The sequence below is a fragment of the Gossypium arboreum genome, chromosome 13, assembly GCF_025698485.1.
Source record: "Gossypium arboreum isolate Shixiya-1 chromosome 13, ASM2569848v2, whole genome shotgun sequence".
Taxonomy (NCBI): Eukaryota; Viridiplantae; Streptophyta; class Magnoliopsida; order Malvales; family Malvaceae; genus Gossypium; species Gossypium arboreum.
In genome coordinates, this window is record NC_069082.1 from 128487835 (window position 1) to 128557861 (window position 70027).

Sequence of the window (70027 nt, forward strand, 5' to 3'; positions counted from 1 at the left end):
ATGATTGAATTTGAGACATTTAAATAGTTGAAAAACACAAGCTACCAATATATGAAAACAAGCAATTATCAAACTCTCTTGCTTTTGGAAGGCAATTTGAGTCCTGCTTTGGTTATACCATTTTATCATGCCAACCACCTTTTAGCTTTTCTTTTTTAATAATTTATTTATATTTTTTATATAATGCCTAAAATTACCTATAATTGCTCCTTAACTCATGAATAGGAGGACAATGCGCTCCAGCGCATTTGAACCCACGTCCTCTTATATTGACAACAATACCCATCCTAATTAAGCTAAAACTCGATCGATAACTTTCAACTTTTTTTTTTACTTTTACCCAACAATCTAATTAGATTTATTTATAAATTAAATCTGATTAGAACGGATTATAATTTTTATTAATCCATTTATAATTAAGATTTTATTTATTTAATACTTATATATTATTCAATTTATTTATTTATTATTATTTTATAATTTGAAAAAACTTAAATTTATAATACAAAATAAAATTAATGTAAATTAATGAAAATGCACAATCAATTAACAATAATGGCTAATATAATTAACTGTTTTTCTATAAAAATATAATTAAAATATTGCTATGTAAATAACATATATATAAAATTAGGTATTCATAATTTTATTATATATACTTATTCAAATCATTTTTTATTATCGAGATTATATTAATTAGCTTGTTTCGTTATTAAAATTATTAATTTAATTATTAAATAGCATTAAATCTTTAAATTTATTATTTTAAATTATGTTATATAAGATTGACGTATCATTTGATAGTTTTAGTAATGGAAGGATTTAATTGATATAGTCTCGACAATTTAATGATGTAATTGATAAAATTAAAAGGTATATAGAGATAAAAAAATTAAAGCACCTCTGTTATAATACTTACTATTACCGACCCGTAACCCGAATGGGTTTAAGTCGGATTCTACACGGTTTGCATGTTAAACTCGCATACTAAGTTTGCAGATCGAGCTTGCGTATTGAGTTCGCAGGAAGAGTGTTTTATACTCCCCTGCAAAGTTACATGTAAAGCCGTACATAAGACCATGCATATAAATACGTGTTAAATCTAAAATATAACACGTGTTAACATACATGAAATCTATTTTGGAATATCACACAATAAAGAGTAATGATGTTATATAAATATATGATTCTAAAGAGGAAACAACAAAACACTCAACAACCTCAAAATTCAATAATCATAACAATTAACTCTTGTGACAGTACTATTTATAAGATAAAAATATGGTAAAAACAGAAATTTAAAGGATAATAATATTTTTTTTAAAAACACAAAATATAAAAAAAAAAACAAAAACAAAAAAACATGCACTCAATCTCACCATATTTTTCCCCTCAAAATCCCATATTTAAAATTTTTATTTTACTATAATCACAAAGAAATTAATGCAATAAGTACTATGGCAGTAACCCCAAATAAACCAACATTGTTTCCCATAGTGAACCTCACAGCTTTAGAATTATCAGTAGAATCATCAGCAGGACTATCAGCCACATCATCATCTTTCTTCTTCTTCGATTTCGCCGGAGCAGGCGCTGGTGCCGGAGGTCTAGGATCGAATATCTGTAAAGGCTGAAGAACTCTATCTATTTGATAAACAGCAAGTTGACCGTCGGTATAAACTGTACCTGAAACACTAGTATTAGTCAACCCCGACGTAATGTTCACGGTGTCTCCAGTCGAGGTAACGTTGAGAGGGAACTTCCCGTCGCCGCTATCACCGGCTTGGGTTCTTAAAGGGTTACTAATGGTTTGAAACTGAGCTGAAGAGAGATAAGTTGGGATTATATGGAATTGGATTAACTCTACTTTTTGTTCGTCGGAAAGTGAGTTCAAGGTGCCAGATTTTAAGCTCGAAAAAGCACTGTCGGTCGGTGCGAAAATAGTGATCCCATTGTTGGTGTTGTTGAGTTGGCCGAGTAACTGGTTCGCGACTTGCGTGGCTTTCATTAACCGGATAAAAGTCGAGAATTGGCCGGCTTTTTCGAGGATTTTTGTGACGTTGGTTGGACCGGGTGGTGCCGGGGATGATGCCGGTGCTAGTACTGGTGCTGCCTTTGGAGCTACCACCGGAGCTGCTGCTGGAGCTTGGGCTAAGGTTAATAATGTTGAACAACAAGTATGGAGGAGAAAGAAAAGCATAAGGTGATCAAATTGCTTCATTATCATATATAATTATATATATCACTCTATATATTGAATATATGCCTTAAAAACACTATGTTTGGATGTGTTTATTTTATAGGAAGAGAAATGGGGGAAATTAGGGTTTTTATTATGGGAGATTGAGGGATCAAAATTAGGTAAAATGTTCAATTTTAGTTAGCTAATTTTATTTTTTTAATGGAAATATGATTTGATAACATTGTTTCAGCAAACTCTATTGCTTGGAAAAGCAGGAAAAACAACATAAATAGATTTTATTTTTTGGTTTCGAAAATGTTTCTATTAAAACGTGCCCAATAATTAATTATTCGTGTTCTGTAAGTTTATTAAAGAAGTAAGCGATAATCACAAATTTTAAATACATATATAAAATATGATGATATATAAAATTTGTGTATGAACATATCAGTTTTTATATAATATGAATGTGTCAAAATTTTTATATAAATATGATATATTAAATACAATTATGACCTAAAAAATACTATTAAATCGGAGAATTATTAGAATTATTAAAATAAAAAAGTGGTGAATGATTGCTTTAATTTTACTTTGTATTTGATATATTGGACAAAAAAATATACTTTTGATTGTTACTTTCTACCTTAAGAAAGGAAAAGAATGTTTCCACAGAAAAAATTGATGGAAAATGGCTGCTGGCTTGTATGTTAATGGGATATTCAATTGGCCCTCTCTTCTAATTTAAAGGGTAAAACTACGGGCTGACAAGGTCCGGTTCCTAAAATAGAATTTTTTATTTAAATACTTTAAAATTTTTAAAATTTTAAATTAATAAATATAAAATTATATTTTAATTTCTTAAAAATATAATAATTTAATTTAATCTTTTAAAATTTATAAAGATATAAACTATTCGTAAAAATTAGTAATTTAATTTGACCCTTTACAAAAAAGTTTGATTTCGCTCCACTTATATTAAACTTTAATGAAAATAATAATGAAGTTGAGATGTTTTTTTGTGATTTTTAAAATTAATTAATTTGCATATTAAATAAATATGTATGAACCTTAGTGTTTTTTTTAAATATTAATCTCATCATAATTTTTTATCATATATGCTATTTTTTATACAATGCTTAAAACTATCCATAGCCCTTCTCAGACCCTTAAATAGGGGGATAATACACTTTAGCGCACTTGAATCCACAACCTCTTGCATAGATAACAATATCGATGCCAATCAAGACAAGACTTAATTGACTGAACCTCAGGATTTTTAAGACCTCGTTTTTGTTATTAAGGTTAGGCTTTGTGGGTAAAACACTTATTTTTGTATTAATATGAAAATACTGTATGACATTTCATTAGATCCATACAAGGGCAGGTGGGCCGGCGATGGGCCTGATCTTCCTAAAATAGAAAATTCTCTTTTAGTCTATTTATAATTTATAAAATTTTAAATTAATAATGATAAAATTATGGGTTTTTTATTAAATTAGTATAAAAAAAATTAAAAAATTCCAAAATAAGACACCGAAAAAACTAATTACGGAAATGGTATAGTCAGGGTGGTCACGCCACTCTGACAGGCGGCACCATCTTGACATGACCATCAACAGTGCACAGCAACAGTAAAAAAAAAACACTGAAAACAAAAAAAAAGCTGAAAACGAAAAAAAAATAATAAAAAAGGGTCATGTGGGTGCCAGAGGCGGCACCAGTGTTGTCTCTGGCAGAGGCGGCACCAGTTGTGTGGGTCCCACAAGCGGCACCTAAGCACTATAAAATATATTTTAAAAAATAAGATACGAAAAAAATACGAAGAATGTGTCAAAATCAAGGTTATTTATTAAATTAATATAAAAAAAACATTTACATAATACATTTGAAATATTTTTTGCTAAAATAATATAAAAAATAAAATACTGAAAATAATATATTTTAAAATAATATCTGAATAAAGTGCTAAAATCAGGATTATTTATTGAAAAATATAAAAATACTTAAATAATACATTTGAAACATTATGTACTAAAATAATATGAAGAAATAAAATATGAAAATAATATATTTTAAAAAATAAGATCTGAAAAAAATCGAAGAATGTGTCAAAATCAGGTTATTTATTAAATTAATATAAAAACACTTACATAATACATTTGAAACATTTTTGCTAAAATAATATAAAGAAATAAAATACGAAAATAATATATTTTAAAAAATAAGATCTGAAAAAATACGAAGAAAGTGTCAAAATCAGGGTTATTTATTGAAAAATATAAATAATACTTAAATAATACATTTAAAACATTATGTACTAAAATAATATGAAGAAATAAAATACGAAAATAATATATTTTAAAAAATAAGATAAGAAAGAAATACGAAGAAAGTGTCAAAATCAAGGTTATTTATTAAATTAATATAAAAAAACACTTACATAATACATTTGAAATATTTTTTGCTAAAATAATATAAAAAAATAAAATACGAAAATAATATATTTTAAAAAATAATATACGAAAAAAATACGAATAAAGTGCTTGGGTGCCGCCTGTGGGACCGAAACAACTGGTGCCGCCTCTGCCAGAGGCAACACTGGTGCCGCCTCTGGCACCCACATGACCCTTTTTTATTATTTTTTTTCGTTTTCAGTTTTTTTTTTTTTCAGTGTTCTTTTTTTTTACTGTTGCTGTGTACTGTTGATGGTCATGTCAGGGTGGTGCCGCCTGTCAGAGTGGCGTGACCACCTTGACTATACCATTTTCGTAATTAATTTTTTCGGTGTCTTATTTTAGAATTTTTTAATTTTTTTATACTAATTTAGTAAAAAACCCTAAAATTATACTTTGACCCCTCAAATGATAAAAAATTTGATTTAATCTTTTAAAAACTATAAAGATATAGACAATTAAAATTATGAAATTATATTTTTATTATTGTAAAATATACAACTTAATTTCGCTTGATCAATTTTTTTTTTAACTTCGCCCTTGAAACAATATATAATAGAATACGATAAGGATGTTGTTAATAGGTTGAAGACAATTCAGAGGTTCACATAAGTATTTAAGGAGAACCCTTGTAAGTCATGTATTTCTCTTTTATTAATGTGTTTGTCATTTTTGTTAGGTTGGCTATACAACCTAATGTAACAGAGTGATTGGGCTCGTTAATGACGAATAAATACGGTCTTATCAAGATGGTTGATCTTGATGCGGCCGTGACCATAACGAGCTTTAGTGCTCGTGCCTATCTTTTGGCGATGAACTCAATTGAACCGAATATATGTGATAAAGATAATCAAACCCAAACATAAAACAAGCCATAATATAACTCAATAAACCTGCCCAACATTGGATTGGCCTCATTCAGCAATTGACCCAAGATAGGGAAATTCCAAACATACATTTTTTAAGCTTAGAAATAATAAGGTAAGAATCACATTAAAAAATACTTGAATGATAGTCAATTGAGTCATAACTCGATTGATATAAGTATTGTTGTCAATGCAAGATGATGGTGAGTTCGAGTGCGTTGAAGTGCATTATCTTCTTATTTATGTATTGAGGAGAGGCTACAGGTAATTCTAGATATAACATTATAAATTCATTATTATGCTTTACTATCAAAATTTGTAGCACACAAATAATTTAATTTTTATATGTATTTAAACAATAATTTTTATATTTTTATTGAACATAATTTGGTTCTCTACTTTTACAATGATATTAGGTAGTCAAAATAATTAACATATTTAGCTATTTTGGTTGAAATTTTAAATCTATTTTTTTTAAAATAATATTATTCAATCAAAAATTTATTTTGGTCTAATGAACATGAGAGTGTTAATAAAAAAACACATCAACCACAAGAGTTAAGTGAGATAATAAGAGTTTCTTCAACCTTAACTAGTTGTCAAGGGTTCTATCATTGCATTGGGTATGGAGTAATTTTAAATTTTTTGGTCAGTGTCTACCCTATTGATGGGCTTACAGAACGCTCTAGTGGATATCTTGGGAAATTAAAAAGAAAAATTCACATCAACTACTAAAAATATTAAGGGTCCTAATTATTTAGACTAACTGAAAACACGACTCTTTTTTTTAATCATTATAAGATAATGATAAATTTGTAATTTCGATCTCTCTGTTATGCTCACATTTGAGATTCAATCTTCATTAATTTGAAGTAATTTGATCATCTGATTTTATAATGACATTAGTTAGTTCAAATAATTAACATCCTTAGCTATAGCGATTAAAATGATTACATTAATTTCTCTCAAAAACATCTCGTAACACTATATATATTTCTACATGAAGTTGGAACAGGTATTTTTAAGAAAAATTAACTTCAATATTTTGACAAAAATAATTAAGATTATCAACTATTTCAACTGTAAATGAATCAAATTATATAAAATTAAACAACATATACTAAATTTTAAATTTAAACATAGCATAGAGATATAACCATAAGTTGATGTAAACAACCTATGCCTAATATAAATTCTATGTTTAATTTTTAAATTAAATTATAAAAAATATCATGAATATCAAAAATTATTTCTTATATGAAAATCTTTCAGCACTGATAATAAAATATTATTAATTCAAATATGATAAAAATATAAATATAGTACTAAAACAAAAGAAAAACTAAAACCATAGGATTGTTAAGAAGAAGAAAAAAAAAGAAGAAAACCTTAGCCACTCAATTTTCTGAAATTAAAATTTGACTTTGTTGATGGTGGATTAGCCTCTAAGCTAGTTACTAGTCACAGCATCTTTAATAATATTTTTTCTTCAAATTTTAGTTTTAGTCTACTTTATTTTTAAAAAATTTTGGTGGTTTTTAACCCGTATGTTGGCTTGGTAATTAGGATCTTTATCACCCTAGATATAGGAGCGAAGTCAGAATTTTTTTTTAAGGGGCTAAAATTAAATTGAAAATTTTAACAGTCTATATCTTTATGATTTTTAAAAGATTAAATTAAATTTTATCATTTTTAAGAGTGACCAAAGTGTAATTTAGCCTTTATTAATTGAAAAGTTTAAAATTTCTAAAGGGTCTAATTGTCAAATTTTCATTGTAAGGGGGACTAGATTCGCCTCTGCCCAAATGTAACTTGGGTTCAAATCACGCTAGTTGCATTACTGTTAGGATTTTTATTTTAATTCATTTTATTTTCTTCAAATTTTGTTCGTTATGTTTTCTTTGAATATTTATGTGTAATGGATGATGGTTTGTGGACTAACCAGTTAAATGTTTATGGGGTTGTGATTTATAGGGGTTTTGGAAAAATGGTGGATTGTTTTTTGAGTGCTCAAATTAGGGATTATTGTTGTTTGATCCTACTCTATATGAGCACATAATACAAATCTCTACTTTATTCAAATTATGTTTGGGTTATTTTCATATTTATTTATACTTAAATCTCTCGTTGTGTATACATGGGTCTTTTTAGAGTTATCCATTTTAAGAATTGCGCTAAAAGTAATCATGAGCCGAATTGAAGCTTGGAAATATTTTTTTCTTATCTAGATCCAATGTTGCCAGCCACGAGTGAAGTTAAAAAATTATGCTGGGGGCTGATTGAGTCTTAACTCGATTAGAATTGAAATTATTGTCAGTGCAGGAGGATGAGGATTTGAGTGTGTTGAAGCGCGTTATCCTTCTATTTAAGAGTTGGAGAGGAACTATGGATAGTTCTAGTTATTATATAAAACATAACAGATATGACAATATTAATGTTAAAAAAAATTATATTAGGGGACTAGAAATAAATTATAAATTTTGAGAGCCAAAATGTAGTTTTATTTTTATGTTATCACGTGTTTTTATAAAATCTTAACAGTAACAAGAAAATTTCTCTAGAAAATTATTAATATTGATTGAGCCTAAATTTAATTAATATTATTACAATTATACCAAGTAAAAAGACATAAATTTAAATACGATTAAACACGAATTAAGTGAAGCAAGCTGTTAGGCCATTGAGTAAGACGTTATGTTTATAAGCCTTTTGGAAATTTGCAACCCCCGAATACCTAAGTTTGGTTAAGTTTAGCAATTAGGGTTTAATTAAAAGGAAAGCACATTAATACCATGCAACATAAGCAATGGAGAAGAGATGGTTGAGGACACTTGTCTCTAGTGCCACCACCCTTAATTCAAATCCAAGCAAATTGTTTACTTTGACTATCCATCATGGTTCGCATCAGAACAAAATCGAGTATGTTTTATTTGTATGTTTGTTTTACAGTTTTTGTTCAGGGTTCGTAGCTGTTCTTCTTAACAATGTCATATTCAAGTTTTAAATTCGAGTCATCTTCTTAGGAGTGCAACGTATCTTACTATTACATCCAATTTCACTTGTTGGTCAATCATGTTAATTTTAACAGTACAAATAAATAAAATTATTAACATAAACGATTAATTCGCTCTTTAATTTAATGTACAATTACTAATTTATCCCTTTTTTAGAATAAAATAAAATATAATCATGCTCCTAACCTCTATAATACTTTTACCCAAATTGTATATTGAAAAAAAAATAATGTATAGATTTAATATTTATTCCTTTAAAAATAATATTATGAGAATTCTACCTTCGATTTTGAGATTAATATAATTAAATTTTAAATTTAATCAAATTTAATATAACTACCAAATAGCGGTAACATTTCAAACAAACAAAATTTAAAAAATTAGTTGGTGGTTACAATAAATTGGAATTTAATTTCGGCTTGACATTAATTCGAGCTTTCAAATTTGCAACTATCTTCAATATAACTACCAACATCTTCACCTCTCAGTTTTCAAAAATCTTTTACTATTCTCTTAGCTTTCACCGACAAAAAAAATGGCAGCGAAGCAAACGACGATCCTCGTTGCCGCCATCCTCGTAACTGCTTTTTACGGCGGCGCGGTGACATCGGCGCAGGCACCGGCAGCTGGTCCAGCGATGGCCATGTCGCCGTCCGCCATGGCACCGACGCCGGACTGTATGACGAACTTGTTCAACTTATCGGATTGTTTGACGTACGTGGAGGCTGGAAGCAACTTGACGAAGCCGGACAAGCCTTGCTGTCCGGAATTGGCTGGGCTAGTGGAAAGTAGCCCTCAATGCTTGTGTTATTTGCTGGATAAGAACGCGACGGCGAACTATGGGTTCAACATTGACATGGATAGAGCTCTTAAGCTTCCTGATGTTTGCCATGTTAAAACCCCTCCTGTTAGTCTTTGTTCAGGTAATTCTACGTTTCCCTCTTCTTTTTTTACTATCTTTCATGAATTTTTGATGGAGTATAACTGATCTTGTTGTTTGGATTGAGAATTGGCGGGTAAAAAATTGAATAATTTTGAGTAAGAAGACTTATAACAACCGAAAATTAAAACAGGAAAACTGATTGAATTGATTTATAGATTTTTTTAATTGTTTATTTAGTTATTGGATGATTGAATTGCTTGAACTAGAAGAGGTGCGTGGAATTTTTGAAACATTGAATATAACGAGGAGAATTAAATATTGAACTCAAATTTGTTATAATTGTTAGCGTTAATTGTAAGATATTTTCAAACTATACTTTCGATTTTAAATTTGGTTCGAAAGTTTAAAAATATTGTAATTAAATTTTAAATTTTTTAAAGAATATTCTTTATATTAAGATGGTCTTTTGTCGATTCAAATTTAATATGAATAACTTTAGATATTATGTTTTGAAAAACATAGATATTGACAACTTAAGAGGATTATATTTTATTTTAATACATTAAATCTAAACTATTATGCATTAAGCATACACATGTTTATAATTTAATTTACGTGATTTAAATATGCTCAACATTTTATCCAACCTAATATATAACTTTTAAATTGACCACTAGGTTAATAGAATGGCTTGATTGATATAATATTAAAACATTGAAAACTTAATTAAAACATCTTGAAGTTTTTGGACCAATTTAACATTTGGACCATAGTTTGAAAACATTTGTTAGAATTAACCCAACATTTTCAAAGATAATTACAATATGAATCATATTTGTTCTTTTTAATACATTGTCTAGAATTATCTATAGTCGTACCAAACTTATAAATAGAAGGATAATGTGTTTCAGCGCATTTGAACCTACGTCTTCCTGCATTGATAAAAATGTTCATTTCAATTGAGCTAAAATTCCATCGACGAGTAGAATTTTTTTTTTGGTAACACAAGTGATTTTATAGTATTTTTAAAAAATATATTTTTAGTGGTGAATATAGTAATATATAATCAAATTTAAAAATATACTTTGAAATGAAGTTTTGACTGGTGAATTTATTATTTCCAGTCTATTTTATATAGTCTATAATAGTATAAATAAAATATTTATAAATCATATAAATTTTGGTTAATAAATATATCCATGATATTTTTATTTTATTTTTTAATGTTAATTTTTTGGGGTGATATTTTTAATGTTAATTTTATACATTATATTTAAAGAATAGTTTGGGTTGGGGGATATGGTTGGGTTTCATTTAATATGTTTGATGAAGGCATTTAAGGTCTCTCGGTTAGCTCTCAACCAACTTTACCGCTCTGTCATTTTTCCAATAAATGAATCACGTGCACACTGCCTATTTCATTTAAATAAGATTTTATTACCAAAACATTAATGTTATTTTTTAAAAATCTTATAAATTGTTAATTTTACTAGAGAAATTATTTTATGTAATTTTCTCATCATATTATTCATGATTTTTAATTATTTAATTATATTTTAATAAAATTTTTATGTTATTAACACATAATTTTAGTAATTTTTTTATCTTGAACCATAAATTTTAAACCTCAAATTTCAAATTTTAAATCTTAAACCCTAAACTTTGAATTTCAAGTTATTTGAAATTCAAAGTTCGAGATCGAATCTATGGTTCAAAATTCAGGATTAAGGTTCAAAATTTTGGATTCTGAATAAAAAATTTATTATCACGTATTATATTTAGTGTAAATATTATTATCATTAAAATTTTAATTAATATTAACAATTTGTAGTCCAATTCTCGTCTCAAAATTTTAAAATAGAACTTAATCAAACTTTAAAACCAAGTTTTATTCATTAAATAAAACTTGAACTTTAAATTTAAAGTATTTAGTTGCACATGTATGCTTAAGGTGAACTACCAACATTTATTTCCATGAACTCATAAACAGCTATTGTCGGGGCTCCAATCGGAGTTCCAACTCAAAGCACTGAAGGATCTATGTCACCAGCATCCGAGCCAACAGGTTCCGTAGCATACGGACCGTCTCCATCCGCCATGGCACCAACACCGGACTGCATGACAAACTTGTTTAACTTGTCGGATTGTTTGCCGTACGTGACGGCCGGAAGCAACCAAACGAAGCCGGACAAACCTTGTTGCCCGGAGTTGGCCGGGCTCGTGGAAAGCAGCCCTCAGTGTTTATGTTTATTGTTTGATAAGAACGCGACCTCGAGTTATGGGGTCGACATTGACATGGATAGAGCTCTTAAGCTACCTAATGTTTGCCATGTTAAAACCCCTCCCGTTAGTCTCTGCTCCAGTAAGTATATTACTTTCTTTTAAGAATTTAATTAAGTCTTAAAAGTATCGATAAAATATCAATCGAGACATTTATTTAACTTAATCATTATCTCCAACATTAAATGTAAGTTAAATATATTGAAAATACGTAATCACAAAATTGATTTTTTATCTGGAATTGAATTCCTACAGCTATCTATGGTGCCGCTCCAGTTGGGGTTCCAACTTCAGGCACTGAAGTATCTTTATCACCAGGTACTTCGTTTTCTTTCTTTTAATTCTAACTTACTTTACAAATATTATTGTTTAAATAATCTTATTATCAACTATTTTAGTGCGTATTTCAAAAAAAAAGTTATACTTTTTCGTTGAAAGATGGTAAATCTTGAATTTCTACCGAAAGTTGGTGTGTATATATATGGAGTATAATTAGATATTGGCCAAAAAAAAAAAAAAACCTCCATAATTTGGTTTATGAATTTTTTTAAATTCCATTAAAACAATTATCATGGATAAATTTTCCATTGGGTCACTTAACTTTTAAGGCATTTTCCTTGTAATTTGGTCATTCAACTTTTAAGTCATTTTCATTTTAATCACTCAATTGTTAAATCTTTAACTGCGGTATTGTAGATGCCATATCATGTTTGCATATTCATTTTGGTCATCAAAAATATCTTTTGAAGTATTGATTAGGGTAAAAAACTCAAATTTAAAGTGAATAAGTGATAGACATTAAAATAATACACAAAAATTATCAAAAAAATCTTTTTAAGTATTGATTAGGGTAAATAAAAATATTTGCAATTAATTAAATTAATTAATTTTATCTTCTATTCCAAACAAAATTCATATTTTTTTATCATTTCTTTACCCAAATAAAGAGCAAGCAATTAATTTAATTAATTGCAAGTATTTTTCTCTTAACCTTTAGCATAGCATAGGAGACTTGAGATTATATAAAATATATATATATATAAGTTTTATAGACAAAGTTATTTGAGTTGATTTTGTTAAACATAAAATAAAATTTTAAAAATTTAACATGATATTAAATTAATTAATTTTAATGTTATAGTAACAAATTAGTTAACATGTTATAGTACCAAAATGAAAGTGCAAACATGATGTGACGTGTATAATTAAATACCGTTAGAGATTTAACACTTGAATGACTAAAATGAAAATATCCTAAAAGTGAGATGACTAATTTGAAAAGATTTCATACCCAAAATGAAATTACCATAAAAGTTGAGTAAATAACTGTGGTTTACCCTCTATATATAATATTGAGAGTTTGTGGAATTTTTAGACTCTACAATTTAGAAAATGGCATCTTTACCATGTAGTGAAAAAAAATATTAAATGAGACGTGGCTGTATTTGAACCCAGAGTTAAAAATTTCTAGTAGTAATTAATCGAATATTAACCCCAACTATAGGCAGGGGTGAATTTAAAGGAGGCAGGAAACTTACTTGACCATTTAAAAATCTGTTTAGTTCACTTTAAAATAATAAAATTATAAACTAATATATGATAAAATACTTTACCTCTCAAAATGAAAATTTTTTTTATAAACGATAAAAATATAAATTATTAAATGATGAAATAATATTTTTATCTCTCAAAAATTAATAATTAAATTTCCATTCCTAAAAGAATTTCTAAATTCACCCTTTGGGTTTAATTATTTAAAATTTTATTTATATTCCTTTTTGTCGAGGTTGACAATTTGAATATTCATCATTCATGTGATATTTACATATTTTATTATATTTTAAAATTTTTATAGTTATATAAACTTGATACATGAATAATTGGTATTTTTACTAAGAATTTCCCCTCATCGTGAAGGATTAGCTCCAAGCCCTTCAAATGGAAACAGCAGTGGTGCTTCAAACATGGCAATATTTGGTCTAGCTTCCTTCATTGCCTTGCCAATTGCCTTTCTTCCCATGCTTTTTGGGATTTAAAGCTCTTATTTTCCCATTATTAAAACTTATTTTCCTCCATTAATATTCATTTACTATATTTATATTTATATATGTTTTGCATTTTTTTTCTTTTTCTTTTTTTTTTAGTGAGGGGAGACAATGTCTAGATACACCAATAACTTGTAAGAGTTTATTATGAGATTTATTTCATTGAGATTCTATCATTGTTAATTTGAATTCTAGGGTTTGGCATTTGGCAATAACTTTGATTAATTTAAATGCTAAGTGATTAATTATTTTAATCCCAAGAAGCATTGCCAATGATTTTTTTTAATCACAAAATGGTTTTAATTTTAATGCAATTTCTTTTGTTGATTATTAAAATATATTAATAGCTTAAGAAGTTTGAAAAATAAATAAATATAAAAATAAGGGTTTGGTTATTTCCAGTGTAGGAAAGATTTTTACTTACTAAATTTAATTTTATATATGCCGATTGAGTCTTAATTCAATTGGTATGATAATTGTTATTAATATAGGAGGACGTGAGTTTTAGTATGTTGAATTGTATTATTTTAAATATTTCATTTCATCCTTTCCATAATTTCAAACTAATGCCATGCATGCAAATCCATGGTTTAATCTCAGTAACTTCAGTTCTTTTCGTCAAATACGAAATTTAATAACTTGAAAAAGACTAATTTATCAATTTTGGTAAACACAATAAAAACATTACAAAAATAATGTGTACATATGAAATATTTACAAAGCCAAAGACGTATCAATTTCAGTATGATCAACGTTAAGTTTAGGATCCAAAGCCATTTTTTCAAGTCGAAGAAGACTGCTGGTTGCTAAAATAGCTTTAGCATCAATATCACGCAACGATCTCTCATATAAACTCTTGGTCGCCATTGAAGCAGCTTCATACAGTTTTTTACTTTTATGTGCACCCAGTAAACAATGTCCTAATATCCTTAAACTTGGTTGTAATAATTCCCATGGCAATAGTATTGTCTTTTGTTTTGATGATGAAGATGAAGATGGTTTGTTTTGAATCCCTGTAGCCCAAATATCACAAAACTCACAAAACTCGAGCTTTGAACTCACTGGCATTTGAGATATTTTACTGTAATATAACTCTAAGGCTACACCGACGATTCTTGCTCTTCTTGATGATCTCATGGTGCCATGGGGTTCTAATGTTGGTGAGATGACAGCTAGGTTTAATTCAGTTGCTTGGCTTTTTGCTGATGATTTAGCTTCATGGTAAATACTGGGTTGGGTTAAATCAGGGACGTTGACGCTTATCGGTTGACCGTCGCGTGCGGTGGTTTCGTGGGCGTAAAGAGCTAATAAAATGGCTTCGAAACCGGCGAGGGATTTACGTAAAGCGATACGGGAGAGGTAAATGCCGGCTATTATGGGGACAAAACGGAGGACGACGAGCTTTAGTTCAGGGTCAGGGGAATGGAAAGTGTCGTAAAGCCAACGACAGAGGTTGTTGTCGCCGGAACCGGAGTCTGGGTCACGGAGGAGGGTGGAGATTTGGGAAGAAACGGTAGGGTCGTGAAGGAGGGAAGAGGAAGAAGAGACGGAGGAAGGGACGGTGGAGAGGATGGAAGAAAGGGCTTGGATACATGAATGAGCTTTGGAAGAGAATGATGATGCCGATGAGGATGAGGTGGCGGTGGCGGAAGGGGAGCCGGGGTTGGAGGATGACATTGGTGAATGAAGAATGAAGGGAAATAATTAAGCTTTTTAATGGAGTACACTTTTTTTCTTATATTTTTAAATGTTTTTTTTTAAATTTAGTTTAAAGTTTAAATTAGGGAGATAATTAAGGAGGAAAAATAGGATTACCTTTTACTAAGCTAAATAATATCCACTCTTCTCTTCTTCTTCTTCTTCATTTTTTTTCTAAATTTAGTTAAAAAATTAATGGAACTTTAAAATTAAATATCAAAATTAATTTTATTCTGATTATAAAAAAAGGTAAATGTCAGTTAATGTAATTAAATTATTAGTAAATTTACATTTTGATTATTTAATTTTGAAAATTTATACAACCGTCATTGAATAATTTAAAATTTTTCATTTAACTCATTAAGTTGTTAAAATTATTTTTGTATTCAATTAACAAATTTCCTTCTCTTTCTCTTTTGCAATTTAGAATTTTTATTTCATGAAATAATTTTGAAAGTCATAAATTTATGAATCAAAATTCAAACAACTGTCTTATTCAACGTTGGACATGGATAGCGTGATCAACTTAGATTTAAAATATATTCTTTTACTTGTCGATTAGTATTGATTCACCATATCAATTGTCGAATTATTGCTTGAAACTCATTAACTAAATTTTAAAAAATAAAACTTAACTGCCTGGTGGCTTATTTAAAAACTTTCTAATAACATAAATGAAAATTTTCAAATGGTTTTTTAAAACTTAAAAAAAAATTGGTAAACTTATTAATAATTTACGAGAAGCATGGAACATCGACCATGAGATAAAGGGCTAAAGATAAGCTTTAGTTTAAATTTTCAAGATGAAAATATTGAGAAAAGGGATAGACATCCCAATTTCGTTCAATTGAAAGTATGCAGCAAAAATGAAGATTCATGGCTTCTAATCAGAAGGATAATTATTGTAATTATTTGTTGATTTACTTAAATGATCAATTTAATTTAAAGGCCATACAAAAGGGGAAGGCATTATGCAGTAGAATTCACTGTTGTTGAATCTCCATTTCCAAAATGACAAAATTGTTAGCAATGGCACTTACCAGAGATTTACAAAAACTCACCCAAATCTACAAAATTCCATTCTCTCTCTCTCAGCTACATGATCGAATTCGAATTCATTTACAATTTGAACAATCAATCATCTTCCAATCATGTTCTTTGCCTGACTCTCCTGCCATTTGTATCGGTGCCGTCTGAGAGTTGTGCCCATACACTTCGTGATTTTCCGCCACTGCTATAATCTTCCTCGCAACCTGCGATGGTTTTGAGGAGCTCTGACTGAAGTAAAGGGCAGTTGTCTTTTAAGTATTCAAAGCCATCCGATCGCATGACAGCTGCTATAAGAACACATGTTAGAGACCGGGATCTGAAAGTACCATATGGCCCTTCAAGTTTCATAGTTTCGTTCTTGGTTTTAGAAATTTCTTGGAAAGACAGCTAAGTTCGTCAAATCAAGATCGAAGAACAATAAGCTTGCACATGAAAACTCCAGCCTCAGGACATGAACAAGCTCCCTATGATACCTACAACTCAATCCACAACTTTACTAAAGCATATGTTCTAACATGCCCTAACTGACCTATGAAGAAGACATAGCACTAAAATATCGAGAGTACATAGCCTGACATGTTCAGTTGCTCAACATGCAATATAAATCCACCTAATAACTTTTACTCAAAAGGTAATTTATATATATATATATAACAAAACTTCTAACTGGTTAGTTTGGTGCTCCGGATCCTTTAAATATATAATGTTTATCTATGGGTATAGTTGGGCTCATCTATTCATGTATAACAAATAGAGCAGCTGAGCTATGAATCATTTTCCACCAAACATGTATTAATGCCAGCTATAAAAGGGTAAAAGTACCATGGAGGCCATTGTACTAAGAGTTGAATTGCATTTTGCCCCCTCTACTAAAAAATAGACAAATTAGTGCTTATACATTAAATAAAAAAGCAAACTAATTCTTCTGCTGAAAATTTTATCCATTTCTTCTACTAAAAACTGGTCCTTGCACATCAAAATAAGGTAGGGGTGGCACACCACATATAATTGTCTAGTTAATTCTGTCAAACATGCTAGTTTATAAAAGTAGAAATAAATGTTTTTTTTTTATAGAAATGGTCAATTTGCTCTTTGATTTAATGTATAAAAATTAATTTACCCATTTTTTGAGGAAAAGAGGCAAAATACAATCTGACCCTTAGTACAAGGGCCTCCATAGTACTTTTACCGCTATAACAGTCAATTATAAGTCAAACTCTTAGAGCCAACAAGCCTTAATCATGACATGGATTTATTGTCGCAACAAGAGAGATGTTTTCTTCTAACATAATGTCCTGAAGTAGGATTTCATCTTGCAGAGAAATAACAAGATCAAACAAGTAGCGGTTCTATGTTTCAATAACTATTAGTTTTCACCACATTTTTTAAATCTAATTGATGATGATATAAGCAAAATGCATAAAGTTGAAGAAGGTTAACGGACCTGCAAGGTTTTCAGCAGCAAATCTGAGACAAACAGCTTTTAATTCCGTAGCATGATATTCATCAGCCAAAGCTAGAATTTTGGCAACAGAATTTACAGATATATTCTTGCAGAGACGAGATTCACACATTAATTTCAGTCTCTCTAGACAATACCTATCTGCTGCTGCTAACAATTTAGCTATTAGTGTTTCGGATACTGATGACAAGGAAGCAGAACTAGACTCAACACTCTCCGCATCTTCCGAAAGAGTGTCTCTGTAAATAAAGTGCAACAAGGCCTAATTGACACAGCAACAACAAAAAAAATGATAATGACTAAAATATACAATCGCAAGAACAAGAACCAGATTATGCCCTTAGAGGAATGCCAGAAAGAAAGATGTAAAAGGTTTCTCACCTTAAAAACCCTAGGTTCTAGATCGGTGATAACCATCTCTTTCTTTTGCTCGTCCACCCCATCAAAAATTTCAGATCGGAAAACAGGGGATCGAGCAGCCAATACCAACTTATGAGAACGAAACTTTTCTCCAGCCACGTCAAATGTAATATCTGAACCTTCCATATTTTCTAGCAGCATACCAAAATGAGCTCCTATATCAGACACTGGCACTTGAATTGAGTGTAGTCGGGAACAATCTATCGCCGACACAACAACTCCAACCGTACAATTTATTATCAAGCAGTCATCCTTGAGGTAATCTGATGTTTCAAGTAATGCTCGTCTGAAAAAGCGCTTGTATCCCCTAGATTAATGAAAACATGGGAGAAAGAACAATAATTTAAGTCCAGTAAATGAACATGGACAACAGGTAGACCATCCACGGATTCTGTTCAATCAGATAAAGTCTATAGAGTAGGCCTTATCAGATCGACAATATAATCAAATAAGTAAAGACTCGAAACCGCATACAACCAGATGAAAAAAAGTACATAAAAATAGCATTGGACAAAACACAAACTCTTCCACAGCAAAACACTTTATACCCGCCATGGAAATAGCATTGTCACCTTGCTTAGAAATTATGTTTCAAATTGAAACCGAAAGCTAATAAACAATAGATTTCGATCATAAGTTCTAGCCGAAACCTCATAAAGCACAATTTACCAAATCATACGTGCACATACAGAGTAGAACTTAAAAATGTTAATCCATATATAGTTCCCACTTCCAACATCAAAATTCTCCTACTTTGTCCAATGGCAAGGAATATCGCAAACATTTTTTCAAGAGTACGAAAACTGACCGCTGCATTGTTGTTTCCGCTACTTGTTCTTCTTTCACAAACTAAAATTAAAACTGTATCTGGTTTTTTATACAGAATAGTTCATTCATTTTCAATCAATTGAAATTAATCCAGTTTCTACGAATCGCTTTTCCGCAGAGCATGTATTCATTCGATTTGTAAACATTCGTTAAAGAAACTTAAAAGAGCAAAAAGATTAAAACCCTACCACATACTGCCGCGATATTTGAGGGTATAAGGTCCACTCTCAAGGGACCGATCGAAATGGCTATGAACCTTATGTTTGCCTTTGCCGCTCTGATCCATAAGCGTAAGCTCGAACAAGGCCCTAACATCGGTGCCTTCGCTAGCCAATGCAATGAAAACGGAGACGTAAGTGGAACTATCTTCGGGGTTTTTACCGTCGGGGTAAAAGTAAATAGCCCACCGGTAGCCACCTACAGTGAAATTATCGCTGACAATGTGCTTCCCAATGCCCATCCCTTTGGCTAAGCTGTAACCTTGGATCACGAAACGGTGGAAACCATTCACCGTCTCCGTCACCGACTGGGAGCTGGTCGGAGAAAGCAGTGGGCTATGCTCAACCTTCAGTGTCGCCGCCGTCACCGGCGATGTTGCTCCGTTCGTCATGGGTTTTGGATTTGATAGATTCGACGAATTGAGGAAGTATTTGCAGTAGAAGTTAAGAATTTTAGGTTTTTTGTTTTTATTTCTTGTATTTATAAAGAATTATATTTTTTAAAAGGTTAATTTCTATTTTATATTGTAATTATATAATTATATAATTTATAATTTTAAAAAATAAGAATAATAATTATATATAAATTTATCTAAATGCTCGATATTTTCATGTACTCTTCAAAATATGAATTATTCCAAATTTCACTTACAAATAAAGTTACGAAGTATGCAATATGTTAGTATGATCTAATATTGTTATTTTATGTTATATCGAGATTATGTTGTTTACTGAGAAAATCTTTTCTTTAAAAAACAGTATATGTTCGCTCATTCATATTTTAGTGATATGAATGTCTCGAATTAAAAAAATCGCGAATTATCTTTAGTGCTTGTATTTGACTCGATTTTCTCAAATAGTATTGTACTTGCCGATATAGTGTAAAAATATCTTTTGTATTTGCATAACTAGCATCTACCACGTAATATTTAAATTCATGATGCAAACAACCTATAACTTTAATTATAAAAACTTAATTTTAAAAATATTTATATTAAGTTATAATTTTTTTATAATATGTAAATTATATAAAATAATATATAGTTTATAATATATAATGTTTATAAAAAATTATAAAGGTTATAACAATTTTAATAACATCTCTTATAAATAATATAATTTTTATTATAAATTTAAAAAATTTGTTTTTACTAATAAGTTGCGATAAATAATTGTAATAAATAAATAAATTATTGTTTTTATAATATATAACATGGAATGTAAATAAGTTATGCCAATTTTTTTACAATGACTTTTATAAGTAAATATATTATAATATTGACATTTTTATAACACATTATTTTTATGATATACTTTTTCATTTTAACTTTAGAAATTTTTAAATTTTATAATATAATTTTAGAATTTTTTACTATAATCATTTAAAAGTGTTCATGTAATATAATTTTTATATCTTAAGCTTATATAAAAATAAATTTTAAAGTTAAATCATATATGAAAATTTGAAAAGTTATAAGTAATTGGATTTGAATATAATTTTATTAACGTAATTACTACCATAATGAAAATAAAAATAGAATTTGAAGAAATGAAATTCAAATATCTATGCATTCTTTTATATATCATTTGTTTCCTTTCGGCCAATTGGGTTGAGTGGAGTTAAGATGAAACATGAGCTTAACATTGAGCTAGAATCTTCAAGTCTATTCAAATAAGTATTTTTAAAATTGGATTGGTGGTTAAAACGGTCTGTCCACCAATTCGTCGGTTTGACGATCCAATTAGTTTGATTAGTTTAACTGTTTCGTCAAATTCAATTAAATAAATCATTCAAAAATATAAAAATTAAAAAAAATTGATTCAACCACTCAATTCAATCAGCCCACTAAATTATTAAAAAAATATAAAAATAAAAAAATATTAAAAAATTTGATTCAACCACTCAAATCAATTGGCCCACTTAATATCCGGATCAACCGGTTCAAATTAACACTACAATAAATTCCCAATCCAATTCAAAAAACGATGGTTAAAATTGATGGTACATTTCATCCGTTATCCATAATTTCCATTAAATACTGTTAATTTATATGCATGTGTTCAAGCCCTTGAGCCAGAAAAGCTTACAGTAACTCATGAACATATCTGGGGATTTGTTTAAAGTTTTGCTTTAGGGGCAAACTAATGAAATATTTTTATTTTGGTCCATTTTTTACTGGAAATGTTGATGGTACATTTCACCTGTTATCCATAATTTCCATTAAATACTGTTAATTTATATGCATGTGTTTTTTTATATTACACATAATTGTATTCATTTGTAACTTTTATACTATTAATATTTTAATAATCCCATGCCAAAACAGTAAATTAAAAAGAATTGCTCAACAATTGATATGAGAAATACATTAACAAAGACATCATTCTCATTACACACGTGATACATATAAATTATATTGAAAACAAAAATTACAAAATTTGATTGAGTTTAAATATATAAGAAAAGATTGATTTACATGTAAAATTATTTGAACAATCCAAAATCATATTTCATCTTTTGATCATCATAAATTATGCACATTGAATTTTGAATAAATTTAAGATGTGTAACTATTTATTTCATGTAACAATCCATATGATGTGGAATATTAGAATATTAACCTTACAAATATGTAATTTTACAATCAAGTGGGATAGATTGGAATCATAAAGAAGAAACATTCAATTCTCTTCCAAATTGTTCTAATTTAATTTTTAATGGCACCAAGAATAGAAATAAAAGCACCAAATGTATAATTATAGGGACAGTAATGAACAAAAAAATACAGGGCAAACAAGTAAGAAATAGTATGTAAACATGAAACCCACAATCAAAAACTAGTACAATAAAAACATTTATGTCCTACCAAGGAAATATAAATTTTAGCAAACTGATCTGCCCTGTTTTTTTTTTTTTTGGGTTTTCACCGGTTTTGGCTCGATTATGGTTAGAGAGAGAGGTTCTTACTTGGCCATCATGACCTTGACGAACTCATCGTAGTTGATCTGCCCATCACCATCAACATCAGCTTCACGGATCATCTCATCAACTTCCTCATCTGTAAGCTTTTCACCAAGATTTGTCATGACATGACGGAGCTCGGCAGCGGATATGAAACCATTCTGGTCCTTGTCGAACACCCTGAATGCTTCTTTAAGTTCCTCTTCTGAGTCAGTATCTTTCATCTTTCTTGCCATCAGGTTAAGGAATTCCGGGAAATCAATGGTCCCATTTCCATCGGCGTCAACTTCGTTAATCATATCTTGAAGTTCTGCCTCAGTTGGGTTCTGCCCAAGTGATCGCATCACGGTTCCCAGCTCCTTGGTAGTAATGCACCCTGCAGCAAGGATAAGAATAAATGCAACAAACGAATACTGTGATATTGGTAAACAACCAACACTACTAACTACATTTGGCCAGGACGGGATTAGTAGAAGGTCATATCCACATACCCATGTACACATATGAGTCAAAATATGAGCACCGGACATGGATACTTCAAGAAAAAACGAAAAATTTGAGCAACATAGCAGTAAGATTTCACGTTAAAAGATAATTCAGAAAGACTTAAACAGCCAAACAAGAAATGAAGAGGATGGTAAACCGGTTTTCTATGTGCCAAAGGAAAGCATCGATGAATTTAATCTAATTTATCAAATTACCAGAATCTAACCACTGATAAGTTTCACGGCATGAACATCCAAGTTCGATAAATCACAGATTAGATAATAAATACCATACAAGTAATTACACAAAAAAACTATACATGTTTTCCCATCATAGATGAATTCCATTTCCTTAACGTAGAGCGAGACATCATATTTCATCGATTAGGATAACATGTCACGAAAATAATCAATAGAATCATTCACAACATGTCTTGAATTTTCATGAGTATTAACCTATAGAATAATCCCGGATTCGGCTGTATTAAGCTTCAAGCACACTAAATAGAAACATAGAAGTTGATATTCAAAATGGAACAATGATCCAGTGGCTTTTACCATCAATATGCATGTCCATTAAAGTACTAAAAGAGATCATACATTTCAGTATATATTGATGATGCAAGTTCAATTAAAGGGAATCAAATCCAACAGTAATGAAAGCTTCGCTGAGAAGATTAAGATTTTACAGAAAGTATATGTCGAAAATCAAATAAAACGAGCAAATCGAAATCTCAAACATAAATGATAATCTAAACTGATTCATGTTTGCATCCAAAAAACGTCAAATAAATGAAATCAATGAGACGACCGCGAAAGGTTAACAATAATTGAAAATGAAAGAGAGCAAATAAAACTTAAAAGCAATATCAAATAAAGGAAACGAAATCACAAAACAAGAAGAACAGGCTCGTAAATTCATAATTAGGAAAGCTAGGTCCGTCACATCATTCGAATCGCAAACGAAAAGGACCGCATAATTAAACAACAAAAAAATTATGCATCCAAAAAAAAAGAAGCTTAGATCTATGAATCGGAGCTGAATCGAATGAAGAAATTCGATAAAAAAATGATTTAAAAAAAGGAAGAAAAAAACATGAAGAAGTTAAGCAAAAAAAATTAAATAAAGAGAAAGATATAGGACCATCGCCATCCTTGTCGAAGAGGCTAAAAGCCTCCTTGAACTCAGAGATCTGTTCGTCGGTAAGCTGATCGGCCATTTTCTTTTCTTTGTACTATTTTCTCGGAAAGATGATGGTATTTGGGGAGAGAGAAAAATCGAGGAGGAAAATGAAGACAACGTGCGAGGTGGGAAATGTGGAAAATATAGAAAGGAGGGGAAATGCAAGCCTTTATATAAAGGGCCCAAAATTAGGCCCAACACAAATTAAGGCATCAAATTGTCTCTCATCCGCTCGCATTTGCTCACTTTAGTTTTTGTAATACAACCACTTATTATAAATTAGATTATGTATAAATTATAGGGAAAATTTTGAATTTAGTCCTTTTACTTTAATCTAATTAATTTTAATTTTTCCACTTTTCGAATTTTGAAATTTTAGTCCTAGTTTAAATAGTAGTAATTATTTTCATTTGGTTGAATTTAATTACTAATCATTTACTATGTTTATAGTTGTTGATTTGGCCTATGTACTCTAATTGGTTCATTTAAAGTCCCTATACTTTTCAAATTTTGAAATTTTGAAATTTTGAACTTGACGCAAATGATAGTGTGTACATGAAAATATCAAAAGTTTGGTTATTTAAAATTCCTATACTTTTCAAATCTTCAGTTGATATTAATTTCGAATTCGATATCTGAATAACCCCAAGGAATATCATTGGTATGTACAATCAAATATCAATGGCTTGGTTCTTTAAAAATATCGTCAACCATTTATTTCTTATCTCGAATTTTATTTTTTATCGATATCAAGCGATTCACTTAAAAAACGATTCAATCTTTCTATCTAAGTCGATATACCAACCGAATTTTAATCTAATAAATACATGAACTGAAAAATACTTTCTAATGCGAAGTTAATGCCACATAGATTGTCACATTTTCTATTTTAACCATTTAATGACTCGATAATATTTTCATTAACTTTTAATTGTTTTGATAAAAGTTATCGTAAATTTTCTCTTGTTGTTACTTGAACTTTAAGTTGCTCTTTCGTAAAACATATAATATAAGATGATAAAATGGGGTTGAGCATGAAATTTTAAGGAATTGAAAATTGTTCCGATTAAGGTGTTTGGATGCTTTATTGAATAAAAGTTAAAAAATTACCGTTGCTTGAATTGAATTGAATGTTACATTTTATTTAATTTATAATTAATTTTAAAAATTTTTAAAAATAACTTAAAATATAAAAAACCCTTTTAAAAGGTAACCATATAAAAGTTATTAATTAATTTTATGTGCTTAAACAAATTTTTATAAATATTTATTAAAAAAACTATGAAACTTTACCAAATAATATATTTAAAAGATATAAAAAAAACATCTTTTAAATAAATAAATAATAACATAAAAAAAGAGAATCGAACCTGGTCCAAATCATGATGAGCCATTCAAAAAATTTAAAAACTGAGCCGATTTCATCCCTAAATAAAACAATGAATGATTAAAAAAATAAACAACAAAGTTAGATAATATGACAAGAGTCTCTCCTATCTTAACTTGTGGTCAAGGATTTGATTCTCGCATTGGATATGAAGCAAATTTAAAACTTGTGACCAACATTTATCCATTAATGAGCCTACGCAAAGGATTAGGAAATAGTTTTTTTAAAAGAGGTCAAACTATAATTTTATCATTATATTAACATATTATTTCATAATTTTTAAAGTGACTATAAAAAATTACCATATTAAAGGGTTAAAATGCAACTTAATCATTATATTAACTTAAGAGGAATTAAATAATAATAATACCATTCGAGGAGTCCAAAGTCCTTGTCTGCCATTTGGTGTTGTCCCTGATCAGATTTGGCTCAATTAGTGAGCTTTATTGAGCATTTTATTTTTAATGTATTTTAAATGTTTATATTATTACATCACATTATCATCTTTAATATATATTATTAATCTAAACTTAATTATTGAGTTGAGTTTGAGTTTAAGTACATATGAACTTAGTCGAGCTCAATTTTAAGCTTGAATATGAAAATTAATAAACGAGTTTAATCGAGCTCGAACTTAGAAATAAATGTTTGATCAAGCTCGACAAAGGCACACCATAATGGAAGCCAATGGGCCTTGGCCTCACAAAATTTTTGGAAATTTTAATTTTTACCTTGAAATTTATTGAAAATTTTAATTTGCCCTCTTAATTTTTTGAAATTTTCATTATTCCTTTTAAACCCCAAATTTCTAAAAAAAATCTTGTTAATCTCTTAATTTATTTTGAAAATTCTAGTTAAACCCTTTTAAAACTTAATTCCAAGATTTGCCAGTAGAGTTTGAGCCTAGTGTCAAGCTTGAGCTTGCCAGTATTCTAACTTGACTCGATTACACTATTGAATAGAAGTGGATAGCTTTAAAAAACTTAAGGGACATTTGGTTTACGAAATCTTATATTTTCGATGGTAATGTAAGATTCTGGAAATATGATTGCCGTAATTGGATTTGAAACATTCTTATGAGACGATGATCTCACATTGTCAAGTATTTAAAAAATTTTAAGGCATAATGTCAAATTTAGTCCTTAACATTTACATATTTTGTTAATTAATTTTTTAATAATAGTCGAATTTGACAATAAAACTTTCAGAAAAAAGGAGCTGAATCGTTTTTTTAATAAAAATTTTGACTATTAAAATTTTAAACACGACAACTCGTATGGCAATTCACATGTATTTTATGTTATTTTTATCTTGAATTTTTATATTTGATTTTTTTGAATATTGAAATTCTTTTATTTTTGAATAGTTTATAATTTTAAATAATTTGTTGATATAGCATATAAGACAAATAATACAATGTGAGCATAAAGTACAAATGGACTGCCACATGGGTTGCCACGTCTACATCATTAAAAAATTAATGTTTTAGTTACTATTTTCGTTTAAAAAAACGATTTAAATCTTTTAAATAGCTAATAGCTAAATTTAACCCAATAAACGAAAAATATCTAAATTGACAAAAATAGTAAAAATCAAGAACTAAAGTTGACATTATGCTTTTTTTTAAGCATAGATAAAAAATAACTTGAAACATTGCATGATAAATCACCTCCAAAATATGAAACTTAAAAGGAATCTTTGAAGATTTTTCAAGAGTTAAAAAAACATGTTTTTTTCATACAAAAATTATTAGATGGTTCAAGTTTTCTCAATCTTAAATTAAAGAGATAAGCAAAATCACATATTATTATTTTTTACATTTTTACTCTCAAAAGAGAATTTAAGTTTGAATATTGAAGACAATGTTGTTCAGATGAACAACCATGAAATTTGGATTTTTTTTTTCTTTTTTTGAAAGTTTCACTATTACAGGTACAGTACATTCACAAGTATATATATATATATATATATATATATATGTTTAGCTAACTACAATATAGAATCAAGCTAATACAAAATACAATGGACGAAAAATCCGTCACAATTATACATAACGAGACTCGAAGGTACTTATAGACTCGAAACTTTTGTCTTAATCAACAAATAAGATCTTATTGACTCGAACTTGGATACTCAGAGTGTACTTAGACTTTTGCCAACACTCTTGCCATTACTTTACGGGTAAATTACATCAAATGTCATTAAGTTATTAATAAATTTATATATTAATCACTCAATTTTAAAAAGTTACAAATTAATTATTAAACTATTTGAAAGTTTTCACGTTAGGTTGTTAAAATCATTGTTGTATGACTTTCTCTATTCACCTCGATTGCACCAATCGATAGCTCATTTTTCCCATTTTTTTACAATTCAACCCCCATGAAATAGCTTTATATGTCACATATTTACGAACCAAAATTCAAACAATTTTTTTTACGATATTCGGCACTAATTGTAAGATCAACTTGAATTTAAGACATGTCATTCTATTTGTCGACGAATACTGATCTAACGTAACGATAGTTGAATCGTCACTTGGAGCTCACTAGAAAAAATTAAAAAAAAACTTAATAGTATAGTGGCTTAAATAAATTTTGTTGAGTGATTCAGTGATGATTTTGTAATTTTTTAAATTAAATGACCAAAATGTAAACTTAATAATAGTTTAGTGACCTCAATAGAAGTTTATCCCTATTTTATTTACTTATTTCAATGTTAGTGAAGGCCTTGTTACATCCAAATATAGACCCCAACTTCCAAATCAAACATCCCCATTGAAAATTCTAATATTTTTCTTGGAAAATCTCTTGAATTTTTTCTCTTCCATTTGCCCCAATCTCGGAACTTCAAAAAACCCAAAAACCTCTGATAGAAAAACCCCAAAACTAAAAAAGGAAAATCTCACCGCAAGCCGTACTCCTTATTTGATTCTATCCCCTCAAAACCCTAAACAATTTCTTTTAGGATCTTGTCTTTTTTTTCACAGTTCCTTAATGTGTTGATCACTTATTCTGTTGTGTTTTTTGTTGGATCGAGTTTGGTCCCGCAATGTCGGATGATATGTTGTTACATTTCTCTTCTAATTCCTCAAACCAATCGGACAATTCTTTGCCTACAAAGATGGCTAAGCTTGAAGCTCGCTTAGTAGGCAAGGTTTCTTCAGCCACTGGTTCTCAGCAACCGCCGCAAACTCAACAACTACAGCAACAGCAACAGCCGGTTTGGGCTTCTCTATCGTCGGCTTCGAAATTCGTTTCTGCTGAGGACTTGTCGGAGGCTTCTAGTTCAAGTGATTCCGATGATGAGGTAAACAGCTCTTACATTTCTTTCAAATGTTGTTTGGTTTTGGGGCACATGTTCCAGCAGCACTTTATATTCTAGGCAGATGGAACGATTGCGATTTTGGGTGTTCTTATGTTTAATTGTTTATTTCTTTGGAAAGTAGTGGTTAGCTTGGCAGTGGCTCACTTTTGTGTCGAGATACAACACGGCTTGTTGAAATGATGGGTGTAAATGAATTGAAGTTTTATTTAGTTAAGGTGGATCATTGGAATTGATCGAATATTCGGTTTAATAACTTGTTTTTTTTTTCAGCATTTGAAGTTGTCACCAAGATTTTGAGTAAATTTTGTACCATTTCTATGTAAATTTGGATTACGTGAACCCCATTGTCCTGTCTTGGATTGTTTAGTTCATCGTTATCGTTTCAAGTATTGAGAACTGAATTAATGTCTGTTTATATAAATCTTATGATGCTAGAACGGAGGGGAGTTTTTAATACAAGCCAACACATCGAAGCGCCAGAAAATTCAAGGAGATGGTAACTTGCCAGTTTTTGAGCATGTTGAGGTAGGTTCATGATTCACGAGTTTATGTTGTTGGAGGTTCGGAAGCAATCTCTTTGCTTTTGAGCTATTCAACGTAATTTAATGGCATTTTTACTGAAGCAATTTGTTGGACAGCTTTGTGTAATTGTCTCTTTTTACTTCTCTTTTGCACTGTAACTTTTCCTTTTACGTTCTATAAATTTTTTTATCATGAAAAATCGGTTAGGCGGCTACTGAAGGGACGCAAAAGATTGTGGAGCCTATGGAGTCCAAGGCAAGTTCCGAAGGAAATAGGAGAAAACAAGGCCGTGGAAGGGGTCACTCTGTTTCAAGCAGAGGCCGTGGTTCTAGAGCTAACGATCAGACAAAACAAATGTCTAGTTCGACTGTAACACCTTCAAATGGTCAACTTGAGAACTCTTTCCACAAGGTGTGCCTTTACTTCCATTGAATGTTATGCTTTTTTATTCTGTTCCTGTTTATTGTTAAAGTTGCCAACACCAAAATTGCACATTATATTATTATCTAGCAACCTTTTAGTTTTTGGTTTGTTGGACTATTCATTTTAGTGCCATATGGGCCAAGATTGGGGCAGTTCAAGGTCAAAGTTTTAAAGTTTAAAAGGTAAAGGTGAAAACAGAAGGAAAATAAACTAATCTTGAAGACTTGGCTTGCATATTTTTCCTTCTGTTTCAGTGGTTAAACTTATTCTCTGGAGTTCTTTATATTACTCTATATGGTCTACACTGTTCTTGAGGAAAGAGAGATATGAGGGAAAATTAAAAAGTAAGGTCTATATTGATAAGAAATAATGCTTATAGTGTATATTTAAACCTGTGGGAATGTCCTTGTTTTCATTTTATTTTCCTTCTACACTAACTGGTTTATTGTGAAAGAAAATATAAGAAGAAATTTTCCTTTCTTAAATTGGATACAGACAAGAGGAATACTAGGAAAACAAGAGATTTATTTTTTTTCTCTTCCTTTATGGCATAGCAGACTAGTTGGTAAAACTAGATAACTATTATAAAAGATTAGTTATATAAGTCAAATCACACACACTTTAAGGCAGTTTGATATTTATATAACCTCTCAGGATAAGCCTAAAGAGCAGTTCCGGACTGATCAGCGCACTTCATTGGAGGTATGTATTTTCGTAAAGTATTTCTTCATTTTAACTATTTAGATAATTTCTTCAATTTTTAGGCAACAAGTTGGATTTTATTTATTTTAGTTCGGAAATGTGAAGGAAAAAGGACTATGATTTTCCTTTGCAACCAGTTTAAAATTTCTTTTCTAAAATATATATCCGGGTCATTTTCTTAGAGGTGCAGCTGATTTTTATGCTTCAGTTCTAATCCTTTTGGTTGGCAACCTAACTTAGGAAGAGGTAACATCTTTACGTGCAAAAGTTTCAGCCTTGGAGGAGGACCTACGGAAATGTCGTCAGGAAGCCTCTGACTATCAAAATCTTTGTCGGCAACTAGAGAAGGTTTTCAAGTGCCTCTGCTAATATGCATTGCAAACTGTCTTTATTTACTTACTACTTACCTTTTAGTGTTTATTGTGTTTTGGCAGGAATTGAAAGATATTAAAGATTATGACCAGCAAATGAAGCCAAAGGTGTTTGTTACACTTAATTGATGGATCTAGATATACTGAAAGTTCTAACCTTATTCAATCGCCATTGATATGAGCTTATATCACACCTCTAGTACATTTATAGTGCAGATCTTAGATAAACAAGATTTTTCTTCTGGTTTTTTCCCTCCTCAAAGAGGGGGAAGAAAGGATTATAATGCTTCAAGTAAGAAACATATAAAATTTCTATTCACGTCTTTAACTAAATCCAGGAAGGGATCCTCTTTTTTTTTTTAATTATAATTTTTATTCAAGCTCAGAGGCAACTACATTACAGTAATCCATTTTCAGATAAAATTAACATATTTTAGATGGGATGGTGACTGTCTATGGTTTTTACGTCGTTCTGTTATTAAAAGCAGCTAAATCTTGCATATGTAAACTAAAGTTATAGTGAACAGGCGTCCTTGACTAGAAGCCCTTTAATGCCTGGAATTTGTCTTTTTAGGCAATGTTACCAAACAAGGAAAAAACAACACTTACGCCAACATAATTTGACTCATTTCTGATGGAACTTACATGTTTATGCTATAATGGAATCTAAAGCACCCAGATTTTTGTTATTCGCTATGATGGAGGCTTGTTCTTTGCTTCAATCTGATATATAAAGTTGCTTATATTTCCATAAGCCACGTGTCTTCCGAGGAAGCCTGTTTTTGTAATATTCTTGTGGACCGTTAACTTTATGCACATAATTGAACTTCTAAAAATGTTGTTCGTTTCATGAGGCAGAATATAAAATGTTATAAATATGTCACCCATACCTAAACAGGAAAATGATAATGAAAAGTACTAGAAGGCAAGTATGTTTATTAACTCTGCTTGATAGCAATTTATGGTGTTAGTTTTAATTCTGGGCTTCTTATTGGATTGTTATTCAGAGAACAAAAATGATATCTGATCTGTTGATAGCTGTTTCGAAAGCTGAGAGACAAGAAGCTAGGATGAAAGTACGGCAGGATTCCTTGAGACTCGGAAATGTGGGAGTAATCAGGTATATCAAGATCAACGAGCTTCTGATATTTAGTTTATGTGGTTGAAACAGATTCTTCGTGCATGACATGTTGCTTAGTCTGAGAGAAAAAGCTAATAGAAGAAAATTATGTTAAATGCTGGAAAATTGCATATACCGAGAGCAAACAAATGATGACTGTATTAAGTGTGTACCTGTGTTTCAATAAAAGAATGTACGCTGCAACCTTCTGACCTAAAATGTGGTGTAATTAACAAAAAAACCAAAACGTTTTAGATAATGTGCTTGCTTTGTATCCTCCATGTTTGACGTAGTTCTTGGTGAGTGAGAAAAAGAAAATTCTTTAGAATGTTGTTATATTTGATTATATGATCAAAATAGCACCAAAAAGAAAAGAAAAGAAAAGAATAGAAAAGAAGATGATTATTTTAAGTAGTTTAAAATGTTCAATTTAAGAATGTATTGATATAGATGGACTCATAAAGCTGCTACATGTTTTTCTTGATACATTTCCTAAACTATCCATAAACCCCCAAACCTCAAAACTAATAAATTGGAGGGTGTTATTTGCGTAAGCGCACTACAACTCATGACCTTCAGGTTGCTGTAACAACAATGGTTGGCACTGAGCTAAGACTCAGCCAGCATAAAGCTGCTACATGTTATTTGAGAACATTATCACACAGTTTGTTATGATTGTTCCAACCTGTACTAAAATAATGCATTGCTAGTTTTCCTTGCAAAAATAATATAACTGTGTTGCACATCATAAATTGAAATAGGAAGTTATCATGTTGTCCACAATTCCTTGATATTAATAAAACGGGTGACTTTGATGTTAAACATAAGTTGGGGGTGGGTGGGGATTTTTTGGTGAAACATGCAAATGCAATATTTCTTTATAATTCTCTGTACAAGCTGCTTTTTTTACAAGCTACTTGGTTTAATGTTGTTCTTTCTGCATCATGTACATTATTCATGTTAATGTGGCATCACAGTTTTACAATTCATCATATCTCTTGATTAATGAATTTACCCCATATTCTTTTGCCTTCAGAGCTGGAACAGTCATATCTGAGACTTGGGAGGATGGTCAAGCACTGAAAGATCTAAATGCTCATCTTGTATGTTCTTCTTTCCACATTGTCTATGTAAACATAAAAGGAAAAGTTAGTTGATATAACAATTTAGGCTGGAGGATTCTCCCGTTTTTAGTGTACTCTCATGATTATTTTTAATTTTAATACATCTTCCTTCATTTTCTTTTTAGAGACAATTGTTGGAAGCTAAGGAGGCCGTTGAACGACAGAGGAAACAGTTGAAGAAGCGACAGTCTGGTAATGCTTAATTTCATGTTCAAAATGCTTACCAAATATGTATATTTAAGTAGAGTGCATATGAGATCAACAACAATTATGATACACAATAAAAGTATAATGAGCATTAGACTAGGAGAATTTTTGCCTTTTATGACACAAAGAGTAAGCCTTAAAGAGGCATAAACCTTTTGAGAGTCAATCTCTTAAAAGAAAGTTAATTTATCATTTATGCTGAATTCAAACATAAGTTAGAATCACAATTACACAAGTATCAATATAAAATAATCATAATTAGGTAGCACTTACCGAAACAAAGAAAAGCAAATTTGTTAATATCAGTTGGGATAACTATTTTACTAATATCTTAATGACTCAATCCCAAAGAAGTAAAATAAGATTTTGGTTAGTGATTATATGACCAAATGGTTGCCATGCTCTAGAGAACAATTTATTGCATGCTGCCAGCCTACAAGCTTCAATTTTGTAAAAGATATACTATTTTGAGTCAACTCATTAGAAAATCATGTGCTAACCAGGAATCTGGCTGTATATCTAACATTTATACTATTATGTGTTTTAGCCATTTTCTGCACAAGGTGCATGTTGAAAGGATTTTGACCACAATTTGACTAATTGAGCTGGCATTGGGGAGTCATGAGTGGTGACATTTACTTGAAGACTTTACTCATTGTATATGCCCCTAATTTTTCATATACTCGTGCACATACACTGTTGTAGATGAGCACACTCTTCAATAATGGAACATAAACAAATATTGTAGTGCACACACACATGCACAGCCAGCATGACTGAGACAGAAATTTATAAAGGAGTATACTTCTAAAGAACAACAATTTTATGTTTTGTTTGAAGACAAGGGTGATGCTAGTGATGCAGAATCTAGTACACAAGAAGAAGATATCCTAATCCAGGATGAGATATACAAGTCACGTCTAGCCTCTATAAAACGTGTAAGTTTATCTCTACAAGTGATTGCCTTATCTGATATTCTTAAAGAGCATAACTGTTATGTTGAGTTTTCCTTGCACATCCTTCATGATTGAGTTATGGTTTTTCTTTAGGAGGAGGAAAGTCTTCTCCGTGAAAGAGATCGCTATGAACTAGATAAGGGAAGGCTTATACGTGAAATGAAGCGCATTCGGGATGAGGATGGTTCTCGTTTTAACAATTTTCAAATACTGAATAATAGATATGCCCTTTTAAATCTTCTTGGCAAAGGAGGATTTAGTGAGGTTTATAAGGTCAGAACTCTGGCAAGCTTATATATTTGAAATGTTTTGCTTAGCATGTTTAAACTTGGCCTATTAGATACGTCAAAAGTCTGGAATTCCTTTGCCAAAATTGGCAATTGTGAAAATATATCTTTTTGCAGTGATTTGAAGTGAGAAATTTCCGGCAGGCTTATGACTTGGTAGAACATAGATACGTTGCATGTAAGCTTCATGGTCTGAATGCTCAGTGGAGTGAGGATAAGAAGCAAAGTTACATACGGCATGCAATTCGAGAGTACAACATTCACAAGACATTGGTGCACCATCACATTGTTCGGCTTTGGGACATTTTTGAGATTGACCAGAATACCTTCTGCACTGTCTTAGAGTACTGTAGCGGTAAGCTATCTGAACCACTTCATATGTCTGGGAGCCGTTTTTGATTTAGTTTCTTAGTAGAAAAAACCTGCAAATTCTCTGGATGATGGTTTGATAAATCTACCTTGCATGTTTAATTTCATTGTCTTTTGATTTCTTTCATTGCTTCCAGGCAAAGACCTCGATGCTGTTTTGAAAGCAACACCAGTATTGCCTGAGAAAGAAGCTAGGATAATCATAGTCCAAATATTCCAAGGCCTTGTATACTTGAACAAAAGAGCACAAAAGATTATTCATTATGATCTGAAGCCTGGCAATGTTCTCTTTGATGAGTTAGGTGTGGCAAAAGTGACTGATTTTGGTCTTAGCAAAATAGTAGAAGATGATGTTGGATCCCAGGGTATGGAACTTACATCCCAGGGAGCTGGAACATATTGGTAAGTAAACAGTTTGATGTCCTTCCTTGAAAAAATCTATCTTTGCTGCATTTTCTCCCCATTTTTGCTGCAATTTCCTCATATCTTATCCCAGTTATCTGCTAAGTTTAACATATTTAGAAATTGCATGTTGTTGAAGTTAATGCTGTAGAAATGACCTGAAGACATGAAACATTATCTGAAACAGGAGTGTCCGTGTTCTTGGGCACAATTTTTGTTAATATCCTTATGAGGATAAATTATCGGAAAGAAAATTCTCTGATTTGTTACATTGTGCTATATATTTTATGCTGAAAAATAGTGCATTCTACTATATGTCCTTCAAACGGGGTTTGGTTTATATCGGTGTTCAGTTGGTGTTAAAATAGGCTCTCTTTCCATATCAACGGACTCATTATTCTACTCTAATTATTGCATGTAGGCTTATTGAATTAGTAGGTGATTCTAATTTTCTATGTTTGTATATAACCTATTCTTTCTATTTCGTGCTTGGTTCTATAGTGTGTGGTTGTATCTCCTTTTGTTTTGTGATTTCAGGTACTTGCCCCCGGAATGCTTTGAGCTCAGTAGAACGCCTCTGATTTCATCGAAGGTTGGTGACAACATCCCCCATTTCTTCCTTCTCGCTCTTTTTTCCTTGCTAATTGAAATTGAGGCCGGATATGAAACTTGATTAACAGATGTTTGATTACCATGTGTCAGATCAGTTGATCCATTCACTGTTGTTGCAAATGGTTTGTTATTTGTCTTCAAATCTTCTTTTGATTGTGGTATTCCATTAAAAACAGGTGGATGTTTGGTCAGCTGGTGTTCTACTTTACCAAATGCTTTTTGGTAAACGCCCCTTTGGGCACGACCAAACGCAAGAACGAATATTGCGTGAGGACACAATTATCAAAGCTCGTAAAGTCGAATTCCCATCAAGGCCAACGGTCTCCAATGAGGCAAAGGTTTGTTCTATTTATCTTTGATAGTTTTTACTTCTTTTTCCTTGATGGATAAAACATTTGTATTACATTAGCATCAAAAGCCAGAGAGTTGTAAAATTATGGTCATTTCAGTACAACGGTTTGACTTTGACTCAATGTTTCGATTGTTTATTGTAGAGAATCTCTTTTTAAGAAAATACTTCCTCTAAGTGGTAATCCAATTTAGAGTTTATAGTTCAATGACATGAGACATGAACAATAAGGGTATTTGTTATTTTACTTCAGTAAAAAAAGAGGCTGTCGGGATAAGGGAAGGAATTGCAGGTGCCAGGATTTGAGCTCCGGACTTGCTAGATGCCTCTTCTCGTAGGATTACTATATAAATCAATTAAAGATAAATTATAGGTTCAAGGGCATTTGATATTTGCAATGATGTTTGAACTGGATTGGACTTGCCAGTTGTACTGGGAACTGGCTGGGAAATTAGTTCAGAGAAGGCCATTAGACCGGTTGACCAAAGAATCGGTATGGATTGGTTGAACTGGGTGGCTGAATCGAATTTTTTTTACAGACTGATTTGACTGGTGAACCAGTGACTTGGTTCAACCACTGATCTGGTTCCGAAAACTTTGGTTCTTTGTATCTGTACATATGCTGCAGAGTTTCTGGGTTTCAGTATTGTATTTTACCAGTTTGAGACTATCATGAAATGACGATATACCGTGTAATCTGATTTCCTGTATCCATGCAGGATTTGATACGTCGATGTCTAACGTATAATCAAGCAGAAAGGCCGGATGTTTTGACGATAGCACAGGATCCGTATCTGACATATTCGAAAAAGTAAGAAGAATGTACAAGATATAGAGAGAGAGCCAAAGGGTACTGAAAAATAGCAGGGTATGGTATTAAGAGAATTTGCTTCCAATTCTTTTGCAATAAACCACATGGAATTTTGTATAGTTTTGTGATTATATGTATAACCCTGCTTGTATTAACCTCAATATTTTAGTCCATCTTTTAAGTGTTTTTCCTTTAAAAAATAGTTTTTTGATCCATACTAGTCTTGAAACTTGACAATTTTTCTTTCCCAATTTGATCCCTTAGATTCTGTTAAGGTGTGTTGATGTGACACTATAAAATTGTGCTACATAATCACATCAAAATTTTAAAATTATATATAAATTTAAAAAAATTATTATTATTTTTTAAAATTTGGTAATGACATGATACAGTTTCAGAGTACCATGTCACCATACTTTAATTGAATCACAACTTGGCCAACTTGCTCTTGCCCCACATGAGGGGAGACGACTCGTGTTACCTCGGGATATGGTTGAGGGCATGTAAATCCTTAACCATGATTGAAAAGGGGACTTTCTCTATGCACCCCCTTCATTGGACTCTATCACCACTATTATTTAACCACAGTACATTGTGGCTCTTCGCTATACTTTAAGTGATGCGAACCGTCGATAATTATTGCTATCTCTGTCTTGTTTGATTTTAGCATCAACAAATTTTACTATATATATTTTTAAAGTTTCACTACAATAAATATAATACAATTAAGGATAAATTTCAAAATTATATATCAATTTTATTTTAATGTATAATGTTACACGTGAATTTTAATTTTATATAATTTTATATAGGAAAATTTGAATAATAATTTATATATTCACATTTTATGATCATAGACAAAATAATTTAAAATTTATGTGCTCCCATGCATGTCTGGTCTTCCATTGATTGGAACCATATTCTCAACGAAGATAATAACTCGGTTGTCATAATTAAAATAGATACCAAGACCTTCAAACTCTGACATTAGGATCAAACAACAATAGTTCCTTATTTGAGCTAGAAAAAAATAATTCACCTTTTTTCCAAAACACCATAGAATAATCAACTCCATAAATAGATTCAATATTAAAAACTTTACTCCATGTTTATTTCATTACCCAAAATTCAAAATTGCCTTTTTTATTCTGAAAATAACACTAGGCGATTTATAAAAGTCGAAAAAAATTCCATTTATGTATTGGTAGAAAGTCATTATGGTATGGAGCAGGGAGTACTGAAAACTTTTCATATGCCAAGTCGAATGAAAGAACATGCAAGTCACTAGCATCGAATAAAAGCACCCTTTTATGCAATCATTACAGATATAACTATACATAGGATCACCTTCAAAAGATATCAGAATCTCCTTCCAGGAATCTGTTTTAACAGAATACAAGTGAGCATGGTAGAGAATAACTTCTGTCCAGAAACTTTCAGCTTGGAACATCCTCAACACCTTGTAGTCATTCGTTTTAATAACTTTTTTATCAGACCGATAAACTTGTGGCTTGACCAATTTGTCTACCGATTCAATTTCTTTTTTTAAAAAAACCTTTGTTGGAAAGTCTTTTTTTTTTTGTTGGAAAATCTTCTATATAAGCAAGTGTCGAACATAATCTATTTAATGGAGAGACTTATATAAGTTATTGTATTGAGGGTTTAAGCAATTATTATGTTCATATAAGGAACTTTTCTTAAGAGTGCACTTTGATAGTAAAACCATTTATGTTGTGGTTTTATTTGCTGAGTTCAAATAGGTAAACTTAGTGGTGAGAGTATTAATCATGAAGGTTCAAAAGTGAGGAGAATTATAATGAGGTGTGTGATAGAAAAATTGACTTACGTAAACAATTCCTATGTGTTTGATTTGTTTACTATTCCCTGTTTGGTGTCAAAAAAGTACCCACTTCCCTTACACTCCTTTCTAGCACTTTGTGTAATTTGCTAGCAACAATTTAATAGTTTCAATTTGTATCAAAGCTAACAACTTCAAGTAAGTAGTGGAGATCCTAAATGTTGCTAGAATTAAGCTATGGAAAGTTCTTCTACATCTTGTCCCATATGCTGGAAGTTGAAAACCATGCTTACTGGAAAGCACAGATGAAGGCATACATAGAGTCTATTGATGAAAAGGCACGACGTGCTGTGTTGACTAGTTAACAGCCACCAAAGATGGATGTTGAAAATGGAAGAGTAGTTAAGCGAAAAGTCCAGTGGACCATTGAGGAAAAAATGCTAGCCAATGCTAACAACAAAGAAAAGTTATTTTTTGTGGAGTGAATCTATAGGAATTCAAGAGAATTGTCACATGAACTATGGCTAAGTGAGCATGACATATAGTGTAGATTGCTTATGACGGTACTAATTTGTCACAATTTGATATGATAAATCAAGTTCTTTTTTAATCAGTTGTTAAATTTCTCCTTAAATAAATAATTTGTACGTGTATTTGAAGTGTGTCTTATGACCAATTACACAAAATCTTACCTTTTGAGCTTTAATGATCAATTGTACCTTGTGCAGGAGGTGACTTAGGCAAAGATACAAAGGAACTTTTAGACTGCCATTGATGCCGCGACATCATATATTTGGAGTTGCGACATTGAAGCTGATCACCAACTTAGGAATTGAACTTCGAGCAACAACAACACTACAGGTGGACTGGTGACAAAGTCACAACACCAATGTCTACAAATTGCGACAGCATGTTGTTAAAGTCACAACATTGAAGACAGTCACTAAGGCTAAAAGATCTTAACCATTGTGGTGCCAAATCGTAACACCAGGAGCTGAAAAATAAAAAATAGTAAATAACATTAAGACTTATAACTTTTCAAGCTAATTTTTAGGATTCTTTGTACATAATTACTTGTGGTAAGCAAAATTTTAGGATCATGATTATTCTTATCATATGTTTTTAATTTTGTTCAATTTAATCCTTAAAATTTGTTCAATTCTATTAAATTGATTCACATAAATTTTAGATTTTCAATTTAGATATGTTACATTACTAAATCAAGCATATCAGTCTTATTATTTAATAAAAATAATTTTTTACAGATATTTAATAACAATATTTGATCAAGATATATATGGTTTATTGAATATATTTATTATTTATTTTCATTAATAAATATATTTTATAAAAAATTAACTTTTTATTATGACCGAATTATCCTTTTCTTAAATATTTAAAATATTTTTTTAATGAGAATTTTCTCATTCAAAAATAATTTATTCTAAATAAATATTTTACATTACCTTTAATTATGGTAATTAGAATCTCTTAATAAAAATGTGTACCCGTCTCAACTTCTCTTGGTAGTATTTCTATAAAACCCATTTGCATTTTTTGGGTACACAATGGGCAGTTGTTGGACTGATCCATTGGTTAAGGTATGTACTAGGACACTATCGAAAGCTGCCCGTAGCACAGGTATGCAAACTAATTACCCACCACGTATTGCGTGAGATTACCATTTCTGATATTCCCATTTTGTGGAGCTGGTGTTGAAAATTTCCCAAAATTCATCAGATAAATTTCAAATAAAATCAGTAACAATCATAAATAGAGAAGGAAAATGCAAAGTAGAAATGAAGTAGCAGATATGGTGTTAATGAAAATCCTTTCAAAACTTGAAAGTAAGTCTGTGATACGCTTCATGAACGTTTGTAAATGTTGGCGTTCTTCTCTTCCAACTCCTTATTTTTGGACTCAACATCAACACAATGGTCTCAAAAGCAACAAGCTCCGACTCCTCATCAAACGCTACCATCAAAGTGCCCATTCTAAAACCACTTATTTCTCTGAACTTTCAACTGAAAAGAGTGAAAAGTTTTGGGTGAAACGAAACGAAACATTCATATTCCCTACTTTGAGAATATTAAGGATCAATATTCTATTCATGGTCAATGTAATGGGCTGTTGTGTTTGCACAACCATGATGATATTGCCATTTGGAACCCATGAACAAGGGAAATTAAAATCCTTCCGCTACCCCCAATGCAACTCGATCCTGTTTATGATGTAAATCTTTTGAATATTGGGTTTGATTATAAAACGAATGACTACAAAGTGCTGAGGATGTTCCAAACTGAAAATTTCTCCACACAAGTTGTTGTCGACCATGCTCACTTGTATTTTCTTAAAACGGATTCCTGGAAGGAGATTCCGATGTCTTCTGGTTTTCCTACGTATAGTTATATCTATGATGACTGCATAAATGGGTGTTTTTATTGGATGCTAGTCGGAGATTTTGACTTGCATGTTCTTTAATTCGACTTGGCAGATGAAAGTTTTCAACACTCCTTGCTCCATACCATGATTGCTTTCTAATACATAAATGGAATTTTTTCGACATTTATGGATCACTTGGTTCTATTTTCAGAATAGATCGTAGAGCTAAATGCAATTTTGAATTTTGGGTAATGAAAGAATCATGGAGTAAAGTGTTAAATATTGAATCTATTTATGGAGTTGATTATCCCATGGGGTTTTGGAAAAATGGTGGATTGTTTTTTTCTGGCTCGAATAATGAACTATTGTTGTTTGATCCTAATGTTGGAGAGTTTGAAGGTCTTGGTATCTATTTTAATTTTAGCAACCGAGTTATTACCTTCGTTGAGAACATGGGTCCAATCAATGGAAGACCAGACATGCATGGGAGCACATAAATTTTAAATTTTTTGTGTCTCATTTCAACTTTGTCAATAAAATGTGAATAAAATGTCATGTGAAAATAAAATGTCTCATTGGCAGGTTCAAATCAAGGATGTGACAAGGACGATAAACATGGTGACAGATGTAATGTCTAAATGCGTTAGAGATCGTGTAATCGAGAGATCGTGTAATCGAGTTGCACGTATTCACTCAGGCACTTTCAGTAGTGCAAGATATTTTGTTACGAGATCAGCGTTAAGTAGTAATTTTGGTTTTGGTTGAGACTTTAAACTCAACTTCCATTTTTGTAACTAAAATAAATAAATTCATTTATGCCCATGAATGACTCTCCTTGTAAATAAATTTACTCAGGTGATAGAGATCTACAAAAACAAACCCTACTTGAAAATATAAATTAGTAGATATTAGCAAGTAGGGTTATATTCATAGAGATCGGTAATAACTTTATTTCTTGAATAAAATGAGTAAAATAAATATGCGAGGAAATTTTAGAAAATCAAAGCAAAGAAAATAATAATTAAAAGTTTGAGGAAATCAATGGGGAAAAAGTCTAGTCAAAAGAGAAAAAATTGGAACTTAATTATAACTTATTTAAGCTTTAATTATGTATGTCCAATTAGTTCTTCTGTTAGCTCATTCAAACAAAAAATGAATTATACGTGAAATCAAATGAACAAAAATGAATGGAAATGATAAAGTTAGAGAAATAGATTACATCCACAAATAAATACATTTTCTCACCGAGTATAGATATGACTTGTGAATTAAGGTTTTCAATTATTATTTAATTAATTATAATTAAATAATTGATGTTCGAAAATAAAATAAAATTAATTAGTTATTATGAATCCGTTAAATATGAAAATAAAATATATTTCCTTGTAGAATTTTTTACAGTAAAATTGTCATAACTTTAACGAAATAAAATTGGGTTGAAAAATTATTTAATTAAAATTTGATTTAATTAATTAATTATTATTTATTTATTTTAAGAAATAAAAATAAGTATTGGATTGATTTATAAAGTATTAGATCAAAAATACAACAAACCCATATAATTGGACCAAATACATGAGTGATAACACTGTTGGTCCATATTTTACCGGAAAAGATGCAACTCCGGAGGGGATTATACATATGTTTTGAAATCTTGGAAAGCGGATAGGTTTGCGAGTGATGATTGATGAGGTGGTAGTATGGAAGAGTAGAGGGTTGCTAGGATTGCATGACGAAGATGCCTTCTTGGAACGTTCATGGATTGGATACAAGGAATATACAGCCAATGGTGAGGAAGGAGGTATGTGAGAACAAATCACAAGTTCAGAACTATTGTTATTGCAAGAATCAATGACCGACGAGGTGACAGTCCTGAAAGATTAAACGCAGAATTTGAAGAAGTACAAGTCACAATGTTTAGAACGTAGTTGTTGATTGTCTGGCGGCGGGTAAAGTGGTTTAAGGATCAGCAAAACGAACTAGCTCACCAGCACATGCATGGTGTTGTTATCCATGGAACAACGAATGAACATTATAGCTAATGGTGACTTCATTTTGGTAGTTGTGGGCATCGATGGCTTGTTAAGGAAGTATAGTCATCACGGGGATGGACAGCCTCATATTGTGTAATGCAATCGCAATAAAACACCAATAGGAACGCCTAGTCTCTTACCTCCCATTATCAGTTCAATCAAAGCAAAGGTTACCTTGTCTAATTCACGCGTAATATCAAATTTAACCTTCAACGTTATATATTTTGTTAATTTAGTTCTTATTATTTTTTTGAGTCAAATTGAATCTTTATTCCTTTTAAACAGTTAAATTTGATCATCAATCTTTTAAAAAGAATTAAATTATTGCATTTTAATAGAAATCTTGAATAAAATATTAAAACTTTAAACATGGTAACCCACATGTCAATCCACGTATACTTCATACTTTTTTTTATTTTTAAATTTTGATTTTTAATATTTTATAATTTTTAAATTATTTGTCAATGTAGCATATAAGACAAATAGTATTATATCAACATGGAGTACATTTGAACTATCATGGTTGCATTAAAAATTGATGTTTTAGTCAACAATTTTCGTTAAAAAAAAAGGAACCTACTCTTTTTTAAAGGTTAAGAGTCAAATTTAACTAAAAATGAATAAATATCAAATTAACCCAAAAAAATGTAAATATGGAGAATTAAATTTGACTGTATTCGAATTATAAATTACTTTGTATTTATGAACCTCAACACAACTTTTCTACAAATACAATAAAAGGTTAAATCACTTTTGGGGGTTTCAACCTGGTAACTATTTTAACATTAGGGCTTGAACTTTTATTTAGTCCAAGATAAGCCTTAAATTTGGCAATTATTTTTACATTAGGACTTTGAACTCAACAATTATTCCCAAATTGGGACTTGAACTTTTTTTTGTTCAAGTTAGTCTTGATATTTCCCCGGAAACCCTAAAGTATAGGCCTTAATGTAGACTCAATTATCTTATTCAAATATTAATATAAGATCAATTGCCAAGCTTAAGGATTAATTTGGACCAAAAAAAAAATTCAAAGCATAACTTTGACAACAAAATTCAGGGCCTAATATGAGAATAATTACCAAGTTAAAAAATTCAAACCCTAATAAAAAATAATTATTAAGTTCAGATATCAAAAAATGATTTAACCTTAAAATAAATTAGAATAACTTTAGATAAAGATTCAATGAGAAAGAATCATATGAAACTACGATTGCACGTCATTCTTATCCGATAAGAAAGGATTGTATGAAACTATAATTTCACGCCATCTCTATCCCTTTCCAGTAGGAGAATGGCAAATCAGAATTTTTTTTTCCTGATTTTCAATTTTTTCCTTCTACAAAAAATTCAAATCCAATTAAAAATACTAAAAATTAAAAATAAAAATCTAATTTATTATTCTTCTATTAAAAAATAGATAAGAATAATATGGAATTATAGTTTCATATAATCTCTTCTCATTATTCAAGCCGAATATAAATATAAGATTTATAAGTGAGCCTAGGCCTTTGTGAATTATGCCAAGGAGGCCCAAGATGAGTTGGACCTTGGGCGAGTTAAACCCAAAGAAAAAAAAAAGGCATAAAAGAGGAGAAGAGAAACCAAGTGAACTCAGCCACTCATCGTGAGTTCCCCAAAACAGAAAAATGTCTGCTCCCTCAACATCTTGTCGAATCAACGTGTTTTGGCACGATGGGATGTTAAATCACGACACAGGCAAAGGTGTGTTCGATACAGGGATGAACCCTGGTTTCTTGGAAGTGTTAGAAAAGCACCCAGAAAATTCAGACAGGATTAGAAACATAGTTTCAATCCTTAGCAAAGGACCCATCTCTTCTTACATCTCTTGGCACTCTGGTTCACCTGCAACTATACATCAGCTTTTATCTTTTCATTCTCAAGGTACCCTTTTTTTTTTTAATTTGACTTTAATTTGCAATTAATTTGGGTTTTTTTTTTGTCCCAGAATACGTTGATATGTTAATTGAAGCTGATAAAAATGGTGGTAATAAAGAAATTTGTTGTGGAACCTTTTTAAACCCTGGTTCATTTAATGCTGCACTTTTAGCTGCTGGTACTACATTATCTGCTATGAAATATATACTTGATGGCTATGGTGAACTTGCTTATGCATTGGTTAGACCACCTGGTCACCATGCTCAACCTACTCAAGCTGATGGCTATTGTTTTTTCAACAATGCGGGGCTTGCTGTTCAATTGGCTTTAGATTCGGGTTGTAAAAAGGTTTTGGTTTTGGATATCGATGTTCATTACGGTAATGGGACCGCCGAAGGGTTTTACCGTTCGGATAAAGTCCTTACGGTTTCGCTTCATATGAATCATGGTTCATGGGGTCCTTCTCATCCCCAAAACGGAACAGTGGATGAACTGGGTGAAGGTGAAGGGTTTGGGTATAATTTGAATGTGCCTTTGCCGAATGGGAGTGGTGACGAGGGATATGGTTATGCGATGAGGGAGGTGGTTATCCCGGCTGTTGAGAAGTTCGAGCCAGATATGATGGTCCTGGTTATCGGTCAAGACTCGAGTGCTGTAAGTCAATCCTTTTGTTTCTAATTTAATATTGTGAATTTCATTGAGGTTGTTTGCATAGAAGTAGCATGTTATTGTCTTCAGAAGGGGTGATTAAGTATTAGCTCGATTAGAAAGTATATTATTGTCAATATAAGAGAATATGAATTTGAATGTGTGGAGTTTAGGGTTTTGGGTAGTTTGGAGAGTAGCTGTCTAAAAGATAAAATGGGTCATGTTTAAGGGTGAGTTTGAGTAGGTGGAGCGGTGCGGTGCGGTGTATTTAACTCGTTGTTTATCTCACGCTACAGTATCATTATAGTATTTAATCTCATTGTCACCAGTGACAAAACTAGGAGGTTGGTAGGGGCCTCGGCCCCCCTTTAAATGAAAATTTTTTCATGACTTCTTTAAAATTTTTAAAATTTTAAATTAATAAAGGTATATTTACACTTTGAACCCCCTCAAGATAAAAAATTTAATTTAATTCTTTAAAATTTATAAAGATATAATCTATTAAAATGGTGTAATTGTAATTTTTTTTATCGTAAAAATTACAATTTAATTTCAGCTATTCTTAAAAAAAAATTTTGGTTTCGCCCCTATTGCCACTGTTACTTTTACACTAACCGTAAGTAAACACACTATTCATCCAAACCCACCTTAAAACTGCTCATATATATTGTTCCAAGCCTCGATGCTGAATGTTGTCTGTTTAGAGCTTGTTTGTATAGAAGTAGCATGTTATAGTACTGCCAATTTAAATTGCCTTAAAAGGGAGTAAATATAGGACTTTTTTTACTCAACTGAGCAAAAATAATTAATTATTTATAAAAATGATTCAAGTAAAAAATTATGTATGTGAATGACTGTTGATGCTGTCTGACAAATCAGTAGCATTGTCCCTCCAGTAATAGCCAATCATCGGCTTTTTAAAAAAATATAAATTTTTTAAGTTTCACTACTATGTCAGGCAATACTAGTACATATTTTTCAAAATATCCGTTAAGAATACAGGTATTCAAGGAATGAAAAAATTTTGGTGTCGTTGGTATGTTAAGCGGCACTGGTCAATAAATTTGAAAAGAAATGTTTTTTTTTTTTGTAGTCAATATATCAAGCACCACCGATGGAAATTTTAAAAAAAAAAAATGAAATTAAACGGTTGAAAAAAAAATAAAAGAGAAAGCCCGTGACCAATGTTTTTTTTTCAATTCAAATTTCCTATTTTCTTCTCAATTGAATACCCTAGATGTGGTATTCAGTTTTTTTTTTTTGTGTTTTATTTTTTTTCCCTTCTTTTTTTTCAATTGAAAAACCTAGTTGTCATACTCAATAACCACTAATGTCATCATTTACGATGGCCTTTCGTGCCAATTTTGAAACCAAAGAAGAGACTTCTTCTTCCTAGTTGACTTCTATGGTTCAAATCTCCTAGTAGTCGACTCTAAATCTTTTAAAATGACCCAAGCTTCGAACTACTCTTTTTACAATGGTTTTTCTTTAAATATTGTCAGTGTTGCCTGGCACGATGACGAGACCTAAAAAGAAATTTTAAAAATTGTAACAAGTGTCGCATGACATATTGGCGACACTATTTTTTTTTTAAATTTCCCGATGCCACCTGACAAACTGACGGCATCCATTAATTTTTTTTCTTTTTTTCTCCACCGTGAATATGTGAAAATTTGTATTTTTAACGAGTATTTGGAAAAATACATACTCCAATGGCGGCACCCAAAAAAATTATTTTTCTTTAAAAAGTCAATGTTTGGCTAATGATGAGGGGATGGTGCTACCGATATGTTAGACGGCACTAACGGTCACTGTAGAGAATAAGTCATTCCCGTACATAATTTTTGACTTTATCATTTTCGTAAATAGTTAATTATTGTGTCAATTTTTGAAGCTGAATGTTGTCTAGCCAGAGGTGGCATGTTGATTTGCCTTAAAAGAGTAAATATGTGAAAAAACCGAAACATACGAAGGGCTGTCTAAGGGATAAAATGGTTCGTGTTTAAGACTGCTCGTATACACTGTTTCTGAGCCAGTTCAAAGCTGAATGTTGTGAGTTTGAATCCTATCAAACTCTACCAAATTGTTCTTACATAGTTAAAAGGCTCCATACGTATTTGCATATTCTGATTTGATGTCTTGAGATATCCGTACTTTTTAGCCAATTGAGTCTTAGTTCAATTGACATGGTATTGTTACTAATGCAATAGAGCGTGTGTTCGAGTGTACTGAAGCATATTATTCTCCTATTTAAGGGTTGAGAGGGACTATGGGTGATTTTAGACATTTTGTCAAAAAAGAACAGATATGATCAGAATCTATAATGTACATATTTGCATATTTTGGTACTGATCATAGTGATCAAGCAGTAATGTAACTAGACAAAACCTGAAATCTCTATCGCTTTACGAATGTTGTTTGTTGTAAATAATTGTGGCAGTTTGATCCAAACGGAAGGCAATGCTTAACGATGGATGGTTATCGAGAGATTGGACGGATGGTTCGTAGATTGGCGGATAAACATTGCGGCAGTAGGCTACTTATCGTCCAAGAAGGCGGATACCATGTTACATACTCGGCTTATTGCGTTCACGCGACGCTAGAAGGTGTGCTCGATCTTCCCCACCCTTTGTTGTCGGATCCTATTGCATATTACCCTGAAGATGAGACTTTTGCTGTAAAAGTTATTGAAGCAATTAAGCAGTTCCAAATGAAAAATGTGCCAATGTTAAAGGATGTTTGATTCGAGGTTTTTTTAAACCAGTCTTAGTTTGTAAAATTTAGTCTTTTGAGGGGCTACTTCGTTTGTACAATTTTGTCTTTTGATGGGCTACTTCGATGTTCATGGGTGTCGATCGACAAATTTGACTTCAGGTTTTGATTGATCGCAAGTTTATTCTAGTGTTTTTTCAATAGAAAAAAATTCGCTTGAGAATGCATCACCTCAAGCAAAATGCTAATAACTGCATTGTAGTCCCACCATCTCTTCCTATTATCTCGGAAACTAAAACCGAACTTATCAGATAACTAAACTAAAACCAAACACGCTAGAAAAGCAAGCTACCAACATGACCACAACCAACTTTTATTTATGTATATGTTTTCACTTGTAACCACCGCAACAAGCTATTATTATAGTGATTTTGTGTTTATTTATTTTGTTGTAAAACAAGATCCTTATACTCAAGTTAAATTGTTTTTGCTCCCTCTACTTAAATCAAAAGGCAAATTAATCCTTTTGTTAAAAATTTCATCAATTTTTACTATAAAAAACTAGTCTTTATATGTTAGCGTGAAATACACTAGCACATCACGTATCATTGTTTAATTATCCCATTAACCACATCAGTTTTTAATGAAAGTGAATGAAATTTTTAACAAAAAAAAATAAATTTACTTTTTAATCTAACGTACAAGAATTAATTTGTTCTTTTTTTTAGTAGAAGGGGCAAAAAACAATTTGACCGATACCAAGGACCTCCATGATACTTTTACTTACAACATGTCTAAATAATTCATTGTAAAAGAATTGAACTATACTAACAAATAAAAATACATGCCCCCATCATCAAATCTTATTGAGAATCTACTTAAAAGCACAAAGCAAAACAACATACAACTGAAACAGCCAACAGGGGGGTGCAAAAAATATGAAACATTATAAGCAAAAAGGAATTAAAGGTGGAAATGAGGAAATACAATGGCATATAGATATATGTGTGTGTGTGTGTGTAGCTTAAGGTTCTAAACCCAAATGCTTTCTAGTTCTGCCTACAAACACGTCTCCAGATTTGATTAAGCCGGGAATACGTCCACCGAGGGTTGCAAAAGGAAATTGGGCAACAGCGTGTTTCCTTCCGAGCGAAACCATTGCAACTTCTGGACCAGGCTTGTACACTGACATTTTGCTTTCTTTTCCTCCGCCCATCAACAGCTTCAAGTTTTTAGCAACCAAATATGCATGATGTATAGCTGCATGACCTAATTTGAGTTCCTGAAATTTTTTTTTTTTTTCTAAAATGTTAAAACTACTTTGGGAAGCAAGAGATTGTAGCAAGGAACAAAACACATTTGGTACGTAAAACCAACCACATTCACAAGCCGGACATTAAAAGAGAGCCTAAATGGAAACACAACACATATGTGTTCGTTATCAGGGGTAGTTCCTACAAAGGATCAGACTAATTACATAAACAAAAGGACTTAGTAATCTGTTTTAGAAATTGAATGAGTTCGATTTTCGACAACCACGATTATTCACACAGCACCAACAAGACTGATTGAGTATATATTAGACATATATTAGCCAATCTTCCATGGAAGAGTGCTCGTATCGGGAAATAGACTAAAACACGCAAGTGAAAACGGAGAGAAATCTGTCAAACTAGAAACTCGAGTTCATTATCGTCTTCTAGTCAGGTGAAAACTGAATATTTATAAGCAACCATCAACCTATACAAATAACATACTGGCCTATGCAAATTCAACAAGATTATGATTAAAGTTCGGGATAGAACTTACCGGAACATCAGTGATATCTCCAATTGCAAATATATTATTGCGACCCTTCACCCTCAAATACTCATCAACCATCAACCTTCCATCTTCATCTAAGTTGGTCTTCAATATAGTCTCATTAAGCCATGCTGTAGACAATGGTACTCTAGTACAAAGGAAATGACAATCCGCTTTGATACTTTCTCCGGTCGAGGTTCGATATACTTGGCTTCCATCCGAAGCTGATTTCAGATCAACCGATTGCTGTAATTTTATGTCGACTTTCTTTGATCTCAGCAAACTTAAACCCTTATCAGATGCCTTTGGTCCAATGTATTCCAGCAACCTTGGTCCTTTATGAACCAGTGTAACCTTCTTATCGGGAAAGTCTGTGGAAATTTCTCCGGCAAGTTCAACACCAGACGGACCTCCTCCGACGATCAAAATAGATCGAGCAGATTGTATCTTCTGATTTTCTGTCAGCATTTAAGACAGCAAAAGTAAATTAAGCAGAACATAATCCCCAAAAACCAAACAATATAACATCATTTTGTATGTTGTTCTTTAATTCATCATATCATCATGCATAACAATATTCGCTGTAAAACGAGACATATCGGAGTCTTATACCTAGCAGTGTTGAAATTCCATAACATAAGTGAAATCCTTAATGATGCATTATGTTCAATGACTCAACTACCAAACAACACTCGAGTGACAACATCTAACAAATATAGTTTTTTTTTACCTGCATCATAGTAATGAAGTCTCTCCGTCCTAGTTACGGGAACATTATCACTATGTCCGGTGGCAATCACAAGATAATCATAACCGATATGACGGCCATCAGCAGTCAATACTTCGTTTTCGGTAATGTTTATCGCAGTAGACGTAACAATACGTCCATTGGTAAAGAAATCTCTATAGTTCACCACCGCTCTTTCCGCAAATGACGGTTCCACCTTGCTCCTTAATTGTGCCCATTTGATCTCAAGATACTCCTTCCTGAGATTAAAAACAAAAAACCCTTCAATTAATCACACTCTCCATGGCAGCTCAATCAAATTCTCAGCATTATTTTAAAAAACTTGCTAAAAAGACCTCTCAGTCCTTCTCGTTTTTTAAATTAAGCAAATTGCTCCCTCTCAAAAAAAAATCAGAGCAATTTAATCCTTATCTATTTCTAAATTGAGTAACTAACGACAATTAATCATGAACTTAATGTTTCCGATGAATTTTACTTGATTTTGATTGGTATAATAACAAATTCAGCCCTCAAAACTTACTTATTCTGTCAATTTGGTCCTAATTTAACAAATTTATCCCACAACATTTGTGTAGATGTTGAGGCTGAATTTTTTTATTTTTATAGAATTAAGGTCAAAATGACAAAATATGTGAACATCAAATGCTAAATTATGTACAATTGATAAAAGACATTAACGCTGTCATTAATCCTTACAGATTAAGTTGTTATAATTTTTTTATAGGGGCCAATTTGCTCAATTTCAAAAAATTAAGAGGGACTGGAGAAATCCTTTTACAAAAAAAAAAACTTTCGCAAACCCAATCCTGCATAATGCATATACGCTACTTTCAATCCTACACTATTTTAAAAAATAAAACAAACCCAGAAATTAAAATCAGTTGCTGGGTTCATCAAACATTGAATTTCAAAGTTTTTTTCTTAAGAAACGAATCGAAATTGAACAAAAACAAATCATTTCAAGAAAAAAAAAAACAAGAAAACTTACGGGTCGATAATCGTAAGATCAGCATTGAATTGAATAGATCTGGCGAGGATAGAACCGGCAATCCCACCGCCGACAACCACTACCCTTCTTTTTGATCCACCGGATTCCATAATTTCTTCAGTTTTTTTTTTCTTTTTCTTTTTTTCCCTTTTCGTTCAGATTATGGAACAAAAAAGGGTGGGGTGGTGCTCAATTTAAAGCAATAAATAATAATAATATACTTGAAATTGGGACGAAGCTCCCATTAGAGGGAGAATTCGCCTTTCTTGTTGGTAAAGAAAGGGGGTTTAGAGTCAAACGTATGAAAGATTTGACTTCTTACAAATTTCAGAATTTCTAGAGACAGACAACTCTAATTATGTCATTTTGAAGATCGATTTCGCAAGCTCATACGTAAATTTGGTTACTTTCAAATAGGGATAATGTCACATTTGGTACATATACTTTCATAAAATATTCAATGTAGTACTTGTACTTTAAAAATGTCCAATGTGGTACCTAAATCAATTTGTGTATCGTTACCTATACTTTCATAAAATGCATAATGTGATATGTGCTTTGAAAATGTTCAACATGATACCTAAACTATAAATATCTGTATTATTTAATACTTGTATTTTCATAAAATATTTAATGTGATGCTTATATTTTAAAAATGTTTAATACGGTACATAAAATTTCAACTTGTGCATTATTATGGTATCTGAAGTTAACTCATTTAGTAAATATAAACCAACCAATTAAACTGTGACATGTGAATTTTGTTTCTAAATCATCAATTCCACATTAAGTGAAAAGATAAATAAAGTAAAATTAAAAATAAAAAACTAAACCTGTTAAAAAAAATCAATTTCATTACTTGATATTCGTCTCGAGAAGATTTGAAAAGCCGAGTAATAATAGGGTTGGGCTTACAATTTTTAACTCGAAATTTCTTCAATTTTTTAGAAACCTTTTTTCAATCTTTTTCGAGATTTATACGAGTCATTATTTCTCAAAATATATCTATCTTGCTTGACTTGTTGAGTTTGAATGGAAGTTAAATAACTTGATTTCAACTATCATTTTTTTTTTTTTATCATTTCACAAAATGTTATATCATTTATGTGTAATTGATGATTTGGAAAAAGAAAATCCATTAGCTTGGGCATTAACCCCAAGCACTATAATAATACACAGATTAATAATTTAGGTACCGCATTGAACATTTTTAGAGTATAAGCTCCACATATAAATTATGAAAATACAGGTCCCAAATAATACATAAATTGATAGTTCATGTACCACATTGGATATTTTCAAAGTACTTGTACGACATTGGACATTTTATTAAAGTTCAAGTACCAAATGTAATATTATCCCTTCAAAAAAATTTCTAATTTTAATTTTTTTAAATATTATCGGTCAATTTTGTTATTACTTTTACACTTAGTGACGAAGGTAGAAATATTATTTTGGAGTGGATTCAAATTATAAATTATTGAAAAGCTAAAATGTAAATTTATCAATGTATAAACATAAAACTTTACAATTTCTTGAGGATTAAACTATAGAAATCTCATTTTTTAAGGATCAAAATTGAACTTTAAAGTTTAGAATGCAAAAAAATACTATTAAATTAACTTAAAATTTTATTGTTTTTAAAAGGATTAAAAAGCAATTTTTCATTTTGAAAAGGCTAAGCGCCCTCTAATGTAGTTCCTATTTACATTATGCATAAAAGGGATTAATATAACATTTGAATTATAAATTTGATTTTTTTTTCTAATTAGCATGTGAGGTACAATTAGGTACATGAATTTAGCACTTTTTTCAATTTGGTACTTAATTTTTTTAGTTTCAATTTAGTACCTAAATTTGTCAAGTGTTGTAAAAATTACCCCAAAACACTAACGATATTGATTTTCTAATGAGGAGATAGAAATAGTTGATGAATGACTACCATGTAATCGATGACGTGAAATTTAATGGCAAGAATAATTATATTTTTTTAGAGTTTTCTATGTTTCGCTAAAAAAATATGCTCAATTATTATTGTTCATTTGGGCAAAGATTATTTTCACTATTAATGGTAAAAATGATTCAAGAGGAACTACATGCTTAAACTATAGTCAATCATACATTAATTATTTTTGCTACCTCATAAAAAAAGATAAAATTTGTCAATATATTGAAGTAATTTATATAATATTTGACAAATTCGGTACCAAATCGAATCAAAACAAAATATTAGGTACCAAAGTAATAAAAAGTGTCAAGTTCAGGTAATAAATTGGAGTATTAGACCCAAAAAAGATAGTACCAAAATAGGAATAAATGTCAAGTTCATATACTAAATTTGGAAAATGTGTCAAGTTCAAATACCAAATTAAGAAAAAAATATCAAGTTAAAGTACCAATCGTTGATGTTGTTCAATTTGATCATTTTAATTCTAATAATTTTTTTAATTTTAAAATTTATGTTTTGACACAAACAATAATTTTAATTTAAAAAAATCAAATTACATCAAATTCACTTATAGAATCAATTAAAAATAAAATATTAGTTTCTATATTTTGGGTCCAAGATTGGTCCAATGGATTGTGGTTCAATGGGCTTTGTCATTGGTTGGTTTAAAATTTATACTTTTCTTATTTTTTAGTACACCTTTTTTTTTTTTAATTTAAAATCTTATTGATGGTAGGGGAATAGATATTTATATAAATTTATACATTGATGTTTAAACCAACTTTGAATTGAGAATTAGTTGAAGTATTATTCTGGAGAAAAATTTTGAACTAGTTAGATTGAGAATCAATATGAACCGATTGAACTCGGATTTTTTTAACCAATTAGTTAAATTGATGAGTATATTTTTTTAAAGAGTTACGGATTCGCTAGCTAAAATGTCAACTGATAAAGACCATAACGTTCAGGTTTTTGAAGAGGTTCCTAAGAAGTTCTTACATCTTTTGGAGTCTAATACATATATAAATACTTTTGTTTTATATTAGTTTAATGTAATGAATTGTTTATTCCTTCAAAAAAAAAATTGCAATTTTTAAAATGCTAAACCTAAATTTACCATTTTGGGACCATAAATCATATTAAATTATTTAAAAAAACATAAAACCAATGTTTTTTAAACCAACTTGGAACATGCTTAATTCTCCAATATCCAACGTAGTGTAGCAATTAAAGGATCCTCCTAGCCAAGGCTGAATTCGAATTTACCAATTGGCTATCTTGAATGGTTTTTGTAGGAGAGCCAAGCCGTCTAAAATCTTCTAGAGCTCAACTTCAAACATTGAACAAACCCCTAAATAATGACTATATCCAAAGATTCACTCTCCATTTGATTTCCGCAACACTTCCTTCCAACGAAAGCTATGTTAGAATTCAGATTAACTGCCCCATCAATATTCAAAAGGCAGCAATTACCTGACAATGAATGTATTAATAAAATTACACCTCCAATTTATAATTCAATTTAATTTCCTTTAAAATAGAAAATTATAATTTAATCCCTCAACTGAATTTCAAGTTAACACATTGATAAAATTATATTTAAACTCTTCCAAAATTTTATAATTCAATTCTTATATCACTTTTACATATCAAATTTTGAATAAATTTAATATTTATTTGACAACCAAAATTCAACTATTAGACTTATATTTGAATGAAATATTTTCAAGCCTATGATTGATAGAGACATATAATCAGATCTAATAGTCAATTTGTTAATATATTAATAATATAATAAATTAAAAAACCATATAAACTAATTATTCTTAGACTATAGCACAAATATGTTGAAATATCAATCAAAAATTGTTTTCTTATTGAAGTTTATAATCTATGAAATACTCCAATTTGTATTTAATTGACTCAATTAAGGAAGATATTTTCCACTTGAATAATCTCACACATGTGCTGCTTACATTAAATAGGAAGTCAAGTATTTATTAGGGTCAATTACATATTTGTCTCTCAATTTATTGTTAAATGGTCAAATTTTACTATTAATCCCTATATTCTATTTTGAATCAATTTTAATCATTATATTTTTAAATTTTAAAATTTCAATACAAACCCCAAATTTTAGCAACTAAATCGATCATGTCAAATTCGCTATTAATTCATTAATATCAAAATCCTTTAATTACTATGATTCCAATGAATACAATAAAATTTGACAGTTTTGAACATAACCAATAAGTATCGAAGCAATCTTTAAAAAAATTATACCTATTTTGTTAAATTTAAAAATTGAAATAACATTAAAAGAAATGTTCATTATTATGTGAAATAAATCAAATATATTTTATCATTACAATAATTAGACACGAAATTACAGAGTTTATATTTATGTCACTTGCCAAAGAGTTCCAACTTGAATTTAATTTTTTTTTACCAATCTCAATATAAATCTTGATCATATATGTTCTTTTTGACACAATATCTATAATTACCCATAGTCCCTCCCTAACCCATAAATAGAAGGATAATACGCTTTAGCACACTCGAACTCGCGTCTTCCTGCTTAGGTTAATCGAGTTAAGATTTAATCGAACTATTTAAAAAATATAATTAAATATATGAATACAAAATTAATATTAATATATTTTAAATGTTGAAAATGGAAATTCAATTGTTGTGTATTTTTGAACCTGGCCCGACCCATTTCCGTGTCACCTGTATTAACATTAAACAAGTGATAAGATCACGTGACCTGTTTTTTTATTTTAGATCCAATTTGTGAACTTTATTTTTATTTTTATTTTTTTGCCTTTCTTTTTTTGGAAGTTTCCAAATGGACTTGAGTGAACATAATAATAATTTTTTAACTTGTAAGAGAATTGTTTTATATAGGAAAAGAATAATTAGAAAAGCCAACAAAAAAAATATTCATTCTTCAAGTATAGGCACGTGAATATCAACTCAAATAATTTGTAATTTTTTTATTATTAATAAAATTTTTTATTATCGATTGAGTATTAACTCGATTGGCATGAGTATTGTTGCCAATACTTAAAAAATATGAGTTCGAATACGGTGAAATATATTATTGTCCTACTTATGGGTTGGAGATGAGCTATGAGTAGTTCTAATTTTAGTTCCAGTTCCAGCTCTAGACATTGTATCAAAAAGAGCATATATAATCAGAACCTATAATTATGGGTAAACTAAACTCAATGTCATTAAATTATTAGTAAATTTATGTTTTGGTCTCTCAACTTTAAAAAGTTACAAAATGGGTCACTAAACTATTCGAAAATTTCCATTTAAATCACTGAATTATTTGAATATTTTTTATTAAGTCAGTGGCATGTTAGTTTTCTTTAAAAAGTTCAGTTAGCTAGCTTCAAGTGATGATTTGGTGATCTGTACAGTGAATCAGTACCTATCGACGAATATAGAAACATGCCTTACATCTAAGTTGATTTGAAATATAGTTTTGGAGATTTGAATGAGAGCTTTCTATTGATGCAAGCGGTGCAAATAAAGAATGGCATATAGCAATGATTTTAACAGCCCAATGATTTCAATAAAAATTTTCAAATTGTTCAATAATTATAATTTTTTTAAAGTCGAGTGACTAAAACATAATTTCACTAATAGTTTAATAAGATTGATATAGTTTATCTTAAAATTAGTTAATTACATGTTTTGTTCACTAATTAGTATAATTTACCAATTAAACGTGGACAAAATTAGAGTTTCATTGGCTCGATAAAGAAAATACTATAATCACAAATAATATTTATTTGAATAACTATAATCAATAAACGGACCGATTATCAAGGGTGAGGGGAGAGAGGCTCTCCCAAAATAGGAAATTCTTGCTTTAAGACCCCTAAAAGTTCATAAGTTAATATATGGTCAAATTATAGTATAACTCTTTGAAAGATGTTTTAATTTTGATTTAATCCTTTTGAAAACTATAATGATATAAGTCAATACAATAATGAAATTGGTTTTTAGCTCTCATAAAAAAAATTTAACTTCACCCTTATTGATTGCTGAATACTAAAATATATCTAAAATTAAGCCAAATTAAATCTAAACAACAGTATCAGAGATTTAAATCAAAATAAAATTTGGGAAAAAAAAACACATGTTAGCTCAGGGAGGGGAGGCAAAGCACATGGGCTTAAACAATAGTTGCATTTTCAATCAGTGGTTCAATATGAGCTTTCAATTTCAATTATTTACTTTCTATTTTCATTTTTTTTGGATTTTTATGTAAATACCCCAATCAATCATTGTTTCCAATTTTGTCAACTCATTGGGAATTTTACAACTTGCTAAGAACTGGGGTCAGACTTTTTCTGTTTCATCCTTAATTTTTAAGTTTTTTTTTATAAATAATAATTTTATAATAAAAGATTGGCATAGGAAAATTTTCGATTTACTCGTGTATCAGTTGAATCGATCGATCTGAACTTTATAAATTTTAATAAATTTTACTTTTATAAAATTTTAATAATTTATTTAATTAGAACCAGACAAATTGATCGGACTGATCGGACAAACGATGATTTAATCAGTTCGACCATCTGGCTTCATTGATTCTAATAGCAAATGTTTTAAAAGTGTTTTTTAGAGTTATTATTCATAAATGAGATAAATCTCAAAGCTATATATAAACTTTAGTCGACGTATAGTTTTATACAAGAATTTTGATTTAATTCAATTATCACAAATTATTAACAAAATTATTGATATAACATAATTTTATCTTTATATACTTGGATATTCCAATATAAAAATAAATTGATGCAATTATTTTTTAAAATGTGTATGATTGAATCAAAATTAAAGTTTCATATATATATTTAAATCACAATCAAAGTTTCATGTGTATAATTGTATCAATTTTAAGTTCATGTATCAAATTGCATGTTGAATCGAATTTATGTATAATTTTGAGATTTATCCATTGATGTAATAGAATATCCTATTGAATGAAAACAATGAATAATTAATTTTTAAAAAACAGCTAAATGCATTATTTAGCAAAAGCCATTGGTATCAACAATTATTTTTTGTGTACTAAAAAAATGGTTGATTGGGTATTAGCTCAATTGATATGGGTATTGTTGTCAATGTAAGAAGACATGGGTCCGAGTGCGCTGAAGCATATTATCTTCTTATTTATGGGTTAGAGAGGGGCTATGGGTATTTCTAACCAATGCATCAAAAGAGCAGATATGATCAAAACCTACAATGAGATTATTAAAAAATGTATTTATAAGACTTAATCAAGCCAAGTATTCCTTATTTATTAAAGAATTATTTTAAATTATATTAATTTAAAAATTTAACATTTTACAAATGATATAATTTACGTAACAAAATAATATATGTCATTTGTGTGAAGTGATGGTTAAAATTCTTATTAGATATTCGTTTGGCACCGACTCAAATCTGGTCAGACCAATCTTTGACCTCTTAATATTGTAAAATTAGAGGTATTCAAAAGCTAATTAAATTAGATGTAAATAGTAAAAAAATTACCTAAGCAAGATGAGAGTTCCATTTGTTAAACTTGAAAATTTATTTTATTATTTAAAATAAAATAAAATAAAATAATATTTACATATTTTTATAAATATTTAAATATTTTTATCAAATAAATAAAATTCAATGCTCTTGGTGAAGAATTTAAAGATATTCAGCTAAATAAGGTAAATAAATTGAAAAATAGTAGTTCATCATTATAGTAATAGAAATAAATGGTGACATTAAATGTAAAAAAGCAATAAATAATTATGAGCCTCTGTTTTGCCCTTATTAAAATCCAAAAATAAAAAATAAAAAGAATAACATGAAAGAGATTTTTTAAGAAAAATAATAATTATATTAATTATTGAGTCCCAGCTGGTTCTGTCGGCACAGAGTATAGCATATTCCCACAAGCTTCTTCTGCAATATCGATCATACTCCCAAGTCTCCCAAATAACAAAATAAATGTAAATTTTATTAAAATTAATTTGATATAAAAATAAATAAAGTTATTTAATGTCATTGGATTACATTTATTTACCAATAAAATATTTTAATTTTAATTTTAACTTTTAACTTTAGATTTAACTATTCATAATTTTCACACTCATAATAAAATTGAAATTTTATTTTTTGACTTTAACAAAAATTAGAGTTGGGTATTGGCTTAAATCGTACCAAGCGTAAATGACCATTTTCAAATTGTGCATCACATCGTAACTCAACGATAAAATTAAATATTTAAATTAGTTTTGATTTTTAATTAATTTATTCATTTTCTAATTATACTAAATTATGGTACATGATGTAATTAAAAACAAAATTATGAATATAAAATGTTTATAAAAATAAAAATAAAATGAAATTTTAATTGAAATGATAAAGTAAATATGTTAAAATTTATAGTGACTTAAATTAAATTTTATTACATGCATGTTTTTCTTTTATTTTAATATAAAAGTTATAAAAAATTCTCAAAATAAAAGAATTTACTTTGTAAAATAAAATTTTAATTATTCTTGTTTAGATAAATTTATTCCGATCCACTAGTAGCATTAAAAATTTATACACGTGAAAATCACATTTTAGAATATAAATGTGTGTTTAAAAGTAATATATAATAATTAATTGAATTTTACTTCAATTGGTATGAGTATTATTACTAATGCAAGAGGACGTGACGTCATTCTATTTATGAGTTGGGAAAAGGGCTATTAGTAATTTTATTTATTTAAAAAACATATAACATATAATAAATGATGAAATGTATGGTTTGAAACTATTTTATCATAATAACAAATGATATATGTACGATATTACGAAAGAATATTCTCGAAAGTTTATTTTATTCATTTTTTAAAGTGAAAAGACTAAAACACCCTTAAGTGAAAAGATTAAAATATCTCAAATACAATATTATTTATTTTAATTATGAAAAATATTTTATAATTTCCTAATTGAATTGATGTCTAGTTAATTCATGGTACTAACTTTACGAGTTTTATTAATAAAAAGAATAGATAATATAGGTCCACCGAATAACAGCTTTCGGATGAAATCGGACGGTCCATTTATTTTAATCAACTCTCTCTTTTTACAAAATTCGTAACTGAAAAAAGAAATTTCGCTCTATTTTTTTATTATTTTTAAATTTCCTGCTATTGAGTGTTGTGAAAGAGAGCAACTTTTAGAAACTCAACAACAGCAATGAAAGGCAAAGAGGAACGTAGACGAAGATTTTCAATAGCTTTAAAGAGTGTTCGTTAAAACTGTTCATCATTCGGTTATTGACAACGCATTGGCAGCAGCATTGGAATTGAAGTTAAGAATCCGGCAATGGTTTTTGAGATCCGAAGAAATTAAATTTTCAAGACGAAAATGAATTGATTTTTTCGTTTTTTTTTTAAGTTGCTATTTTCTGTTTGTAATATTAAAAAAGATCGAGTGAAGAGTTAAAAGCAATGGAGTCTCGGATGGATCATTACGAGATCATGGAACAGATCGGTCGTGGTGCTTTCGGTGCTGCCATTCTTGTTCATCATAAATCCGAGAAGAAAAAGTAATTTTTTAAATATTTCTCACTTTTTTGAAAATTTTAGTGAAGTGTAACTTTGCGCTTTTTTTTTTTGAAAAATTTTGGTATTAATTCTTTTTTCAGGTATGTGTTGAAGAAGATCAGATTGGCGCGACAAACGGAACGTTGCAGGAGATCTGCACATCAAGAAGTTAGTTTATTTTTCAGAAAAGAAAAACAATTTAATCTGTAAATAGAGTTTAATTTCCAATTTATACAAGTTAGTTTATTTTTCAGAAAAGGAGAACAATTTAATCTGTAAATAGAGTTTAATTTCCAATTTATATAAATTGGTCTTTGAAATTTGTGGAATGTAGATGGCGCTTATTGCGCGGGTTCAGCATCCTTACATTGTTGAATTTAAGGAAGCTTGGGTTGAGAAAGTAAGATACCATACTTTTTTTCTTTTGCCTATTAATCTTGAATAAAAATTGAACTTCTACTAGTAGCTTGTTATGTACGTGACTGCATTTTCTAGTCTTGATATCGAGTTTTTTATTATTATTTGTTGTAATGTAGGGTTGCTATGTTTGTATTGTTACTGGATATTGTGAAGGTGGAGATATGTAAGTTTCTAAGTTGAATTGAGAACTTTGATTAGGTGTTTTTTTTTGTGTGTTTTTGAAAATTTTGCAATTTTTGTAATCTGTCGATATTGTTTGTTCTCTTATTACTTTTTAACAGGGCTGAATTGATGAAGAAATCAAATGGGGTGTATTTCCCTGAGGAGGTAATTGAATTTCTCTATATACCCCTTAATTTTACAAGTTAGTTTCCTGAGTTACGACTAACAGTTAAAAATGATGATCATGAACACTGTACAGAAACTTTGCAAGTGGTTCGCACAGCTGCTTCTGGCAGTTGAATATTTGCATTCAAATTTTGTTCTGCATCGCGACCTGAAGGTATGTGTGTAAAATTGGATTAGTCTTTCTATCACAAAATTATTTATGGACTGATTTATTGCACTTTCTTGGTAGTGTTCCAACATCTTTCTCACCAAAGATCAAGATGTACGCCTTGGTGAGTTTGTCTTCTTGCTTTTCTTATTTGTTTCTTACATGTTCTCTATCTTTTTCCTTTTTTATTTTTTGTCATTATTGAGTTATATTTGATATTCTACTTGGTTGCATATGTTGGGATCATTATCTTAAACTTTCTTTCTGATCTGTACTGGTTTAGGGGATTTTGGGCTTGCCAAAACTCTGAAGGCAGATGATTTGGCTTCTTCGGTATGTAATATGTTAAATGATCTTTAGTGACCCTTTTCTCTAAAATATCTTTTTGAACCATCTTCAAGGATGGGAAAGAGTTTTTCTTTCGCTATTGTTTCTCTTCCTTTTCTTCCTACACTTGGTTGATAAGATAATCCTATTTAGCTCAAAATAAGAGACTTTGTGTCTGTTTGCACATGCCTCAATGCTGCTGTTTATTTTCTGAAAGACCTTTCATGGTAGCATAATACTCATAAAGTAGCTTCTTCAGTACATGTTCCATCCTATCAAGGTTGCTCTCACATTTTAATATGCTGAGGAACTGATATAGTAATAATAAGAAGCATCAAATTGAACAAGCATAATGTCTGCCATAGCTTGCAATTAAACTCCGTTCTAATTTTAATCTTATCTGCTAAGGACAAATTGTTACTAAATTGTCAAGTGAGAGTTATAATAAGACTGCAAATTTAACTAAACAATCACTTTTTAAGTAAAGAACTAAAAAAGAAGAAGAAGAAAGATACTGTTGATACCCAAGTGTTTCAGACTGAGTGATGGATGACTCAAATGCTCTGAAATGAAGAATACATACAGTATTTAACTTCATTTTTTTTGTAGTCATTTGCACTTGATATCATTTTCCATTTTTGCGGTTATTCTTCCTTGCATGAATGTGCCAGGTTCCAGTGCAAGTTATTAATTGTTTTGTACATGGCTCAGGTGGTTGGAACTCCCAATTACATGTGTCCTGAATTGCTTGCAGATATTCCTTACGGTTTCAAGTCTGATATCTGGTCTCTGGGTATGCCTTTTAATGAGTATGCATTTGATATGTGCAGATCTTTCTTCCCCTCCCCCCCCCCCCCTTTTTTTTCTCTAAATTGCTTCTTCTTGAACAGGCTGCTGTATTTATGAGATGGCTGCTTATCGCCCTGCTTTTAAAGCTTTTGTAAGAGTTCTTACAATTCTATTGGTTGAATCTTTGCCTTATTTTATAACCTATTCTGGCAAGTAGCATGTATTTCATTAGTTAAAATGTTGAACTTGGAAATTGTATAAGTTCTTTTTCTTACTTTTATCTTATATTGGATTTTTCAGCCAACTGTTATAAAGTTTGTGTTCTATGTTTCACTCGTTTAGGCAATGTTTTCAAAGTATATGTTGTCTATTAGAAATTTTTCTAAGACTGCTACTTTTTGCCTCCACTAACCATGTAAATTATACAAATCTAATTCAGCTAATTTCTATCCAAATTCTTGTTCTAGGACATGTCAGGGTTAATAAGCAAGATAAATCGTTCCTCTATCGGGCCTTTGCCTTCTTGCTACTCTCCATCTTTGTAAGTCTTAATGCTCATTTTAGAGCTCGCCATTATGTTTTCATGATATCAAGTATTCTCTCCATTATTTTTCAAACTCCTACTGAACTTTTTAATGCCTTAATATCTCTTCATTGTCCTAGTTCTCTATCTTCTTTTATATATATATTTTTATATTTGGATAATGTGCAAATCTTTTAAATCAAATTCTGGCTTACTCATGTATGAAATTTGAAACTAGTTTCATGGAAACTTTAAAATCCCAAGGGACTAGGTAATCTGTATCTGTGTAGTGATAAGCTTTGTTTAATGTTACACATGTAGGAAAACACTTATCAAGGGCATGCTAAGAAAGAATCCAGAGCACCGACCCAGTGTAAGCATTTCTTTTCTCTCAACTCTAAGAATTCTCCACATGGAGGATTCAACATAACAATTTGAATTTTCACCTTGTTTAGGCATCGGAACTTTTGAAGCATCCTTATTTGCAGCCATATGTGGATCACTATCGTCCATCCTTCAGCTGTCCAACGAATTGTTCCCCGGATAAGCATATTTCTTCTGGTCGTGATAATAGGAAAAATATGGCCGAGAGTCAGAATAGTAATAGTTCATGTAGTGATAAAGATAGCTTACCTTCAAGTGACAGAAACACTGGCACTATGGTTTCAAATAGTAATAGTAAGGCCACTGACACAGATTCAATTTCTAATGATGACGAAGAAGGGACTGAGCCTCACCCACCGAGAGAAGAGGAGAATGGCCCCGTTATTTTCTCTGGCAAAGTTGATGAAAATGGTACAAGAACACCTTCTTATGCAGAACAGGGATCTAATGTTCAGTCAAAGCAACCAAAAACCATCAAAAGTATAATGATGGCTTTGAAAGAAGGGAAAGTAAGAGAAAACGGTTCCCCAATGAGAGGTAGCCGTGCAAAAGCTGTAGGTGGCTCGACTCAAAGAAATAATGTAGAGGCATCACCCAAAGTTCTCAAACCGCCGGCATCAACACCTGTTTCAAAATCTAATGCAGATACCATGACTTCTGCTTCAGTGAAATTACCGTTAGATTCGGCGAGAAGGATACCAGGATCCCACCATTTGAAGCTCCAGGTATGAATTGGGCTTGACTGTTCTATTATTAATTTCATTCATTATTGGTATATTCACTTATTTTGCAAGTGTTTTTTTTTTTCTCTCCAGTCACCCTTATTCGAATTCTCCCCGAAGACTAAACCTAGACATGAAGGGATTCCTCCCCCTGTGCCTGGGAAGCATGTTGCTGAAGATGGACTATCTTCTAATTCTCGGCTAAGAACTCCTCCTTCCAATGTTGCAAGAATATCATCAGTTATGGGAAGAATGAAGCATGGAGGAACTGATGCTTCAGATGGAGCACTTAACATGCCAAAGTTAGGATCAACAGAGATAAACCCGGGCCGTGAAGCTATTCCATGTCAACTGCCCTGCCATACAAATGTTTCCATGGAGGTCACACAAGAGGTTGAGATAGCTCCGACTGGAGCTTGCAAAGGGGTGCAAACAGATAGAAACAACCCTGTCTCATCTTCGATCTCAATTCAAGAATTTGAGATTTGTGACGATGCAACAACCTCTTTTATTGACATGACAGAACAGACACATGATCATGAGATAACCACTGGCATAAAGAGCTTGGAATTGCATCCAGCATCTAGCTCACCTGATTCTCTGCAATCAAAGATACCTGAAAAAGAAAGCCTTGGGCATGATCATAAATCTGTCATGTGTTCAACTGAAGAACCTGTTCCAACCCAGGATCTTCTGCATTTTGCATCAGCTAATGAAAAAGTCGGTTTAAGTGCCCCCTTGGATCTTCCGGTCCTGAATTCTGAAGAAATATCTGTTCAGAAAGATGCTAGTTCTGTAAGCAGGACGGTTAGTACGGATGATGCTCCTTTAAGCAGGACAAGTAGCAGGGATGTGTCCATAAGCCGGCTAATTAGTAGGGATGATGCCCCTTCAAGCAGGCCAAGTAGCAGGGATGATGCCCCTATAATCAGGTTGGGTACTGGGGAAGATGCCCTTGTAAGTGGACAAACTACCGGAGAAGATTGTCAGATAAGCATCTCTAGTAATGATACAATGCTCCATTCGGATGAAACTGTGGCAAGCAGACCTTGTAGTCGACATGATACAATGCTCCATTTGAATCTTTCTTCAACATCTAGTGGTGATGACAAGTTCACTGTAATGGAGCTTTTCTCGTCCATGGTAGATTCTACATCTTGCATTGCCTCACCAATTTCATCTATCCAGAATAATTCACAGCCAGATAAAGAAACAAATCCAACCACAACATCACGTCCTCAAGCATTTGATAATGTTATACATGTTATAAGGCACAGTAGCTTCCGAGTTGGCAATGAGCAGCCAGTGATGGAAAAAGTAGATACAGGTGTCCAAAATGTAGATGTTGGGAAACTCATAAATGTTGTGAGGGATGAATCAGACACAAGAAACGTGACAAGCCCAATGACCCTCAGGTCATCAAATGTTCCAGATTATCCTGGCATTAAAGAAATGGATGTCAGGAACTCCATTTCTTCATCTCCAAAACTGGATTCACCAGACCCTACGAAGCCAAGCTCTTCTCTAACAGACGAAGAGACACCAGCAAAGGAAACGTTGGATATCAAGTCTTTCAGGCAAAGAGCAGAGGCACTCGAAGGGCTTCTCGAATTATCCGCAGAGTTATTACAACAGAACAGATTGGAAGAGCTCTCGGTTGTTTTGAAACCATTCGGGAAACATAAGGTGTCCCCAAGGGAGACTGCTATCTGGTTAGCCAAGAGTCTTAAAGGACTGATGATCGAGGATAGCGGACGAAGTTCATGAAATCTTCTTCTTCATGAGGTAAGCTTTCAGTTCCCTTGTCCATTCACATTGTTAGAGCTGCTTCTCTCCTTTCACTTCCATTTGATATTTTAAACATACAACAATTAGATCTTATATTTTTCACCTCATACTATTATTCTTTCAAATGCATTTTGTTGTTGTACATAGTCCACACTTTATTACAAATAAGAGAATTTTTTTTTTTTAACAATAATTGTAGTATCTAGTATGGACATTGTTACCTGCTTTCACTTTTAATTATAAGGACTTAATTGAACAGTTTAGAAGTTTTTTATTAATAAGATGGTAACGAATCACTAAATTTCATTTAGTTTAGTGACTAAATTAAAAAATTAAAATTTAGTAATCAAAATAGCAAGCAATAGTAACCATTTCAATACTTTACCAGAAAAAAAGGTGGTGGTTATTGGTTCATCGGGGAAGATGACCGGCGGTCCCAAAATGTGCACCGTTGTTTGAGTTGTTATATTCATTGTTTTATATCTTTTTAAGTTACTTTTTTTTATAGGGCTATGTTTTATAGTTTTTTTAAATTGATACTCATTGTATTTAGATATAGTTTTATTCAAGCTTACTTTAAATTGTAAAATAAGGCAGATTGAGTCTTAATTTAATTGACATTAGTATTGTTCTCAGTGTAAGATGACAAAAGTTTGAAGCGTATTTATCCTCCTATTAGTAGATTTACGTTTGAATCACTTAATTTTAAAAAGTTATAAAATGATCATTGAAATATTCAAAAATTTTGAAACAACTTTGAATGTTACAGATCTGAAAACCAAAATCAAAGTAGCTTTCTCTTTTGATCCTTTACACCGACCATTAAATCAATTTAGATATAAGATATATTCTTCTTCCGTACCAATTGTCACTTGGAGCTCTTTAATCGGATTTAAAAAAAAAAACTTAACAGTCAAGTGACTTAAATAAAATTTTTTGAATAGTTCAATAACTTAAATGAAATATTTCGAGATTAGCGACCATTTACTAACGATTTAATAACTTTAGATGTAATTTTCCTTATAATATTAGTGCCTATGAAAATCATACCCTAAAATGGATTCATTTTCCATGTTTAATTCAGATCTTTCATGTATCTATATATCTAAATAACGTGTACCTTTAAAATATGATATTGAATAAATTTTAATTAAAATTTAGATAAAAGAAATTAAATTTTATAACTTTATAATTGATACTGTCACAATGTAATCTATACATTCTTAAATCTTTTGTATCTTCCTAACATCACATCAAATCGTAATAAGAATCCATTCGATGCTTAAATCATCAACCATTGGAAAACATGAAAAGTCAATAGGGCCTCTTTTTATACAATAATTTAAAAAACAAATTAATTAAAAATTTGAGCAAAAATTATTTTAAAAATAATCTGTGCTTTACAGTTAAATTCGATGTTACTTGATCAATTGATAATATCACTTTTTTTTCTTTAATTTTTAAAAAAATAATTCTTTTGATATCGTCACAAGCGTCACTCATATATATTTTTAAAATCTGAACAAATATTCACCATGAAGAAAACGAAAAAATATATTCTTTTAATAAATCCCGGCAAAATTTTTTAAAAATATTTGTATTTTTAAATATATATTAGAAAATACGAAAAAATTATGAGTGTAGCAAGGCGGTACCACCTTAATTTAAAAAAAAAATTAAATTACATACAGCAGGAAGGGTAGGAGTGCGTTTTCGGGTGCAAGGACAAATAAGGAAAAGCTGATGAAATGCCACGTGGAGTAATAGGGAACGTAGGGTGGACATGCAAAGGGAGATTCGAAAAAGAAGTTCTTTTAGTTGGATTAGATTGATTGGAAGTGTCTGTAGAGAAGTGCACAGAGATTTATTTACTTCTTGTTTTTGTTGGAATTTAGACAGACGCAGAGCTGGTAGCTGGTTTTGTCGACATATTCGGATTTTTTTTTATAGATATTTCAAAAAATACGTATGGATATTGTTTGATACAGTGAGGACATAATTTTTTTTAAAAAATATGATGATTGAGAGAAAAATTGGATGGTGCCTATAGTTAGTTAGGCAACAACGAATTTAATTATAGAAAACGAGTTATTTTCTAAATAATTTTTAATTTAAATTATTTACTTAATTAATTAATTTTTTAAATTATTCGTATAAAAAATCGCCAATAATCATCAAACATAAATTACATGTATTAACTGTTAAAGTATCTGAGAAATTCCGACTTAGTCAATTTAATATTAAATGAATTAAATAACATTTGAAAACTATATTTTAAACTGTAGTTTATACAAAGCTATAAAAATTTAAAAATATTTCAAATTAAATTTATTAAATTTTTTAATAGTACAAAGATTAGATTAATTCATTTAATAATAGAAAGCTAATTTAATATGATCCTTATAATACATGGATATTTCAAAAAATTTACCATTTTGCATTTAAATTTTAGTTTATTTAATTTTTGTTTTTAATCTCTGAAATTGAGTTATTTATCAAATTAATAAAAGTATTAATTTTTGTTATTTTTACTGATGTGGGATATAACATGAATTGCCATGTCAGCAATTAGATATAAAAATTTAATTTTTTTAAAATTATTTAAATTTTTTATGAAATTAGAAACGAAATAAGTCATTATTCTTTAACATTGTGTTTTGGAAAAGATTGAAAAAAAAAAGCATCAAACATTAATTGCATGTAATCATCAACTTACATATCGAAGAGTCACCAAATCAAGTCCATGCTATCAGTGACACTCAATCTTGTCTCTTTATTAAACGTCTGCAAAACTGCAACAAGCTACTATCATTTCCCTTCCCTGTTATCAAACACCTTAGCTTGTCATCCAAAAAAAACAAAAAGAAACAATGGGTGTTCCATCTTTTTATCGTTGGTTAGTGAATAAGTACCCTAACATAAGGGTAAAAGCCATTGAAGAACATATACATGGTCATTGTGTCGATACAAGCTCTTTAAATCCAAATGGTATTGAGTTTGATAACCTTTATCTTGAT

At 30.5% G+C, this 70027-nt stretch overlaps 9 protein-coding genes and 1 pseudogene across 12 annotated transcripts; 5 read left to right on the forward strand and 5 right to left on the reverse strand.

Annotated features, from left to right (window-relative positions):
- Positions 1-1199: 1199 nt before the first annotated feature.
- On the reverse strand, positions 1200-2324 carry LOC108450698 (fasciclin-like arabinogalactan protein 12). Its single transcript, XM_017748431.2, has one exon. The coding sequence runs from the start codon at positions 2225-2227 to the stop codon at positions 1430-1432; it is 798 nt and encodes a 265-aa protein (XP_017603920.1). The 5' UTR covers positions 2228-2324; the 3' UTR covers positions 1200-1429.
- Positions 2325-8921: 6597 nt separating this feature from the next.
- LOC108489971 (non-specific lipid transfer protein GPI-anchored 4-like) lies at positions 8922-13957 on the forward strand. The gene is made up of 4 exons (XM_017794746.2): positions 8922-9441; positions 11392-11763; positions 11937-11999; positions 13599-13957. Exons 1-4 carry the CDS (start codon positions 9054-9056, stop codon positions 13715-13717), a joined length of 942 nt encoding a protein of 313 aa, XP_017650235.1. The 5' UTR covers positions 8922-9053; the 3' UTR covers positions 13718-13957.
- Positions 13958-14279: 322 nt separating this feature from the next.
- On the reverse strand, positions 14280-15457 carry LOC108451217 (uncharacterized). The gene has a single exon (XM_017748935.2). It carries the CDS (start codon positions 15401-15403, stop codon positions 14441-14443), a length of 963 nt encoding a protein of 320 aa, XP_017604424.1. The 5' UTR covers positions 15404-15457; the 3' UTR covers positions 14280-14440.
- Positions 15458-16393: 936 nt separating this feature from the next.
- Positions 16394-19891, reverse strand: LOC108453106 (BTB/POZ and MATH domain-containing protein 4). Of its 2 annotated transcripts, none has more exons than XM_017751033.2 (4): positions 19373-19891; positions 18318-18663; positions 17915-18198; positions 16394-16790 (listed from the first exon to the last, which is right to left on the reverse strand). In XM_017751033.2, exons 1-4 carry the CDS (start codon positions 19792-19794, stop codon positions 16574-16576), a joined length of 1269 nt encoding a protein of 422 aa, XP_017606522.1. In that variant the 5' UTR covers positions 19795-19891; the 3' UTR covers positions 16394-16573. The 2 variants fall into 2 exon arrangements, with proteins under 2 accessions (XP_017606522.1, XP_017606521.1); XM_017751032.2 differs by having other exon boundaries at positions 16394-16758; positions 17919-18198; positions 19373-19889.
- A 2197-nt stretch (positions 19892-22088) lies between these two features.
- On the reverse strand, positions 22089-24277 carry LOC108453107 (calmodulin). The gene is made up of 2 exons (XM_017751034.2): positions 23994-24277; positions 22089-22740 (listed from the first exon to the last, which is right to left on the reverse strand). Exons 1-2 carry the CDS (start codon positions 24067-24069, stop codon positions 22367-22369), a joined length of 450 nt encoding a protein of 149 aa, XP_017606523.1. The 5' UTR covers positions 24070-24277; the 3' UTR covers positions 22089-22366.
- Positions 24278-28151: 3874 nt separating this feature from the next.
- LOC108453707 (serine/threonine-protein kinase TOUSLED-like) lies at positions 28152-37238 on the forward strand. Its single transcript, XM_017751974.2, has 16 exons — positions 28152-28728; positions 29182-29271; positions 29476-29679; positions 30346-30393; positions 30634-30741; positions 30828-30872; positions 31772-31884; positions 32921-32987; positions 33134-33200; positions 34056-34153; positions 34265-34444; positions 34603-34813; positions 34965-35229; positions 35767-35821; positions 36018-36179; positions 36910-37238. The coding sequence occupies exons 1-16, from the start codon at positions 28471-28473 to the stop codon at positions 37003-37005; spliced, it is 2067 nt and encodes a 688-aa protein (XP_017607463.1). The 5' UTR covers positions 28152-28470; the 3' UTR covers positions 37006-37238.
- A 7550-nt stretch (positions 37239-44788) lies between these two features.
- Positions 44789-48724, forward strand: LOC108450701 (histone deacetylase 8). 2 transcript variants are annotated; one of them, XM_017748435.2, is made up of 3 exons: positions 44789-45119; positions 45184-45767; positions 48202-48724. In XM_017748435.2, exons 1-3 carry the CDS (start codon positions 44864-44866, stop codon positions 48502-48504), a joined length of 1143 nt encoding a protein of 380 aa, XP_017603924.1. In that variant the 5' UTR covers positions 44789-44863; the 3' UTR covers positions 48505-48724. The 2 variants fall into 2 exon arrangements, with proteins under 2 accessions (XP_017603924.1, XP_017603926.1); XM_017748437.2 differs by having other exon boundaries at positions 44790-45119; positions 45286-45767.
- Positions 48725-49220: 496 nt separating this feature from the next.
- LOC108450130 (uncharacterized) lies at positions 49221-52400 on the reverse strand. Its single transcript, XM_017747615.2, has 4 exons — positions 52013-52400; positions 51007-51263; positions 50283-50734; positions 49221-49755 (listed from the first exon to the last, which is right to left on the reverse strand). The coding sequence occupies exons 1-4, from the start codon at positions 52120-52122 to the stop codon at positions 49498-49500; spliced, it is 1077 nt and encodes a 358-aa protein (XP_017603104.1). The 5' UTR covers positions 52123-52400; the 3' UTR covers positions 49221-49497.
- An 8646-nt stretch (positions 52401-61046) lies between these two features.
- Positions 61047-67673, forward strand: LOC108450162 (serine/threonine-protein kinase Nek2-like). Of its 2 annotated transcripts, XM_053024413.1 has the most exons (15): positions 61047-61563; positions 61663-61729; positions 61896-61961; positions 62098-62144; positions 62263-62308; positions 62403-62483; positions 62559-62601; positions 62761-62810; positions 63516-63597; positions 63695-63744; positions 64061-64134; positions 64438-64489; positions 64572-65225; positions 65316-67007; positions 67399-67673. In XM_053024413.1, the coding sequence occupies exons 1-14, from the start codon at positions 61466-61468 to the stop codon at positions 66987-66989; spliced, it is 3084 nt and encodes a 1027-aa protein (XP_052880373.1). In that variant the 5' UTR covers positions 61047-61465; the 3' UTR covers positions 66990-67007; positions 67399-67673. The 2 variants fall into 2 exon arrangements, with proteins under 2 accessions (XP_052880373.1, XP_017603159.1); XM_017747670.2 differs by lacking the exon at positions 67399-67673 and having other exon boundaries at positions 65316-67203.
- A 2207-nt stretch (positions 67674-69880) lies between these two features.
- LOC108451216 (5'-3' exoribonuclease 3-like) overlaps positions 69881-70027 on the forward strand; it is a 5808-nt pseudogene continuing 5661 nt past the window's right edge.

What these genes read in the sequence shown, in the direction of transcription:
- LOC108450698 (XM_017748431.2), bottom strand. Translation starts at nt 2,227, where the DNA reads ATGATAATGAAGCAATTTGATCACCTTATGCTTTTCTTTCTCCTCCAT.
- LOC108489971 (XM_017794746.2), top strand. Translation starts at nt 9,054, where the DNA reads ATGGCAGCGAAGCAAACGACGATCCTCGTTGCCGCCATCCTCGTAACT. An exon ending in TCCCGTTAGTCTCTGCTCCA is followed by an intron (nt 11,764 to 11,936) that starts GTAAGTATATTA and finishes GAATTCCTACAG; the next exon opens with CTATCTATGGTGCCGCTCCA. An exon ending in TGAAGTATCTTTATCACCAG is followed by an intron (nt 12,000 to 13,598) that starts GTACTTCGTTTT and finishes CTCATCGTGAAG; the next exon opens with GATTAGCTCCAAGCCCTTCA.
- LOC108451217 (XM_017748935.2), bottom strand. Translation starts at nt 15,403, where the DNA reads ATGTCATCCTCCAACCCCGGCTCCCCTTCCGCCACCGCCACCTCATCC.
- LOC108453106 (XM_017751033.2), bottom strand. Translation starts at nt 19,794, where the DNA reads ATGACGAACGGAGCAACATCGCCGGTGACGGCGGCGACACTGAAGGTT. An exon ending in AAATATCGCGGCAGTATGTG is followed by an intron (nt 18,664 to 19,372) that starts GTAGGGTTTTAA and finishes TCATTAATCTAG; the next exon opens with GGGATACAAGCGCTTTTTCA. An exon ending in TAGAACCTAGGGTTTTTAAG is followed by an intron (nt 18,199 to 18,317) that starts GTGAGAAACCTT and finishes TGTGTCAATTAG; the next exon opens with GCCTTGTTGCACTTTATTTA.
- LOC108453107 (XM_017751034.2), bottom strand. Translation starts at nt 24,069, where the DNA reads ATGGCCGATCAGCTTACCGACGAACAGATCTCTGAGTTCAAGGAGGCT. An exon ending in CTTCGACAAGGATGGCGATG is followed by an intron (nt 22,741 to 23,993) that starts GTCCTATATCTT and finishes TCCTTGCTGCAG; the next exon opens with GGTGCATTACTACCAAGGAG.
- LOC108453707 (XM_017751974.2), top strand. Translation starts at nt 28,471, where the DNA reads ATGTCGGATGATATGTTGTTACATTTCTCTTCTAATTCCTCAAACCAA. An exon ending in ATCAGCGCACTTCATTGGAG is followed by an intron (nt 30,394 to 30,633) that starts GTATGTATTTTC and finishes AACCTAACTTAG; the next exon opens with GAAGAGGTAACATCTTTACG. An exon ending in GGAAATGTGGGAGTAATCAG is followed by an intron (nt 31,885 to 32,920) that starts GTATATCAAGAT and finishes TTTTGCCTTCAG; the next exon opens with AGCTGGAACAGTCATATCTG.
- LOC108450701 (XM_017748435.2), top strand. Translation starts at nt 44,864, where the DNA reads ATGTCTGCTCCCTCAACATCTTGTCGAATCAACGTGTTTTGGCACGAT. An exon ending in TTTATCTTTTCATTCTCAAG is followed by an intron (nt 45,120 to 45,183) that starts GTACCCTTTTTT and finishes TTTTTGTCCCAG; the next exon opens with AATACGTTGATATGTTAATT. An exon ending in TCGGTCAAGACTCGAGTGCT is followed by an intron (nt 45,768 to 48,201) that starts GTAAGTCAATCC and finishes TAATTGTGGCAG; the next exon opens with TTTGATCCAAACGGAAGGCA.
- LOC108450130 (XM_017747615.2), bottom strand. Translation starts at nt 52,122, where the DNA reads ATGGAATCCGGTGGATCAAAAAGAAGGGTAGTGGTTGTCGGCGGTGGG. An exon ending in ACTTCATTACTATGATGCAG is followed by an intron (nt 50,735 to 51,006) that starts GTAAAAAAAAAC and finishes AAATGCTGACAG; the next exon opens with AAAATCAGAAGATACAATCT. An exon ending in GAGATATCACTGATGTTCCG is followed by an intron (nt 49,756 to 50,282) that starts GTAAGTTCTATC and finishes AAAAAATTTCAG; the next exon opens with GAACTCAAATTAGGTCATGC.
- LOC108450162 (XM_053024413.1), top strand. Translation starts at nt 61,466, where the DNA reads ATGGAGTCTCGGATGGATCATTACGAGATCATGGAACAGATCGGTCGT. An exon ending in GGGTGTATTTCCCTGAGGAG is followed by an intron (nt 62,309 to 62,402) that starts GTAATTGAATTT and finishes AACACTGTACAG; the next exon opens with AAACTTTGCAAGTGGTTCGC. An exon ending in ATCCAGAGCACCGACCCAGT is followed by an intron (nt 64,490 to 64,571) that starts GTAAGCATTTCT and finishes CACCTTGTTTAG; the next exon opens with GCATCGGAACTTTTGAAGCA.